Raw genomic sequence first — 60585 nt, 5'->3', positions numbered from 1 at the left:
TTTATGGAGGAATATTTCAAACATTATTTTATCTTTTCCCTCTTGTATGAAGATGAAATATATTATTTCTGGGTGGGGTTCCTGACCTCCTATAATACGCTCCAACGGTTGTAACATCATTTCCCTCGTAATGACGCATGGTAACTTAGTAACTGGCTCTAAACTATTGGAACAATGGTGGACGCCCTTATGAAATATTTCTCCGAGGAGCTTAAAAGCATATCCAGAGGGGAAAAAAACCTTGTAAATCTGATCATGTTTTGACTTTTACACATTCTGATCATAAGACATATGAAAAGTTCTAGCCAGTATGAAGAATAAAAAGTACCGATTTTTGGGAGACGTGACATCAGACTATTGAATCCAATTGGCAGGGAGGCACTCAAGTTCTCTCTCCCTATATCTGTTTTTCAATTTGCTTCCGTCTTTGTCTTGGAATGAGATTACTTGGTTTTGTCCTGGCCAGATTCCTTGGCTGGGAGGTAAACAGTCAAATGTATAGTTTTTATTTTGGGAGACGATATAATTTGTTTCTTGCAAATCATCTTATCTTATATTTGTTGTTTTGAATTTATATTGTAAGTATTTGAGTCTATTCCTCTTAGTGGGATCCTGTGCTTGTCTGGATGAGACTTGTGTGATCTCAAACTAGGCACAATGATAGTATGCTTTTGAAATCTACACCTGTTCCCTATGTGTACCATTCCCCTGTCTTACTTTTCTTGTGTTCTTTTTTAATTGTAAGTCTATAACTAATAACTATCCCATTTTCCTCCACTTTATTAGCACTTAAATTTAAATGTGTCGCAAGGACGTAAAACTAAAACCCTTTAAAGGACAATACAGGATGGCTTTTTTTTGTTTGTTTTTTTTGTTGGAGATCCACCCCCCCACTCCTCGCTAATTTGAAATCAAAATTATCCTTCATTAAGGACTACTTTTACCAAGACTTACTTGCTGCATTATGTTTTCTGTTAGATACACACAATAGTTATTATTGCCATAAAATTGGTCTCTTCTACTTCTATCTCACTACGTCTTGTCTGTAGTGTCCTTTTGAAATCGGAGTGCAGTTACAGACATAATTTATATCTGTTTCAAACATGTAACACATTTCCCTTGTAATTTTCTCTGTAGTTTGATACAGATCTTTTCAGTTACCTAGCCAATATCTTTAAAAACCTTATTATGACCAGTAATTTTTTATGGAGGAATATTTCAAACATTTTATCTTTTCCCTCTTGTATGAAGATGAAATATATTATTTCTGGGTGGGGTTCCTGACCTCCTATAATACGCTCCAACGGTTGTAACATCATTTCCCTCGTAATGACGCATGGTAACTTAGTAACTGGCTCTAAACTATTGGAACAATGGTGGACGCCCTTATGAAATATTTCTCCGAGGAGCTTAAAAGCATATCCAGAGGGGAAAAAAACCTTGTAAATCTGATCATGTTTTGACTTTTACACATTCTGATCATAAGACATATGAAAAGTTCTAGCCAGTATGAAGAATAAAAAGTACCGATTTTTGGGCGACGTGACGTCAGACTATTGAATCCAATTGGCAGGGAGGCACTCAAGTTCTCTCTCCCTATATCTGTTTTTCAATTTGCTTCTGTCTTTGTCTTGGAATGAGATTACTTGGTTTTGTCCTGGCCAGAGTCCTCGGCTGAGAGGGAAACAGTCAAATGTATAGTTTTTATTTTGGGAGATGATATAATTTGTTTCTTGCAAATCATCTTATCTTATATTTGTTGTTTTGAATTTATATTGTAAGTATTTGAGTCTATTCCTCTTAGTGGGATCCTGTGCTTGTCTGGATGAGACTTGTGTGATCTCAAACTAGGCACAATGATAGTATGCTTTTGAAATCTACACCTGTTCCCTATTTGTACCATTCCCCTGTCTTACTTTTCTTGTGTTCTTTTTTAATTGTAAGTCTATAACTAATAACTATCCCATTTTCCTCCACTTTATTAGCACTTAAATGTGTCGCAAGGACGTAAAACTAAAACCCTAGGATGGCTTTTTTTTTGGGTTTTTTTGTTGGATCCAGCCCCCCCCCCCCCCCCCCCCACCCCTCGCTAATTTGAAATCAAAATTATCCTTCATTAAGGACTACTTTTACCAAGACTTGTTATGTTTTCTGTTAGATACACACAATCTGAGTTGGTTCAGCATTATTGTAAAAAACCAAATTATGATAATTGCTATATGATGTACATAACGTCTATTTAAACCATTTTCAATACATATGATTAGAAGTATGTTCGAGTTTACAGGAGAGGACAACTGTTGCCTTTTAATTGTCATCAAATTGTACAATAAACTTACAAATACCCGTCTTATATTTGTAATTCTCTGAATTTTTACTATACCCGATCAGAACAATGGCAAGTTAAACTTTTCCTTTCTGCAATTAAGTTGGAAAGTGTTAGTTGGAACATAAGAGGCTATGACTGCTGAGCTAGTTATTCAGTATGTTAAAACACCTCAGTATATTTTCCGATCATCTTCTGAATGGAAAAAAAAAGTAAGTACATAGTCTTTTTTCTAGAGTTCGAGCTCAGACAGCGTGGTCAGTCGATGAGTTTGCGTTAAAGTTCAGTAAATTCTTGCCTCCTGAATTGGCAAGCCTGTTATTTATAAACCCGAATGAAAGAATCTCCATTTCATCCTCTGCCAGCAGCATCAATTTTCTGAAGAAAGGTTGGGCATTTGTCTCTTGTTACAACAGAAGTTCACTTCTTGACACGCATGGGGAGATAGGTGCTTTTCATAGGAGTCTGGTACCCAAGAGTGCGACAGTGTAGACCTGTAAATTCTCAGTCAATTAACTGAAATGAAATCAGTCAATTTGTCAAATTCAAATATTTAAAAAAGGAAAGAAAGAAATAAAAAAAAGAAAGAATTCCCAAATCGTAGTCGAATGACCGTAAAATAATTAGGAGTGTTCCACAGCGCTACGCATAGCTTATGGGGACCGTTTATATTAACGATGTATATATTGCCAAGACAAAGCGACGCTTTTTATAAAAGGCGTGTCTGAACACTTCCCTGGGTATTTTCACACATCCTTCGTTAAATTATTTTTTCACTTTCCAATCCGTCGTGATCCCAACTGTAGCCAATTTTAACTGAGCCACCGAGCGATAAATTTCACTGTTTCATCTAAGCCAAAATTGACCACATTTACCCTTCGAGTCTCAAAACTATGATAAAGTAAATTGCGAATGCCGCAAGTCCGTTATGTACATAGACATCTTCAAATCGAAAGGTAGGATAGATTGCTACAAGCACATTTCGATTGCCTCGCGTGTAAACAAACTGGTTGACCGTTTCTTCACTGATTGAGTACCTGATCATAAGGAACAATGGTAAGTAGCCTAATTAATTCCCGTGCAAATCAGGACGTTTTCTGGCATTGTTTTGCTCAAGCCCAAGCGAGCTTGCTGTTTTGTGGCGATTTACCTTCATTTCGATTCTTTGAATTTTTCCGCTAGGCTACGCCTGCCGAAGTTTCTTCTAAGTCTTCTTGATAATTCACTTCTACTTAATAATTCAGTTTATTGGCCTGAAGTCATATTTATTTAAGTTTTTTTCTCTGTCATTTACTGATTGAAAATCAAGTTTGCTCATTGCTACATTATTCTAATGTTCTCACAATGGCTGAGCTGTTCGTGGATCGCAATTCAGACTTGTCGAGCATCGATAAAGATGTGAGTCCCGTGAGGAATAAATTCAATTGGTCATGGCTAGAAGTTAAAGATGATAATGGTGATTATTTTTCTATGTCAAAAAAATTCCAGAGGCAGGAATATGACTGATGAAGTCATCTTTACCTATATGAATGACATGCTTATTTAGCATTCCTTCTACATCAAATTATGGCAGTCATACTTCCAGTAAGAAATAACACCCACTATTTTGATATATTGTATTTATCACTCTCCTCTCCAATGATGCCCTTATTTTTTAAAAAAATAATTGAATCTTCAGTTTGTCGAAGAGTTTCAGTCAATTTTTATAGAGCTCATTTACAGGTCTAGACAGACTAATTACTAATAGATAGTCATATCTAGAGCTAACAGGAAGGTAAAAAAAAAAAGGGAGGAGGGGGGGGGGGGGGTGTCCAACATATCACAGGTAGATCCGAGAGCTAATCTGATGAAACCATCTTAAAATTGCACCTCCGAGATCTCCCAGTCAGAGGGATACTCCTCAAAAAGGGGAGGGGGGTTGCCATACCAATATGAATCTGGATGGTTCTTTTGTCCTCATATTGTGGGCAGTGAGGTCACTTTTGTATTCTATTCCCTTATAATACTATATCTGTTTTCCAACTTGCTTTCTGTCTTTGTCTTGGAATGAGATTATATGGTTTTGTCAGGCCTTGACTGGGAGGGAAACACTCAATGTATTGTAGTAGTCAGATAATAGATATAGTTTTGGTTTTGTTTTCTTCCTTTTTTCTGACTCTGAAATGACCTACATGTGTCACAAGTGCCGTAAAACCATTAAAAAACACATAACACTTCATCTTCGTATATGTTCAGGTTTAAATTTCAAAAGAACATCTCTATCATGAGTAAATATACATATAATTTGTATTTATAATTAATAAAAACATGTTCTTCGATTTCTAATATAATACAATAATTTTTACAATAAAAATTGACTTTCGTAATTTGTTCAAATCTACTACGAGTGAATAATTTAAACATCATTTAAACCAAAAATAAAAACAGAAAACATATGGCACGCATCACGAAGTATTTTCTCTGTTAACTTGAAGACAAATGAAATGGTTCCTGTTTGTTCCAGTAAAGTCATCGTGCTTTTATATCGTCTCCATTACATGCGCGCAAGCATTCATTAGATATCCCATCTGTATAATATTTAATATGTTCACGACTTCTTGCACTTTCATTTAGGTGGAATGTCGATACAGCTTGACTAAGATAGATTGTTGATTTTCCATTTAGATGAAAAACACTCATTCATCACTTCGTTGGATCGTACTCTTAGAATGCTATTTTATTGTTTCGTCAAGTTGTTTGCATCACCATTTATTGATGTAAAGTAACACAAATGGTAAGACTCATTCTGAACGACTTAAGTTTACGAATTCTTCACAATCCCACACATAAGCAGAACGGACGTTTGCCATTTCATTATTATATTCCTCTCTCGGTCCTCCTCCATGGTTGACAGTATTATATTACTATAACGTCCTCCTCTTGCTCTGCCTCCTCTTTCTTCACATTACAATGTTTCCCTTCCTTATCTAGAGTTACCTTTGACTCAAAAGTATAGTTTGACTTGACAGTGCTACTCTCCGTTTTGGTTTTGGTGGTGGCTATTTCATCTGCGAAATACATAAGGATTTTTTGTGTTTTATTAAGGCTAGCACTATTCAGTATCTGATACTGAATAGTGGTTTTCCACTATTCAGTATCTGATACTGAATAGTGGTTTTGTACTATTCAGTATCTGACACTGAATAGTGGTTTTGCACTATAATACGGTGTTGTTTTTTTCCGAAACCTGACAAAGAGGGCAGCTGTGGGAGTGAATCTGGGACTCAGAGGAGTGTACACCTGTGGGGAGTGAACCTGGGACTGGGTTTCGGCGGGTTTCATAATAAAAAGCAATTTTACTTTTTTACGAAACCCGACGACACCTGGCAATATCCGACAAAGTTATGGGAGTTAGGCAGCAGCGTGTGTGTGTGTTTGTGTGTGAGTGTGTAAGGGAGAAGGGGGGGGGGGGGAGCAAGGGATGAACCTGAGAACCAGGGAAGTGTACACCAGTGGGGAGTGAACCTGGGACTCTGGGTTTTGTAAAACAGCAGTAACAAAATGGGGGGGCGGGGGGGTTACTTTTTTACGAAACCCGACAATATGCGGCAAACTTGTGGAAAGTAGGCAAAGCGTGGGACTGAACCTGAGACAGTGAAGTGTACACCAGTGGGGAGTGAACCTGAGACTATGGTTTTCGGCGGGCTTCAGATAATTTCATATAAAAGCAATTACATTTTTATGAAACCCGACGAAACCTGGCAATATCCAAGAAAGTTATGGGTAGTAGGCAACAGTGGGGAGTGAACCTGAGATTCGGGGAAGTGTACACTAGTGGGGAGTGAACCTGGGACTGGTTTTCGGTGAGTTTTGGAGGAAAAAAAAAGCAATTACTTTTTGTTTACGAAATGCGCCAAATCCCAACAAAATGGGGCAAAGTTATGGAAAGTAGGCAAATAATGGGGAGTGAACGTGAGACTAAGGGAAGTGTACACCAATGGGGAGTGAACCTGAGACTATGGTTTTCTGCGGGTTTCAGCGAGTTTCACATAAAAGCAATTACCTTTTTACGAAACCCGGCAATATCCGACAAAGTTATGGGAAGTAGGCAACAGTGGGGAGTGAACCTGAGATTCATGGAAGTGTACACCAGTGGGGAGTGAACCTGAGACTCTGGTTTTCGACGGGTTTCAGCGAGTTTCACATAAAAGCAATTACTTTTTTACGAATCCCGACGAAACCTGGCAATATCTGACAAAGTTATTGAAGTAGGCAACAGTGGGGAGTGAACCTGAGATTCATAGAAGTATACACCAGTGGGAAGTGAACCTGAGACTGGTTTTCAGCGGGTTTCAGCGAGTTTCATATAAAAGCAATTGCTTTTTTTACGAAACCCGGCAATATCCGACAAAGTTATGGGAAGTGAGGCAACAGTGGGGAGTGAACCTGAGATTCATGGAAGTGTACACCAGTGGGGAGTGAACCTGAGACTCTGGTTTTCGGCGGATTTCAGCAAGTTTCACATAAAAGGAATTACCTTTTTACGAAACTCGGCAATATCTGACAAAGTTATGGGAAGTAGGCAACATTGGGGGGTTAACTTGAGATTCATGGAAGTGTACACCAGTAGGGAGTGAACCTGAGACTCTGGTTTTCGGCGGGTTTCAGCGAGTTTCATATAAATGCAATTACCTTTTTACGAAACCCGGCAATATCCGACAAAGTTATGGGAAGTAGGCAACTGTGGGGAGTGAACCTGAGATTCATGGAAGTGTACACCAGTGGGGAGTGAACCTGAGACTCTGGTTTTCGGCGGGTTTCAGCGAGTTTCACATAAAAGCAATTACTTTTTTACGAAACCCGACGAAACCTGGCAATATCTGACAAAGTTATTGAAGTAGGCAACAGTGGGGAGTGAACCTGAGATTCATAGAAGTATACACCAGTGGGGAGTGAACCTGAGACTCTGGTTTTCAGCGGGTTTCAGCGAGTTTCATATAAAAGCAATTGCTTTTTTTACGAAACCCGGCAATATCCGACAAAGTTATGGGAAGTGAGGCAACAGTGGGGAGTGAACCTGAGATTCATGGAAGTGTACACCTGTGGGGAGTGAACCTGAGACTCTGGTTTTCGGCGGGTTTCAGCAAGTTTCACATAAAAGGAATTACCTTTTACGAAACTCGGCAATATCTGACAAAGTTATGGGAAGTAGGCAACATTGGGGGGTTAACTTGAGATTCATGGAAGTGTACACCAGTAGGGAGTGAACCGGAGACTCTGGTTTTCGGCGGGTTTCAGCGAGTTTCATATAAATGCAATTACTTTTTTTCGAAACCAGACAAATCTGGCAATATCCGACAAAGTTATTGAAGTAGGCAACAGTGGGGGGGGGGGGGGGGGGGGGGGTGATCCTGTGATTCAGGGAAGTGTACACTTGTGGGGAGTGAACCTGGGACTCTGGATTTTGTAAAAAAGCAAGACCAAGGGAAAGGGGGAATTACTTTTTATCGGAACCCGCCAAAACCCGACAAAGTTATGGGAAGCAGGCAGCAGTGGGGAGTGAATCTGGGATTCGGACACCGATGAGGATTGAACCTGGGACTGCGAGAGGTTCATACCAGTGGACAGGGAGCTCAGAATGTACTTTTATTTCAAAACCTACTGATATTGTCAAAAGTTATGGGAAGTGGGCACCATTGGGCAATGAACCGGGACTCAGGGAAGTGCACACCGGTTGGGAGTGAACCTGGGACTGTGAGAAGAGGTTAACAGTGGAAATGAACCTGGGACTATGGAAGATGGATACCAGTGGGAAATGAAGCCGGACTATGGGAGGTGGGTACCAGACGAGAATGAAGCAATTACATTTTTACGAAACCCGCCAAAAGCTGTCGAAAATCCATAGACTTAGGTTTACTCCCCAATAGTGTACACTTCCCTGAGTCTCGGGTTCACCCCCCACTGTTGCCTACTTTCTTTCCATAACTTTGTTGGATATTGTCGGGTTTCGTACAAAAAAGTAATTGCTTTTTTTTTACGAAACCCAGTCCCAGGTTCACTCCCCACTGTTGCCTACTTCCTGGCGTGTTTCGTGAAAAAAGAAACACCTCTAAAAATACCACGTGTATTCAGTAAATAGATGTCAGTTGTAGTCTAATATTCAGTATCTATTATTATTATTATTATTATTATTATTTTTATCATTATTATTATTATTATTATTATTATTATTATTATTATTATTATTATTATTATTATTATTATCATTATCATTATCATTATCATTATCATTATTATTATATTATTATTATTATTATTATTATTATTATTATTATTATCACGTAAATTTTAATATAATACGGCAATTAATTCACGGAAGAACATCGCTCAATTAAAAATGGCAGAAAGTCTGGCCACATATTTATAATGAATCGGGTTTGTCTTAGATGACCAAACAAACAAAAATAATAATCATAATAATAATGATGATGATGACGATTACAATAATAATAATAATAATAATAATAATAATAATAATAATAATAATAATAATAATAATAATAATAATAATAATAATGATAATAATAAAAGAAGAACAATAGTATAATATCAACATTAAAGCATATTACAAGCAAATAAAATTATTAAAACTAAAGTTTAAAAAATATCAATAGACAGAAGGAATTCTTAAAATATTGGAGAAAAAAAAAAGAGAAGTTATCCCAGCCGGGATTTGAACTCTCGAACCTTAAGCTCAGAGTCAAACAGCTTATATCCACCAAGCCATGGTGTCACTAAACATTTAGTGACATTTAATCATGTCTATTTAGACATTTAAAAATGTATTTGAATGCCACTCTTACTTTGATATTTTGAACTAGATATGTTAATTGCACAATAGCAGAAATTTAAATATTACTATCAAAATATTTTTACAACTTTGAATCGGGCTGTCAGTTACTGCACGTATTCAATCTGGAATTAGGTCAGCAGTTTATTTACATTCAACCGAGATTGTCGCACTTTTCACTCTATAGAAAAGAGTTCCTTGTCGATACTGAATAGTGGAAAAGCACTATTCAGTATCTGATACTGAATAACCACTTCCTTTTATTAATTTTTAAAAAGCTATTCCAAGGTCTAAAATCATTGCATATTATTTTATATTTATATAGATCTAGTTTTAGTGTAGTTATTGATTGATTGCATTCTAGAGTCGGGGAAAGCGTTTCCGACCTACTTTCAGAAGAAAAGGAATGCGACAAAAACATGCAACGACGACGACAACAGCAACAAGAAACACAAGGAAAGATGGAAGAATAGTAGTCCATCATTGGAGCAACACCTAGGTCCAATTTTGTGTAAGCGGACTATATTTAGTTATTTACTAGTCTATTAAATTAGATTTTATTAAATTACTTCATAGCGTCGACAAGATTGCAGCCATTTTTAGATTGAGAGAGCTTCGACTCGGAAGGAAAATACGTCGGTTACTACCGACAGGGTCAAAAAGTGCCCTTAAAAAACTAAGATAAGTGAAGATCGTCGAAAGTACATTTTGTGAGTAAAAATAAAAAAAAACACCCGAATCTAATCGTCGCGAGTTAACGGAGACACGAAGTCGAAGAGAAGAATTCGCTTCAAAGAACAAACAACATTAAAAAAAATAATAATTAGAAAGTAGACAAGTAATTTACTAGTCTAGTAAATGACTAGCTAGTCTTAAGCCCAAGCAAAGTAGGTGTCTAAAAGAATTGGATTTCATGAACACCTTTCTAGTCTCTTGCCTAGAAGAAGTGGGTGTTGTAAGGATGGTGACTAATTTGAATATTTTGTGCGGGTAACATCATCTCTACTACACGAAGACAGGTTAAGCTACACCAACTTTCATACTTAGAACGCAAAAGACTTTCAAAGAAGACATTACAACACACGTGATATTGACTGTCGACTGTTATAGAATACAATGGTGTCCATCGTCGACTGTCAATTCTATATTTAGATCAATGGCAGTTTCATTGAGAGATTGAACACCGAGATTGAAACTCAAAGAAGTTGAGCCCAAAAATAATAATAATTACACGAAAGAGAAAGTGTGTTCTGATTAATCACATTATTTCAGTCAATTGCAATGTCAACAGAATAACCTTTGTCTCCATTATACTTTCGAATAATTTATTTTGTTGTTCTTTGACGCAAACCCTTTGCTTTCGGAGTCTTTCATTCACTCTCAACTCAATTCAGGTTTTTTTTTCTTTAGTTTTTACACACAAAAATGTTTACTTTTGACGATCTGCACTTATCTTATAGTTTATTTTAAAGCCAGTGTCAATAGCAACAGGACACTTTTGCCCCCGTCATTCGTAACCGACGTGTTTTATTTTTCCGGATCGAAACGCACTCAAGCTGCTATCTTGTTGACGCTATGACGTATCCTAGTTACTAGTCTCAGTCTAAGCTTGTGAAGTCCTGTGAATGACTATAACATGGCCACACTTAGTCCGAAGGTGCCGTGATTTTAGTCCCGGACTTGCTTAGTCAGCTCACATGAAATCAGATTTTCTCAAGTCATTAACTCAAGTCAGAGATAGAGACTAAGCGCTAGTCCGCGTTCATGAAAACGGCCCTATGTTTATTGGGTTGTTTTGACGTAATATCTATCTATTGATTTTAAACTCGTAGAGATAACTATAGAATATTATTGGGTTATTGGTAGCTCTGACATTTTCAGGGATGCGCGAATGGTACTGGGGAAGAACGACTGTTTGTGCGCATTGATTCTGGAATAGGCAGATCATATGCATTTTCTTTTCTTCCGTGGTTTTACTTTTACAATGTGTTAATTGTGGTGGTGGTGGTTCCCTGTAGGCCCTTGAACAACATATTGAGCTTTTGCGTCTTTCTTGTTCAATAAGTGAGAACCAGTTTAAATGCTCCATCATGGCTTTTACACTGTGTTGTCTATTGTAGTGATTACATCAGAACACTCTGTTTTGTTTGTTTGATTGATTTTTGTGTTGTTGTTTTTTTTGGTTCAATTTGTTCGAGTTTCAATGAAACTTTCATTTGCCTTAAATATAGAGTTGACAGTCGACCATGGGCATCATTGTTGTCTGATCAGTCGACAGTCAATATCACGTTATTTGATTCATCATGGCAAAAGTAAGTTCTATGAAACGGAACGAAATATTTATACCGGATGTGTTGCTAATTTCTTCTATGGAAATCTTTTGCGTTTAAAGTATGAAGGCTGGTATCTTACCCGCCATCGTCTACTAGAGAGCATGATGTTACCAACACAAAATAGCCGAATTAGTCACCGTCCTTACAACGTCCACTTCTAGGCAAGAGCTTAGCTAGTCAGAGACTATAACATGTTCATGAAATCCGATTTATTTTTAGACACTTGCTCCGTTTAGTCTTAAGACTAGCTAGTCATTTAGTAGACTAGTAAAGAACTAGATCCATTCCGCTTACATAAAATTGGGCCCAGCTCTCGAGTAAGAGGAATTGACTTGTTCAAGGTTGGAATATAGATCCTAAAAGCAATCTCCTATTACTGTACTGTGCGGCTATGTAGTTTTGCGGTATGATTCTCGCTTTCGGATCGGAAGGTCCTGAGTTCGAGCCTCGCATAGTTGAGTCCTTGGAAAAGGCTCTTTACTCATATTCTCTCACCGTGCTCAGGTGTAAAATGAGTAACTGGTCGTTAACAGAGTTGTCCCTGTCTGAAAAAAAATGTAATATCGCCTGACAGGCGTCATGTCCCGTCCTAAATGTTAAGTGTTGCTGTTGGACAGGGACCCACTGTAAAGCGCTTTGAGCACGTTTAGTGGATATTGCGCTATATAAAAGCTCATTTTTTTTAAAATATACCATGCCATCAAAAACCTCAATAAACGCTAACTCAGGAATCCTTCATGCTCACACATATACGCATGATTATAACATTTCTTTAAGTACGATATATACTTTTGTTAATTATTATTTACACCAATTGCTAATTTTAATAATCTTCTCGACCTCTCAAATAAAATACAACTCACTTGAGTTTATTTGACTTGAGGGAACTCGGTCCGGTTCTCTGGTGAAAAAAAGCGAATATTATAATTAACACATTTCACAAATTTTGATATGTTTTTAAAGTCAAAATAACTTTATTTTACTACTACTCCTCCTCCTTATCATCGTCATAATTATTACCATTGCCTTACTCGTAATTGACTAGTCAGTATTGAGTTTGTATTTATTTTTTTTTAAAATAATATATATATATATATATATATATAAATTATAAAACAAAAACCATGAAGTAATAGTGCTCAATCAACTTTAGTATAAAAGGAGCTATTTATAAACATTTGAAAGATAATTAAGATAGTTTGACTTCTACAACGTTGTTATCGAGCGTTGCTCTCATCAGGAAGTGGAAGTGAAAGTAGATTGTTGTGTTTTCGTATTTTTATAGATTCGTGTTTATGGAGGTTCGTAATTACATAAAAGGTGTTTATTTCTATGTCTGCATGAGGAAGTTAGTTCGTTTCTTCTGTTGAGTGTTGGACTCAGTCCAACAACACTTCACTTCCTGATGAGAGCAACGCTCGATAACAACGTTGTAGAAGTCAAACTATCCTAATTATCTTTCAAATGTTTATATATATATATATATATATATATATATATATATATATATATATATATATATATATATTATATATATATATATATATATATATATATATATATATCGAAAAATATTATTTATATCTTATTTTGAATTTAAAAGACGAATATGATGGATACTAGTCGCATTCAAGGTGCACATATTTGCAAGTCTAATAACCGAGTGCAATTATGGGCTTGATTTAACATTGTTGTAATGGACAACACTTTGCGCTGGTTTGAGAGTATTTCCATAACAACAACAATGAGCCCATAACAATTTGGGCTATCAGTTAGTTATTCCTCTTCGGGCCTTGAGGCACATAGGGCATCCACCAGACATCTCCATTTTTTGCGATCGGCTGTATTCCAGGACAAGCCTGCTTCCTTTAATTCTTTCTCCATGGTCCTTCGCCAGGTTTCTTTGGGTCTTCCCCGCTTTCTCATCCCATCTGCTGTCCAGTACAAGGCTGTCTTGGGAAGTGACCCTTTTTACATTATGGCCACATGACCCAACCCAGCCAACGCCATCTTCTTCTTTTGATTTGGCTTTCAATGCTAGTGCAGTCAGCTTTCTTTAATAGATCCACTTTTTTATTTTTGTAGGCCAAAATAAATAAATTCTTTTTAAACACTTGCTCCGAAAGGCTTCTAGTTTCTGTATTTTCCAGCTTTCACTTCCATAAAGCAGTACACTTAAAACATTGATCTTGTATATTTTCAGCTTTGTCTTTCTCATTATTTGCTTTGATTTCCAAAAGTTTTTCAGCATGCCGAAAGCCTGGATTGCCTTTTAAATTTTGTGCTTGATATCGTGTTCTGCATTTCCGTCGTCTGTTATTTTGGATCCGAGGTAGGAGAATTCTGTTACCTCTTCAATTATATGTTTATCTATCCTAATTTCACTGTCATGTTTTGGATTCACCCTAATGTACACAGTCTTATCGAAATTTATTTTCAGTCCAATTTTCGAGGCGTTCTTGTGTAGTACTTTTAGTTTCTCTGAGGCGTCTCTGTGTGTACTGGAAACTAACGCGATATCATCTGCGTAGTCTATATCTTCCAGAAAGGATGTCAGTGTCCAGCGAATGCCTCTCTTCTTCCCATCAATTGTATTTTTCATGAGCCAGTCTAGAGCCAGGATAAACAGAAGCGGAGAGAATATGCAGCCTTGTTTTACACCAATTGTTACATTAAAGCTGTCTGTTAAATTATTACCACAGACCACTTGGCATTGGTAGTTGCGGTACATTGCTTTTATTGAGTTGACTATCTTCATCGGTTTACCATAATGGCGGAGTATTTTCCACAGGGACTCTCTGTGTAAGCTGTCAAAGGCTTTTTCAAAATCGACAAAAATGGTGTAGAGGGGGCTGTTCCATTCAATGCTTTGCTCAGGATTTGTCTCAGGGTAAATATGTGGTCACTACATGACTTCCCTTTTCTGAACCCTGCTTGCTCTTTTCTAAGAACGTTTTCAATGTGAGGTGAGATTCTTTTCAGAAGGATTCTATTAAAGATTTCTCGTTACGGACAGGAGTGTGATTCCACGCCAGTTAGCACAATTTCTCGGGTCTCCTTTCTTGGCTATTTTATGGATGATGCCTTTCTGCCATTCCTCTGGTATTTCTTCCTTTTCCCAAATGTTGGTGAACAATTTACTGAGAATTTTGGACATTTCTTGCGAGTTCGCTTTAAGCATTTCCGCACTGATTTTGTCAATACCTGGGGCCTTGCCATTTTTTTGCTGTTGTATTGTCTCGTGCACCTCATGCTCAGTGATTGGACCAAGATTAACCTCTACGTCCATTTCTGCTTCTGGGATATCTGTGTAAGAAGATGGGTCTGGTCTGTTCAGAAGGTTTGCGAAATATTCTCTCCATCTTTCAATTTTCTCCTTTTCGTCTGTGATGACACTACCATCTTGGGATTTTAATGGTTTCTCTTGACCATAACTTCTGTTTCCCCGAGAGCTTTTTTTGTGATTTTGTATAGCGTTTGTGCGTCTTGTCTTACAGCTGCATTTTCTGCTTCAGTTGCTAAATTTTCTGCAAAATCTCTTTTGTCTTTCCTTGTGGATTTTTTTCACTTCTTTATCCTTCAATGAGTATTCACTGGATAGCCTTTCTTTCAGTCGGGGGGATTTAGCGTTCAAGAGATTTAGTTTGATTGATTTTCTTTGGTTAATGAGCTCCCATGACCTTGCTGATATCCAATTCTCTGTATTGGATTTATTGTGTCATAAGTGTTCAGTGGCACTTTCCTGCATGACGTGGTTGAAATCTTGGATTGTCATGTTTGTAATATCTTGTATTGCACTGAATTTGTTTCTTACTGAGATATTGAAATGGTTTTGAATATCTGGGATTTTCAATTTATCTGTGTTGAAACGTTTCTTCTTCTGTTTTGCTATTTTTGTGTTCACCAATTTAGTAGAGATTTTGGCTGTGACAAGATGGTGGTCACTTCCAATGTCTGCCAATCGTCTGACTGACATCGTTTAAGCTGCTCTTCCATTTTCTGTTGAGAATTATATGGTCTATCTGACTTTCTGTTTTTCCATCTGGTGATTTCCAGGTCAATTTGTATATGTTTTTGGGTGGGAAGAAAGTTCCACCAATAATGAGGTTGTGTTCTTCGCAAAATTCTGTCAGTCTGCTTCCATTGTTGTTCATCACCCCTATGGCTTCCTTTCCAACTGACTGATTTGTTTGTTGTTCAACTGTATTGCCAACTCTAGCATTAAGGTCTCCGATGATCATGAGCATATCATGTCTCGGAATGTTTTCAACGGCCATTCTTAAAATATCGTAAAATTCTTCTTTATTTTCTTCATCTGCATCATCTGTAGGTGCGTAACATGTGAGGATTGATAGTTTGGTGTATTTTGAGTTGTGTCTTGTGTATAAAATTCTTTCACTTATCGGTTTCCATTCCAATAGTGATTTGTTGTTTTGCTTGGCTATCAAGAGGGCAATACCTTCTCTGTGTTGGTCATCCTTTCGTCCTGACCAAATGATCAGGTCGCCATTAGAGAGTTGGCGCTTCCCAGCTCCCGTCCATCTTGCCTCTGATATGCCTAGCAAATCGATCTTGTAGTTCAACATCTCACACTGGGCTTGTGCCAGTTTTCCTGTTTGATATAGGGTCCTAACATTCCAGCATGAGACATTGAGCTTGCGTTTTGGTGAAACAGATCTGCAATCTGGTCGGGGGCGTCCTTTCGGCTTTGACCTCCTACCGTCATGAAGCCAGTATTCTGGTCCGCTTCTCTGCTGCCGCCGGTTGTGGATTTACATCTGGTTTCTGTTTCTGTAACAGTTTGCTTTTTATGAGGTGGGTTGTTAACCCTACGCTCAACCCCCATTCCTGGAGGGCCGGTGGATTACTCGTCTGATCTCTCTCCTTTTTTTTCTTATTGGAGGTCCGAGGTTCGAGATACGCAAGCCCTCCCACCACGACAAGGTGATAATCCGTCGGGAGGGAATTTGGGCTATCAGACCTGCACATTTTGTACACATCGGTCGCATTCAATTTGATTTACTTTGATTACGGTCTAGAAACAGTCTGGATGGCAAAACCAAAACATAGAATACCTTGTATTATTGGACGCTCACAAAGAAATACTAACTAGGCTGTCGGAGTATAAAACTTAATATTTCTCCATCCAACGTTGAGTATCATCTTTACTCAACCCCCCCCCCCTTTTTTTTTTTTTTCCTCTCATTTATGCATTCCGTAGTGGAACATCTTGCCTACTGGTCAGGATTTCTAAGGGGTTTGAGCCCCAAATATTCCGGGGTTAGTATTCATTTTGTGCTTTTTCGAAGTTGTTACTGTTATTGCCATATTCATTTTTGTCCACTACTACCTACTGGGTATCATGCTTATGAGCAATGTTGAGACCGGTAAAGATGGATCACAGACTACTTTTTTTACATTTTTCCTCTTGTATCTAGCATCTGCGTTTGTCACGGCCGCGACCCGCGATTTTAGGCGATTTTTTCCGCGCTTTCTCGCATTCAAAATTAAAAAAAAATAATAATAAAGAAAAGAAAAGAAACAATAATAAAGGAAGGCAATGTTTTCATCGTAATAAGTACAACAGTTGCGCAGCAATTTTTTTCACAGTAATGTTTTTATGCCGTTGCGAAAGGGCGTAATTTTTTTTTGGAAAATGTTTAAAATGTTTTTATCGAAAAGATTCACAATCGCCATGCTGTTTCCACCTGCTGTAATGCAATAGACATCTCATTTTCTGATCAGAGTATACTGAGTCGTGGGAGTGAACACGACACCATAGGATATGGACACCAATGGGTGTGAACACAGGGCTATGAGAGGTTGGGAGTAAACGCAGGACAATTGGGTATGGACTCCGGTAGGGAGTGAACTTGGGCTATGAGAGGTGGAGACCACTGGGGAGTGTTTGTTTTGTTTTTACGTTTTTAAGAGTTTTACGGCGCTTGCAACACGTTAAAGTCACATCAGCGCCAGTAAAAAGGAAGAAAATGGGATAGTAAAAAGTTCTAGAATTACAATTAAAGCACCCAAGGAAAGGTAAGACAAAGGGAATTAGTTCAAATAGAAAACAGATGTAGATTCCAAGAGCACACTATCAAAGTACTAAGTTTGAGATCACCTAAAAGTCTCATCCAGACACAAGCACGGTTCTCTACTAAGAGGAATACACTCAAATGTTTACAAATTATATATAATATGGAAACAAAACAATACAATGCATAACAGAGAAATGATTTACACGGAAAAAAAATCTCCCAAAACTAGCCTTACATTTGTCTGTTTCCCTCCCAGCAAGGGCATCCGGTCAGGGCAAAAACCAAGTAATCTCATTCCAAGACAAAGACAACGCAAGTTCAAAAAACAGATATAGGGGAATAGAAGATACTGTAAGTACCTCCCTACCCACTATGGGAGCCACACTGGGGAGTGAACTCGGGACCACCAGATATAGACACCAGTGGGGACTGAAACCGGGGCGATGAGACATCACTTGTGAAACCCGAAACGTTCATTTGATCTGTTTTTGTAATTAAATTGAAGCTTACATTCAATTTCACATTATATTATTAATTTCTTCGAGCTTCGAGCAGCAACATTTACATCAATCAGACAATAAACGTTTAAGGTTACACGTAGTATTGTGTTGGTCCGTTTACTCGGCTGGAGGATGTTGTGTTTTACATAAACGCATAGCATCAATACTAACCCCTTATTTAGATTCATCCGATGTTCCATTTTTGGGATTGGGATGCAATTCATTGGCAACGGACCCCTGCAATAAAAATTAAATAAATACAGAATTTAATATACAATTTGAATCATTATACTGCTGCAACTATTCACATTTTTCGTGTAAATAACTCTGCATAAAGGCAGCAGTAGCTTCTAATGGTCTCACACTACAATGTTATGATGGTCTATCTAGTCAGTACAGCGCTCGACTTGATGCTCTGCAGTCTCAGATTCTCGTCCACAACGTGTACATGTGGGACAGATGGAAAGTCCCTACTGCATGAAGGCGTAGCATTTTGACACCGATCAACCCAGGGTCATTTTGTAAAAATATTCAGTATTGAACAGTAATCTTTATGAGAAAAATATATTCAATGCATCTTTTTCTTTTGTAGTCGTGCAAATCACGTGAGCCGAGAAAGTATGGAGGTTAAACGCCAAATGCACCGTGAAACAAAAGTTACTCCCAGGCCCTTAACTAACTGTTACTGAATTTTGTTAATTGCTTCCAGAAGCCAAAGTCGTCAACATGAGTAAGTTAGTACTGGTCTTTCCACTATTACATCATTTCTTTCTGTGGTATGCAAATGTTTTTCAGTGATAATAATTTCTGGAAAGATATTAAAGAGGGATGGGACACAGCCATTGTCAACTTATAATAAGTCTACTTAATATATTTATCTATAAATTATAAAACAAAAACCATGAAATAATAGTGCTCAACTTTAGTATAAAAGGAGCTATTTATAAACATTTGAAAGATAATTAAGATAATTTGACTTCTACAACGTTGTTATCGAGCGTTGCTCTCATCAGGAAGTGGAAGTGAAAGTAGATTTAGTAGATTAGTAAACAGATTTCAGACAGAATCAACACCAAAATCGTCAAGGAAACCAAATTCAACCAATGGAGAAACACCGCTGAAGTTATCAACTTGTACAGAAACACAGAAAACAACGACAAAACGCAATCATCTTTGACATCTGTAATTTCTACCCTTCAATCACCAAAACCCTACTCCTCAAAGCATTACAGTTCGCGAAAACCTTCGACAACATCACCGAAGAAGAAATACATATTATCCTGCACTCGAAGAATACATCACTTTACAATAATGGAATAGCATGGACAAAAAAAAATCAACAAACTTTGATGTCACCATGGGAAGCTACGATGGAGCAGAAACATGTGAGCTCGTCGGACTATATCTACTTTCTCAAATGCAAAATATTGATATAAACATTGGACTATACAGGGACGACGGACTCGCATTGTGCAATAAAACACCGAGACAGACAGAATTAATAAAGAAAAAAATATGCAAAATCTTCCAGGACAACAATCTGAAAATTACAATCGAAGCCAACAAAAAAAACATTCGACTTCCTGGACATAACCATCAACCTAAACGACGGCACCTATCAACCATTTCAAACCCAACAACATCCCATTGTACGTTCATAGACACAGCAATCATCCGCCATCTATAATAAAAAAATATCCCCGAGAGCATTAACAAACGACTATCTAACAACCCTACAAACAACAACATTCAACGATGCAATCCCACCGTACACAAACGCACTACAAAAAATTGGATATAACTACAAACTAGAATATGAGGAAGAGACCATTACCACCCCAACAAAAAAAACGACAAAGAAAACGACACATAACATGGTTCAACCCACCCTACAGCAAGAATGTGACAACTTCTATCGGTAACAAATTCTTCAATCTACTACAAAAATGCTTCCCTCCGGTCACGTTCTACACCCAATCATGAACAAAAACACCATCAAAATAGGATACACCTGCATGCCAAACATACAAAACATTATTTCATCCAACAATAACCGAAAACTATCACAGCCAGATCAGCCCAGCAACAACCTAGAGAAAAAATGCAACTGTAGGACCCAGACAACATGCCCACTAAACGGCAATTGCCTGACTCAAAACGTAATTTATCAAGCCACAGTAACACGGCTAGACACACCAATACAAGAAACATACATTGGCCTCACCGAGTGTCCATTCAAAACCAGATACAACCTGCATACATCTTCCTTCAGAAACATACACAAACGACATTCTACTACACTAAGCGAACACATTTATTGGAACCTCAAAGAAAAAAAACACACAACACAGCATCACATGGAAAATCATCTCCAGAGCACAGTCGTACTCCCCCTCTTCTATGATTTGCAACCTCTGCTTGGAAGAAAAATTCTTCATCATCACTAAACCGAACATAGCAACACTCAACAGAAGAAACGAACTAACTTCCTCATGCAGACATAGAAACAAACACCTTTTATGTAATTACGAACCTCCATAAACACGAATCTATAAAAATACGAAAACAACAATCTACTTTCACTTCCACTTCCTGATGAGAGCAACGCTCGAAAACAACGTTGTAGAAGTCAAACTATCTTAATTATCTTTCAAATGTTTATAATATATTTATCTATCTTTTAATCAGTTTGTACTTTTTGTTGCCTCCGTTATGTTTCTGGGTAAGGGTGTTCAGGAAAAAAAAATATTTAAAAGAATTTTAAAAAAGTTTGACATTTATCATTTGCAACATTCTGTAGAAAGAAGGCCAAGAAACAAAAATAATTAAAATGTGGCACAGAAGGGAATCAAATCCACAGCGCCAATTAAAAAAAAAACAACTTTATTGGTATTTTATTTACTTATATCTTTTTATTCCTTTCATAATATTTTACAAGGATTGGCGATCGATAGTATCGAAGGCGGCAGACATATCTATTCCAGATCTAACTATTTCTATTTTTTCTGACAGTGTTTTGGCAGCAAGCCATTTGTGAGTCCAAACTACATCTGTAGTACTTCTCTCCGTCCTGAATCCGCTTTGACCATGTAACAAATATTTTTCAACAATCGGTCTAATTCTATTCAGTTCTATCCAATATTTATGGAAGATGAAGTTAGATTAATCAGATTCCTTATAAGTGAAACCTGGATAATGACCAAAATAATCGGTGCCTCAGAGAATAAATCATTCCTTTGTAACATCGGTACACCACAAGGAGACAGCCTAAGCCCCGTTTTATTTATCATTTACCCAGAAAATGCTTTAAAAGATGTGCGTAAATCTGTTCATTCGGCCCAATTTCGTTTTGGAAACGAACTCCTCATGCAGACATCATTGACTTTATCGGCCTCAAACAAGTCAATGTAAATGACATCCAAAGAGTCTTACAAAATCATGAACTGTCCGTTAATACTGACAAAACAGATGTAACATTACTGTCAAGGAAGAAAGATGAATGGAGAACCACGAAAAAAGTAGGATCATTAATAGGAGACAAGGAAGACTTAGATAGAAGAAAAAGTTTATCGACGGCTGCACTTAATAAAACATTACATATGGATTAGAAAAGATTAAATTAAATTAAATACTAAAATCAAATTATACACAACCCTTGTAAAATCCGTGCTTATATACAACTGCGGAACATGGGCACTGACTGGAACCGAAGAGCAAAGATTAGACAGATTCCTTAGAAAACAACTGAAAAGAGTCCTGAATATACGATACCCCACTAAAATAAGCAATAAAACTGTATGAAAAATGTAATGAAAGACCCTTATCCATTCACATCCTGGAAGCAAGATTGCGGCTTTTGGGCATATATATGTAAATATACCAGCTAATAAAGCCATGAATACTTTTTTTCACCCCATCTGGACACAATAAATATCAAGGTAGACCACCCACGTCAATTCACACTGTCCTCAATAAAGACCTAAAACGCCTTCAAAATAATAAAGTATTCAAATCAAAGGAAGACCTTACGAAAGTAGCATCCACAGCAAAAGACCGTGAACAGTGGAAGGAAATGACACGAATGATTAGAGAGACAGCCGAGGCGTCCCGATCGGATGATTAGGCCTTAAGTCAGTAAGTCAATATCTTTTTATATTGCTATGGGCATTGCGGTATTCTCGGAACGTGAAAAAATGTTTAAAAAAAAAAAGAAAAGAAAAAGAGCGGAGTTTTAAGAAAGCGAGCGTCTGTGTAAAATCACCGTTGATTTATACACAGACGCTTTCTGGGTCTTCGTTATTCATTGCGACTCAAGACGCTTCTGTAAAATAATCACAGCGGATGCGAAACGAATTGTACTCGACATGCCGAACAAAACTTGAAGGAAAAAAAATACAAGGAATTCAAGAAATAAATAACTCAATGACACATCCATTTATCTACTTAATTCATTCAAAAAGAATAAGCTGGTTACCACGAGTATTACTTCTTATCCCTCTTATAATCGAGAGCTGATTCATGGTCATCGAGCGGTGACAAGGACAAGAAAAAACAAACAAAAAACAATATTTTTAATATTATCGAATGAAAAATAGAACGATTGAAATGTTTAGTTTCAACAAATTATACGACAAATGAAGCGTTTTTAATTGTTTATGCGCTGTTTATTGATTAAATAACCTATGACTCGTACTAGCTTGCTCGCTTTTAGGGTTTTTTCAAAAGGCGCTGTCGACACTATAAGGTCATTTCAGCACCCGTGAAAACGAAATGATTGAGGAAAAGTTGTAGATCTGAAGATAAGCGCACCGAGGAATAAGCCAGACAAATGGGACCATTTCAAACAGGGAACAGAAGATTCCACGAGTAATTCACCAAAGTAACAAGTTTTGACATTATCTAAAAGTCCAATCGAGGCACAAGCAAAGGATCCCACTATGTCCGATAACATTCGAATGTTTACAGTTTAATTATAGTAGTTCAGAACTCATAACAGAGAGGTGAATGTTTGTTTTGATTTTGAGGGTTTTATGACGCTTGCAACACATTTAGGTCTTGTCAGCGCCAGTAAAAAGGAAGAAAACGAGATAGTAAAAAGTTATAGAATTAAAATTAAAGCACCCAAAGTACATATCGGAGAGTTGATTTACAACACAAGCAATATCATCTCCCAAAATCTAACTATCCATTTGTCTGTTTCCTTCCCAGCCAGGGTATCCGGCCAGGGCGAGGACAAAACCAAGTAACCACATTCCAAGACAAAGACAGAGAGCATGTTGGAAAACAGATATAGGGGGATAGAAGACACAGTAAGTGCCTCCCTGCCCACTACGGGAGGTTAGGAACCCCACCCAGAGAGATATTATTTATAGGAAAAAGTATCTCTCGACAAAATAAACTATACATTTCACTGTCTTAATTCCAGCTAAGAATTCCCGCCAGGACCAGAGTAATATCAATCCAGAACAAGTACAAACTGCTAATGTTTGTTTATGTTTGTATGGGTTTCACGACGATTGTGACTCTTCTGGGTCGATTTCGGCGTCAGTAAACTGGAAGATGGGACACGATAATAAAAGTTATAGATTTACAATTAAAAGCACCCGAGAAGAAGTTAGAAAGGGTGACTAGTTCAAAAATGAAACAGGTGGATTCCAAGAGCAAGTCATCAAAGTTACTTAATTTGAGATCACCCAAAAGTCCTATCCAACTTCTGCCCACCATGGAAGGTCAAAAGACCCCACGCAGACACTTAATGCGCATAGCTTGAGATAACCTAAAAGTCTCAAGTCACGAGCACTAAGAGGAAAACACTCAAATGCTTACAATATATATTTTAAAAAACAAAACAAATAAAACAGCACACAACAGGGTGATGCTTTACAAAGAAAAGAAATATGATCTCCCAAAAAACTACAACTATACATTTGACTGTTTCCCTCCCAGCCAAGGATTCAGGCCAGGGAAAGGACAATGTTTTTGTTTTTGTTTTTAAGTGTTTTACGGCGCTTGCAACACATTAAGGTCATATCAGCGCCAGTAAAAAGGAAGAAAATGGGATAGTAAAAAGTTCTAGAACTACAATTAAAGCACAAAAGAAAAGGTAAGACAAAGGGGAATTGGTTCAAATAGGCAACAGATGTAGATTCCAAGAGCACACCGCCAAAGTACTTAGTTTGAGATCACCTAAAAGTCTCATCCAGACACAAGCACAGGTCCCAACTAAGAGGAATACACTCAAATGTTTACCAATCATATAATATAACATGTAAACTAAACATAATAAAATGCATAACAGAGAGATGATTTACAAGGAAAAAAATATCATCTCCCAAAACTATAACTATACATTCGACTGTTTCCCTCCCAGTCAAGGAACTCCGGCAAGGATCAGGACAAAACTATGTAATCTCATTCCAAGATAATGACAGGAAACAATTGGAAAACGGGTATGGGGGATAGAAGACACAGCATGTACCTCCCTGCCCACTATGGGAGGTCAGGATCCCCACCCAGGGAAAGGACAAAACCATGTCATTTGATTTCAAGACAAAGACAGAAAGCAACTCAGAAAAACAGACATACGGGGATAGAAGACACAGCAAGTGACCACCTGCTCACAATGTGAGGTCAAAGGAATACACTCAGATTTGAGCCTCTGACTCACTGACACACCAGGCCCATGGTTTACATGATAATATGTGCAAACCTGTTAGGATTTACTGTCACAAAGGCCGCTTCTTTTATTGGATACTCCCATTTTTGCTGTCCTGCCTTGATGAGTAAGGTGGGGTAATACTTGCGTCTTAAGATGACAATCCCCTATAACATGTTAGAAATAGTTTGAAAAAGAATTAACGAATGAATCAAATTTTGCCTGTGGAAGTTATATAAATGCTGCTGCTCGAAGCTCAAAGAAAGAAATAACAATGTGAAATTGAATGTACTCTTCAATTTAATAACCGAAAACAGATAATGTGGACGTTTCGGATATCCCCTTCATGAACAAATAAAAGAAAGAATTTTGTTGATAAAGGAAAAATCCGAAACGTCCACATTATCTGTTTTCATTTATTAAATTGAAGCTCACATTGTTATTTATGGGATATTTATAAATTTATTTTAAAAACAACACTTGAGCATTTATGTAGCACAATATGATTTGACCATTGAACAATCAGCTGATTTCAATCGTGGATCAAACCCTTTTCCTTTAAAGGTATAAGTGACGTAAACATATTAGCAAGTCTGATAACTGAACGCAATCATGGCCTTGATTTTGATTTACGTTGCAATGGAGAATATTTTGCGTTGTTTTGAAAGTATTTCAATTACAACGAAGAGCCCATATCACCATAGGTAATCAGACCTGCAAATAAGTACACGTCGGGTTAACTTTTACTCTTCACTCAATTAATTTTAGTTTCATGCGGTTATTACTGTTGTTGCCGCTGTCAATGATGTTGTTGTTGTTGTTGTTGTTGTTTTGTTACTAGGAGCTTTACATATTTTTTTAGAATATTAGGTCATATCGGTTTCAGAAAAATTAAGATGCTGGTTTTGTCTAAAGATTATAGAACTAGCAAACTACATATTTGATGTAAAACTATTCACTGAGATTGAGGAAGAGAGAGAGAGAGAGAGAGAGAGAGAGAGAGAGAGAGAGAGAGAGAGAGAGAGTCTTTTCCAAGGTTAATAAATCATTATACTTTTATTTATTCAATTACCGTATTCTCTCCACCTAGTTTCTGACTAAGTCGAAGCCTGTCAAAGTCAACGTTGCCGCCCCATTCCCCGCCAGTCCTAGGACTGTCCGGATGCTGATATATGATAGTGACGTTTTGGATGTCAGGGCCGTTCTGGTAGCCAATGGGTTTCCATTCCGACCCGATGTAATCGTATAGGTATGAATCCATGGAATCTATCTGGAGTGTAATGTCGTACATTGTCTTCAGATCCAGATTGTTCACGGCCACGGAGATGAAGGGAAACATTGGCCTTTTGGGATTACAAAAAAAGGTAAAGATCAATAGAACAATTGCACATTTTAAAAGAAATGCCTAATAACTGGAACCGGCGGTTGGAAGGGGGAAGGAGGGAGGCACTCGCTTCACATGCAAAGGGACTGTGATCGACCCCGTGTGCAGTCGAGATTTATTTTTTTTGACACCCCTCCCCTTTCCGCGAGGCAGTGATTGGGTAGCTGGGTCTGTTTGATCTGGTTGGGAGTACCTTTGCGATAGATTAGCGTCATTCCTATCGCTATTGTCCATTTCATGCTATAGATAAAACTCGGCTCCATGGACCCAATGACTCTCAGGACTCCTTTTTAAAATTACCTAATAATTGGGAAATTGCTAAAATAAATAATCTACTTTTCAAGAAATTCGAATGCTGACAACTTCAGATCATATTATTTGACATCAATAGGCTTAAACTGATAAAACACTGAATCATTTGAGTGCTACAAAACATCAACATAACATGGTTCCAATATTAAAAAAAAGAAGCTTATAACCATAAATAACCTCACAACTGTTTAACCAGTTTACTGTCGTACTCTGGAAGGATATGTATTAACACATTTGGTTAGAAAACTCGCCCTTCAAATATCGATCGATTTAAATGACCCTCATCTCGGGGTGTCAGGTTTGAAAATGTTTGCTAGGATGAGGGCCATTTAAATCGATTGGTATTCGAATGAGGAGTTTTCTGGCCAAATTTTTAAATACATATTTTTCCAGAGTTCGGCAGTCAACTGGTTAGCTAATATAATTAATGTTGGTAAACATTTTTCTACAGGGGAAAACGTAAGTACGTATTTAACTGTGATTGCGTCCAAATAGAAGTAAAGACAGAGGATCGTTCTTTAAGAATTATGTTTTTAGGAAAATTAACTTGTTTAACTTCCAATACTATTCAAAAAGCCATACAAAAATATAAATTTAATCAAGTGTGGTTAACTCCATACAGGCGAAGTTCAATTTATATCTATAGAGTAGCATCATATCTCATCATTTTAAACCAATAGATAGATAACCGATGCGAAGGAAGCTTCTCGCTTGGGGGAAAACAATTGTGCATAATTATATAAATGAAAATGGGGAAATGGTAATTGGAAAGAAATTCGCACTCGTCGAAAAAGGTTAAATATCTTCCGACATAAATCCCAAGTTACCACCACACCCATTTAGTTTTTTAAAAAAGATCATGCCATCACAGGAACTACAAACATTAACTCGCCTTCCTTCATCGGAGATCACGACCTCTTTCACCGTTTGCCAGACGTCAGCATTTTTCAGTAGTACCTCCGGCATTTCAAGAGACTCCGAGTCTGGAACCTCCTGTAAAAGGAAACCCCAATTTTTTTATTATTTAAAAAGGTAAACACTGTGTTTATGACGATTAAAATTAAGAGTGCAGTAAAGTGACGTAAAATAAAAGCAAAGGTAAACAACGATTATAATTCGAAAATGTCTGAACATAAGTAAAAGTATGAACATCATAATATTTAAATGAAGAGATTTATGAATTGACTTCTTTTTAAACATGACTGAAAGATATTTGTGACAAAATAACGAGTCACGTTTTTTTATACAATGGCTCCCATCTTGGGTGTGTGGGGGTCCCGATATCTTAACTGGAGAAGCACAGACCTAACAAAGTTCAGCAGTATATATTTGCTCAAATCTGGTTGGAAATATTCCGTGATAGACTGGCGTCCTATCCAACGGGTCTTTTTAACGCTCAAGAACCCGAAAAAATACCCCGGCTCCATGCTCCTCATGGCTCTGGAGAGCTACTCTTATGTGTGCATTTTGGAGATACTCGAACAAAGCCGAATCACAAATGGCCCGATAACGCGCAACGAGATTTACTCCTGCAAATTGCGGTCAACCGTGGGAAAATGACGCAAGATAGGCATACGCTCTGCAGATAATCCGACGATTTGTTTGCGCTATCACTTCATAAGCATTGACTACAGAAAGGAAGATAATGGCCGGTCGGTCGATGGTTTAGCTCTGTATGTTGTGATTAAAGAAAACACCGAAAAATAGAGAGATAAATAGATAGCTATCGATATCTGGTCAACATTTCTCTCTGTCGTAACAGCATACCTCCCTGAAGAATCCATCTATATACCAGCGGATGAAGGAAACAGCGTTGTAGGAGGAATAAACCAAATGAAATGAGAATAGTAAGAAATTCGCGCTCCAAAGAAATTGTCGAGCACTCTACGTGATCCAAGACAATTCCCATCATCCATAGAGAGATAGATAGATAGATAGATAGATAGATAGATAGATAGATAGATAGATAGATAGATAGATAGATAGATAGATAGATAGATAGATTGATAGATATATAGATAGATGGATAGATAGATAAGTAGATAAGAAACAGGGAAACAGAAAGAGAAGGACAATAGGATATGACAGACGTATTAGACGATTGATAGGATGACCGACACTGAAGTATGGATAGATCGGATGGATGGATGATTTATTGGATAGATGAATGGATTAATGGATGGAAAAAATAAAGTTTTAATTTTGACCAATGTACTTGAGTCTTATGTAAATATATGGTTTACCTAACTAATTAACATTCAAAAACAATTGTTTTGTTTTGTTTTAGCAGTTTTATGGTGATGGCAACACTTGTAGGTCATTTAGCTCCAGTCAAAAGAAAGGTGATTGCGGGAAAGGTATGGATCTGAAATTAAAACCACCAAAGGGCACTGGATCAAATAGGGAACAGAGGATTCCACGACAATTCCATCAATGTTTTGTGTATATAACATGTATGTAGTGTGTGATTGTGTGTGTATATTGTGTGTGTATATATGAGAGAGAGAGAGAGAGAGAGAGAGAGAGAGAGAGAGAGAGAGAGGGGGGGGGGGAGGAGGGAGAGAGATATGATTACAAGGGGAAAAATACCATCTATCAACTAGAATCCAGTAAAAAAAAACCGAGCAAATCTCAATCCAGAACAAAGACATTTGGCAATATGGAAAGGGAAAACAGGCATAGAAGACACAGCAAAGGTGACCTCTCCATCCCCCGTGAGAGGTCAGGAGACCCCATCCAAGGGATTATGATCGATATTTGAAAACCTTTTCTTTTTATTTCTGTCCAAGACTTTTAAAATGCACCCTGATTTGTTAGAGTACGACAGTTTGTGCCAATATTTATTATCAGTTAATTCTGTTCCAATTCAAGTGAAAGTTTATTCTTACTCTTTGAATCGCATTCATTCCTGTAAATATATATTTTAAAAAAATATATTACGCCTGCATTTGGGAACCAACTAGTCTGCCTAATTTACTTTGTTGCTCTAAGTGGCTACATCTACCAAATCAACGTGCAGTCGAAAAGCACGTTTACCGTCAATAAGTTAAGAGGAATCCTAATGCATCCTGTGATATTAGCGGCGCATAAATCAGCTGTGTCGCTAAAAGTTACTAGAAAGAGACCTCCTTCACCAAGGCAAAACAAACAAAGAAAGGCAGAAAGAAAGAACGCTATAGACTGAGACAATGCATGCATAACTTTTTTTTCCAACTTTACCTTCTTGAGTATGACACTCGTGCTACTGCATTCTGCACTCTTAAACTCCTCGGGTTGTTTCTGCTGTTGGCTCTCTCTCAGCTGAGGTTGTAATTGTAGATGTTGCTGTTGTATTGGGAGCAGTGGTTTTCGTTCCTGTCGTGGTAATTTTTGTTGTGATGGCGATTGTGGTTGGTGTTCTTGTGTCGTAAGCAGCAATTGTTCCTTCTGTTGTGATTGTTGCTTCGTCTGTTGTGGTTGTTCTATTACTGTTTGAAAATGTTGATGTACCTCTAATGGAAAAGGCTGCGGTGACCCTTTCGATTGCTGGAGCCACATTCCAAATTTCTTGACGATATCTCGATCTGCTTCCACAGCTGATTTCACATTTGGTTGATTTTGCTGTGTGCGCCTTGAGAGAATAAAACTATTTCGGCTGCTTACTGATGTTTTTGCCTCTTCATTAATTCCATGATTATCTGGACGAGTCTTCTTAACACAAGCATTGCCGATACTAGAACTATCGTGCCTTTGACTCTCAATTTCATCGATTTTACGTTTTGAAAATGGGGGTAAGGGATTCCAGCTACAAGAAGAAATGACATTAGTTGCTGTTCTTGCTCTCGAATTTTGGACATCATTTTGAGTATTTTCTGTTCCAAGTAAATGTTGAAGTTGGGGATTTACAACAAATGGAAGTTGAGGTGGTGGTAAACTAGGTTTTGGCCTTGTTAAAGTCTGTGAAGTATTCATTTGTGTTTCTGTAGAAAGGTTTGGAACACGATTAGAAGCAAAGTTATGCGGTTGGTGCAGCATCAGGTTCTGCTGCTGCTGCTGTTGTTGATGATGACGATGATGATGGTACTGATTAAGATGTTGGTGTTGTTGCTGGTGCAGGTGTTGCAATACATTTATTCGATGAGGCTGGTATTGTAGATGGTGATTATTGTCGATTTGAATGCGAGGGTAGCTGGCACCAATGGGAGAAACATTTTGTTTTTGATTAGTCAGATCATGAGGAGTAGATTTCGGGAAGAGATTTGAAAGAGCCTCGGTATTGATACCATAGGCAGATGAAATTATGCGGCTATTTTGATGATGTAGTATTTGCTCAGGTAGTGACTGATTAGTATGCAAATGTGGTGAAAACATTTGGAAGTTATGGTTCCTTTGCTTATTGTTGAGAAGAATTTCACGGGAAGAGGCTATGTTATTGTTTAACAGAGTGTTTAATAACATATGAGGGGAGTCAAACACATTTCCGTAAGATTGAAAGGGATTTAGACTTGTTGAATCTAACAGGAACTTATTGGATATTTCATCAATAGGACCATTCAATTCACTCATGTGTTGCACATCAGAAGGAGCTGTTTGACCTTGGGAAATATCAAAATTGAGTATCTTGTTAAAACTGGTAAAAGTTTGGCACATACCACATTTCTTATATCTATTCTTTTTTAAAAAGGGATGGGATCAACATTGTGCCGTACAGTCAATGTTAAATTTTTACCATTGAGCATAGAATTACTGGCAAATCTAAAAATTATAAAATGATTCTTCACAGATTGATATACGAATAACTTGAGAATCTTTCTTAAATTAATTTGATTGACTATTGCCCGTTGATTCCAATGGTTCTTTAGAATATAAATAAGGCGCAATCATGAGTCCAAAATTCTAAGTTGGTCTTCGGATTTGCCATCATTTTGCGTTCTTCGCTGGACAGATCAACGCTCAAGACATATCAATCACGTCTCGATACTTAATTTTGATAGCTCAAAAGAGTCGTCTCAATCTAGGTATGTTAATTTCCACAATACAGAAAGTGATAAGTAAAATAGATGAATGCCTGTTCGTACTAGCCTTTATTTCTTCGCAAATATTGCAAGTTTTCCACTAGTTTAAAGTAGATTAAAGATATCACGTAATTAAAAAAAATCATTTACACGGTTTCACTAGATATTTCATTTTGCTTCACTTTGCTTCTTCTATTCTTTTACTTTTTATATAACGCAATATCCTCTTAATGTGCCCACTGTGCAAGCGCTGTACAAGGACACCAAAGTCAACAGCAACCCTGACCATGCTGGACAAGACGTCATGCCTGTAATGCGCTACTACAAAGTTTCCGACAGGGACAACGCTATTACTGACCAGATATTCATTTTACACCTAATTGTGGTGAGAACGCGAGTAAAGAGTCTTTTCCAATGACACAAGTTTGTGACTTGTACCAGGGACCTAACGGGTCCGAAAACGAGTGTCATATCGCTAGACCATCAATTTTACAAGAGTACCATTCACTAAAACTTTCCATCATTGTCTAAATGGCAATTTTTCAAACTTGGTAAGATGTGTGCTAAGCGCCTTATTCTAGGCTATAAAGCTGGTTCCAAAGTTTGATACCGATGAAACCAATCCAGTATTTAGGGAACGCCCAAAAAAAAATGTTGACTTTGTTACAAAATCAGATCCATTAAGACTCAACATCGTCAAAAGACATAAAATCTTTGAACGCGCATAATTATGCATACACACACACACACACACACACACACATATATATATATATATATATATATATATATATATATATATATATATATATATATATATGCGTGCGTGTGTGTGTGTGTGTGTGTGTGTGTGTGTGTGTGTGTACGTGGCGTTCCGAAACTAGTAACCGATGTCTGAACGTCCATTTAACAGAAATGATCTCATGTATCTAAAAACTAATAATTTGATATACAATAGTATATACTGTATATTAATTATATTGATACATATTATATATTTTATCAGTCTCAATAATGTAATGAAAAATTAGTGGTACCGGGAGAAGAAAAGAAAGAAGGGAAAGGAGAGGAGAAAGAAAAGGAAAGGAGGAAGAGGAGGAGGAGGAGGAAACATATCTATTGCATTTTCTTCCTTCTTATTAAAAAGTTGTTAAAACATCAACTCACAGGCAAGAAGGCTCTGATCACCAGAAATAACAGGCTGTCTTTGTTCAGGTAAACTAAGTTGGTTTATTATAGGGATTACATTGGCGTTCTGTATTTGGTGAGATGGTTGGAAATGTTCGGCGTCTCTTATATCTTGTGTTGATTGAAACTGATGGTTTTGTATGATAGGATCGATGTTTTGGGCTTGGAAAAGATTTGGTAGGGGGATCAATAATTGACCATTCAGAACCGAATTGAACTGATTTGTTGGTCGCATTTGAAAATCGTTTTGAGTCTGGAAGGGCTGGTTAGTTGGTGGTATGTGAATGGAGTTTAAAGCTTGATATGGCTGGGTAGTTTGACGATTAATCTGTGGTCCGTGGGATTGGTTAGTTCGTGCGATATGAGCAGCGTCCAAGTCCTGGCGTGATTGTTTAGTTTCTGGAAATTGAAGGGCGCTCTGAGTTTGGTGAGACTTGTCAATTTGTGAGATCTGAAGGTCATTTTCTGTTTGGTGTAAAGGTCTTCTGTTCTGAGAGGGGTTATGTGCTTGGTGGATGTGGATAGCTTGTGAGGTCTGATGAGCGTTTTGAGCTTGGCAGGGTTTGGATGTTTCTGTGGTCTTCATCGTGGTTTGAGCATTGCGGGACAAACTGGTTTGTGTGACTGGAAGGGTGTTCTGATCTTCGTGGGATTGGTTGTTTTCCGAGGTGTGAAGCATATTCAATGCTTTGTGAAATTTGCTAATTTGGGAACTTTGAGACAGGGTGGGTTGAGAGGCGTTTTGAACTTGGTGAGGGTTGAATTGTAAGGTTGGAGAATAGTTGGTGATATTTATAGATTTGTGAGATCTTTCGAGCTTTCTAGTCTATGGGCGATTCATTGATATCTGGGATATCATGGGTATTATGTGCTTGTTGAGACCAGTTGATTTGAGGCAACCTGTAGAATGCTCTAACCTAAGATGATAATGTTGCCGAGTGAGATTTGAAGGGTGTTTTGGCCTCGTTGGGACTTGTGTGGGGTATGAAGAGTATTCTGACCTTGGTGGATAATGTTGGCTTTTGGGGTCTGAAGGGTGTTTTGATTTTAGTGAATCTTGATTTGTGGGTTATGAATAGTTCTGACCTTGATGCGACTCGAACGTCGGGAATCGTTCGGACGTTCTGTGATTGGTCTTCTTTATTAATCAGACAATTGCGAGCAGGTTGGCAGTATCTGCAACACGGAATTTGTTACTTTTCTACTCCTTTTGAAGGATATGTTGTTCCTAATCAGTATCCGTCAGCTTATCTCTGTGATCGTGGAAATAAATATTTTAATTAAAAACACAAATCTTAACCAAAAAAACAACAACAACAACAACACAATTCTAAAAAATAAAAACGCATATTTATGCCGCCCGGGGCGAGTCTAACTTATAATAAACAAATAAGCAATACGTGCACGTAATTCCTTGATATCTAGACCAACTTATAAGTTATCATCGTTAATAAGTTTACATGTAATAAAATCTGTATTTAGTACATAGACTCGTAGCTTAAAGTTGTCACGGAAAGACCACACTATATTCTTCTCTTGCCACTTCAAAGGGACACGGTCCTCTTCCTAAAAAAAAAAAAAGACAAAAGGTAGGATGCAAAATCATAACCGAGTACGGTCCAGTGGAGATCAAACCCTTTGCTTTGTTAACAGGTGAATAACTCCTTCAAAGTGATGCCCGAGATGGAAGGATTAAAGCTGCTTACATTAATTATGTAAGATTTCAACAAAGGAGAGACCGTTCTTTGTGTGAGTGTCGTGAATGATGTTGCACAATTTCAACTTTCCTGGATTGGCAGAGTCCAATTCCAGTTTTACTGTAAGAACAACGAAAATATGGAACAGTTTACCAGATTCTGTTGTGAATGCAAAAAGCCTAAATAGCTTCAAGAGCAGATTAGACAAATTTTGGTCTGACCAAAATGTTTTGTACAATTATAAATGCGCTTTAGATGGTAAAACCGGAAGAAACTTAAATCACAAAGACAATGAAGAAATAGAGTCTGGCGAAGAGGACCTATAAGGACCTGTGATGGAAACAATCCATAAGTACGTATAATGATGTACGATAGAGGACAGACAAGCACCATCAGTAACTTTAAAAAACAGACTGGGCTCTGTGATCTATGGGTCTATGACGGTTTCTGTATCATAAAACAGACACCATTTTGTTTACTATTTTTGTCTTTCGCAAAGAAATTTCGATTATATCTAATTTGGTTGTTAATTCAGCATTCTGAGAAGTTAGCACAAACAATTAGACAAGAAAATGTATGATCACCTGGTGACCACACATAATGATGGTGATGATGGCGGTGATGATGACGATGATGATGGTGATGATTATGATGATGAGGATGATGATGGTGATGATGATGATGATGATGATGATGATGATGATGATGATGGTGATTATGATGATGATGATGATGATGATGATGATGATGATGATGATGATGTCAACATCTTAAAATGCAACAAATATCCTATAACTTACATTCAACGACGAACGAAGTTTGTTCTAGCTGGTCCTCGTCATCAATAAACTGATTAACATGTAGAGGAAATAAGAAACGGTGACTTAAGATTTAAAATGAAAGACTCATTCATTGGTTTTGCTCGTCCCAGCAAGGATAAGAGGATGATCAAATTTTAAAACATGCGCAGAAAACAATAAACATAATCCATGAAAACGTTTGAAATAAAACTTCTTTTTGTTTCCTTTAAAACTGGTCTTTGTGAATTATCTCTCATATCGCACATAAAAAAATAGGTGTGTTCATAGTTGATTCATCCATCCGAGATGAATACTATTCAGAGATATTCACTTTTTCCATACCTTAAAATTAAATGTCATTCAACACACAATTTTGAATTGATAGCAGTTCAGTAAAATTTATGCTATGCGTTTACCCCAAAAACTCATAACATCCGCCAGCTGGATATAACGTACCAACGCACAAAACATATGTGTAACCTTGAACGTTTATAGATAGAATGCGCTTGGCCAAGGAGTTCACAACATTGCCATCCGGAAGTATAACGGACCAACACACAAACTCTGTGTAACCATGAACTTTTATAGTCTGGTTAATACAGTTTAGTGAGAACAACTCACAAACGCGGATGGCAAAAACAATAACAAAGGCCTGAGTGACGTCATCTGCATACTATCTATAGATAGAACAAAGATGACGCCACTCAGGCCTTTGTTATTGTTTTATGCCATCCGTGTTTGTGAGTAAATCTCACTAAACTGTTATTAATCAGACTATAAACTTTCAAGGTTACACATAGTTTTGTGCGTTGGTCCGTTATACTTCCGGATGGCAATGTTTTGAGGTTCTTAACCAAGCGCATACTATCTATAGATAGTTCGAAGATGACGTCACTCAGGCCTTTGTTATTGTTCTTGCCATCCGCGTTTGTGAGTTGTTCTCACTAAACTGTTTTAAGCTGACTATAAACATTCATAGTTACACAGAGTTTGTGTGTTGGTCCGTTATACTTCCGGATGGCAATGTTGTGAACTCCTTGGCCAAGCGCATTCTATCTATAGTATAGATAGTATGCGCTTGGCTAAGAAGTTCACAACATTGCCATCCGGCAGTATAACGGACCAACACACAACTGTGTGTAATCATGCACGTTTATAGTCTGGTTAATACCATAGAATTAAACGAAAGAGAATACGTACGAAGCCTAAAAAGTGTCCACCAATGAAAGCATTCAGCTCCATTTTGTTGTTGGCTGAGAATGTAGTAATTACCATTCATTCGGTATCTATGTCAACATAACGACACAAGAAAAACAACAAACAATATCAAAATCCACAATAAAATGTTTCAGAACTGTTGCGAATATTTATGGCACAACGAAGCTGTCAAAAAATGAAGTTAGAGAATGTGTGTAATCATGTATTATAATAACCTGTAATGTGTTTTCCAACCACCACATCATCTACTACTACAACCACCACCACAATATCATCACTAACACTACTACAACAACCACCAGCCCCACATCATTATCACTACCACTACTACTACACCACCACCAGCACATCATCATCACTACCACTACTACAATCACCACAACCACATCGTCATCACTACCACTACCACTACTACTGCAACCACCACCACCATATCATCATCATTACCACTATTACCACAACCACCACCACCACTACTACTACAACCACCACCACATCACTACCTCAACTACTACAACCACCACCACAATAGCATCACTACCACTAATACTACAACCACCACAACCACATCGTCATCACGACCACTACTACTACAACCACCACCATATCATTACCATTACCACTACTACTACAACCACCACTACCACCATATCATTACCATTACCACTACTACTACAACCACCACAACCACATCGTCATCACTACCACTACTACTGCAACCACCACTACCACCATATCATCACCATTACAACTACTACTACAACCACCACAACCACATCATCATCACTATCACTACTACTACAACTACAACCACCACCACATTATTATCACTACCACTACTACTACTGCAACCACCACCACCATATCATCATCATTGAGATTTTTTTTTTTTAAATTGAGCTTTATATAGTGCAATATCTACTAAATGTGCTCAAAGCGCTTTACAAGGGGTCCCTGGTCAACATTTAACATGTAGGACGGGACATGACGCCTGTTAGGCGATATTACAATTTTTCGGAAAAAAGACAACTCTGTTAACGGCCAGGTACTCATTTTACACCTGAGTGCGGTGAGAGAATGTGAGTAAAGAGCCTTTTCCAAGGACTCAACTATGCGCCGAGCGCGAGGCTCGAACCCAGGACCTTCCGATCCGGAAGCGAGTGTCATACTATTAGACCACATAGCCGCATCATTACCACTACTACTACAAACACCACCACCACATCATCATCACGACCACTACTACTACAACCACCACCACCACCATATCATTACCATTACCACTACTACTACAACCACCACCACATCATCATCACTACCACTACTACTACAACTACAATCATCACCACCACCACATCATCATCACTATTACTACTACAACTACAACCACCACCAACACCACATCACCTCACTAACACTCAGTACTACAATCACTACCATTAGGTTTTGGAGCTTTACTTCATTTGAAATAAGGAAACTTCGGAATTGTATTTGGCATTGTGTTTATATATCATAATATAATTCTAATCAGTTATCTATTTAGAACTAGATACTATACAATATGTATGCCAAATACCATCCCAATTCCCCTTTCTTGTGTGCGGGAATTCCTCTTTCGGCATTGAAATTGAGTGTGAGAGAGTCATCACTACACACATAAACAACAGAAACAATTTAAAAACAAGACTATGACACGCAACCACTCACACACGAGGCTATACTATTTATCCTTTTCTCTATATAGAATAGGACAAGACGAACAATAGCTTGACTCTCGCTCCACTTCGCATTGATGTTTGTCGTCTCACGAGTTCAACTCTCGGTCGACCTGTCAATATTCCTTTTTGCCTCGGACGTAATCATTAATAGAATGTTGTGTGGTTTTGACCGTGAAGAAAACCTTAAGAAGTCACATTTATATCATTTTAGAGAGATCGTTTTGAATAATTTTGAGTTAAACGAGCGAGCAGCAACTTGTTTTCATGAACGGCCGATCAGCGCTTGTTTACTATAGTAACGCGATTCCCAGCCAACATCAAAATGGCGGATATTTTTCTCATCGAGGCCGCTGGTTGGTTAGCCAATAAGAGCACCGTACGGTTTCCATTGGGTAAATTCCTTGGTTAATACAGTTTAGTGAGAAGTACTCATAAACGCGGATGGCAAAAAACAATAACAAAGACCTGAGTAACGTCATCTTCGAACTATCTATAATTGATAGAAATCAGTGAGAACCACTCATAAAAATGGCTGGCTGAAAACAATAACAAAGAGCTGAGTGACGTCAATATAGATAGAACGATGTTGACGTCACTCAGGTCTTTCTTATTGGTTTTTTTTTTCCATCCATTTTAAGAGTAATTCTCACTAAACTGTATTAACCAGACTATAAACGTTCCAGGTTACACACAGAGTTTTGTCTGTTGGTCCGTTATATTTCCGGATGGCAATGTTATGAGCTTCTTAGCCAAGCGCATACTATCTATACTAGATAAGCAGTTCTCAAGCCGAAACAGCCGTAATTAACCGTGACTTGGTAAACGACACAGACCTCAAAAATAAACAAAAGTAGTGAGTTGTATTCAATAGTTCAACCAGTGGGATCATTTGTTTCCTTGAGCAATACTAACGACAACTCATTAGGCGGTGGGTGCAATAACCTAACTATGACGTCAAAATACAAGCAATAGAAGGAACGAAGTCGACGTCACTCAGCTCTTTGTTATTATTTTTAGACAACATGTTAGTGATTAGTTCTTATTAACTTATAGATAGTTCGAAGATGACGTCACTTATGTCTTTGTTATTGTTTTTTGCCATCCGCGTTTATGAGTAATGCTCACTGAACTGTATTAACCAGACTATAAACGTTCATGGTTACACAAGGGTTTGTGTGTTGGTCCGTTATACTTCCGGATGGCAATGTTGTGAACTCCTTAGCCAAGCGCATACTATCTATACCGATCAGATTATATATAAATGTTAAAGGTTACACACAGTTTTGTGTGTTGGTATGTTTATTCTGTCTCTCGGATGTTGTGAGTATTTTTCTAAACGCATAGCTTCAATAAGTCAACGACGGCTTCGAATCAACACACTTTGTTATGAATAACCCGTAGCTAACAGCTATCTTGAAAACATATCGACTAGCCGAAATAATAGTGGACCCTCCAGATTCAGAAAATTGTAAAATACTTTTCTTTTTTTTCTTTTTTTTTTTTTTTCACAGATGATCTTAATATACATGGCGTCCAGCGTGTAGGGCTCGATGATCGCGTCGCATAGTGCAACAGTGTAATTTTTTTTTTTTGCGCTACTGTGTCAAAGCATAGTAATAAATTCTCACAAACTGGAAGGTCAGCTGAATCGTCTAAAGGTGGTTATTGTGTAACCTTCAGCGCTTAAACTCGTCTGTAAACAACGTTTCAAAGGACTTTATGATTTCTTCCGAATTGTTTTTTTTTTTTTTTTTTTTTTTTTTTTTTTTAAATATTATTGGCTATTGTACTCCGAGATCCTTTCGTTTCAGAACAAAAACTCTGACCCAATCGAAACTCATAGCCTGACACTGCCTGATTTTGTATCACAACACAAAGTCACGACGACCAAAAGAAAATGAACAGTGAACAGGGTGTTATCATTTAATCCTTTACATTCCTTGAGGAACATAGGGCTTCAACAGAACATCTCCACCGTATTCTGGTCTTTGTCTTCTTCATCTCTCCCCAAGACATTCCTACCAACTTCATCCAGGGACCCTTCCACACAAGACCTCTCCGTGTTTTCTTTGGCCTACCAATCTTCCTTTTTCCCTGGGCGGGGGGTTCCAGTCCACAGATTGTTTCGTAATGTAGAGACAGGATGTAGATTTGTGTAAAGGCCTAAATTAAATTTATATATGGGACGATATTAATTTTCTCCCGACCCCACTCATCAGTCACATGGTTTGTCTGGCCTAAAAAAGGTAGAAATGTAAACTGATAGCCTTGTTAATCAAAATTGTTATCAAATCTACGGGTCGGACTAAACATACTGATTAATTGGATTGTAGAAAGCTTTGAAAATTGTGAACTGTTTTCATGGCAGCAGCAGCAGCTTCTAATGGTTTCACACTACACTGTTAATGATGATTTATCCAGGCAGCGAAATCGTTGCCGCACTAGTGTACATTTGCAAACCCGCACGGTAGCCTCGTTACAACACAACGCTTTACGGTTTCAGGTTCTTGTCCACCAAGCGTACTATCTATGTGATAAAGCGGCGCTGCGTGAAGCAGATTCTCGATCTCAGTCGATTTCCCGCTACCTAGTATCTCCTCTTGCTGGTTGGAAACCTGGCAACTTATCTCCCAGTTTCAAGGAGTCTACTTCCCCGCCACACCAGGGACGAATTCGTTCAAGTCGACTTCCAGCTCGCTTTCATGGCATGAGTCATTCTGAAGGAATGATATACGTAGAGAACAGCGGTAAGATTTGCAAAAAATGTCTCAAGACGGATCCAGGGCGTGTTACGACAGCTATTGACAGACTAAGATGATCAAAACTAAAGAGAGCGTGCGAATACATCTATTTTACAAGACATTCAAAAACAAACATTTAGCAATAAAAATTCCAGACTAGATCAACATTTAATAACAAGTTAAAAAATAACAGACACTCAGCCAGGCTTCATCACAAGGACAAATTCCATCAGCTATTTCCAAGAACAAATATATAGAAATACAACCCCCCCCCCCCCCCCCCCCACACACACACACACACATACACACACCCACACACACTTCCCTCAAACAGCAAGCGAATGGAACAAACTACCACATGGCAAAATAGACATCAAAGATCCCACATCATTTAATTTAAACACATTTTCCTCATATACAAGAGCGCCGGGAGGATTGAATAACTGGAGTGGGATTCGTGTGGTGTGAACCCACGTCCAGACTGTTACGGCACCTCGGCCTGGCCACGAGAAGGACGCTCTACAATTGACGCCATGCACCACGCCAAGAAAAAAAAAAGTGTTTTCAAGCGTAATAAGTGACTCGAGTCTCTCGCGACTTGTTTTTTTTTTTTTTTTTTGGGGGGGGGGGGGGGTTGTTGGTTTAATGCATAGAACAACAAAGAAACAAGATAAAGAAGTTGAGGTGGCAGAAACGAGGATCTTGAGATGGTCACTTGATTGGACAAGAAAAGATAAAGTGAGAAATGAACGAATTCGAAGTTTGACTGAAGTGAAGAATGTATCAATAAAGATGAGAGACGATATATTGAAATGGTTCGGATATGTAAAGAGAAGAGAGAGAGGGAGTACGTGGGAAGGAAAGTAATTGGACTTACAATTAGCGGGAAAGAGGAAAAAAGGGACTAGATGGTTGGATAAGGTAAAGGACGATATGAAAGAACTTGGCCTGGAGAAAGATGATGCTCTGAACCGAGATGCATGGAGATGTGGCATTCATTATGGCAACTCTGCAAAATGCGGGATAAGCTGAAATAAATAGATAAATAAATAAATAAATAAATAAATAGATAAATAATAATAATACTAATATAATAATAATAATAATAATAATAATAATAATAATAATAATAATAATAATAATAATAATATAATAATAATAATAATAATAATAATAATAATAATAATAATAATAATAATAATAATAATAATAAAAATAATAATAATAATAATGATGATGATGATGATGATGATGATGATGATGATGATGATGATGATGATGATAATAATAATAACAATATTATTATTATTATTATTATTATATATTATTATTATTATTATTATTATTATTATTATTATTATTATTATTATTATTAATAATAATAATAATAATATAATAATAATAATAATAATAATAATAATAATAATAATAATAATAATAATGATAATAATAATATAATAATAATAATAATAAAAATAATAATAATAATACTAATAATAATAATAATAATAATAATAATAATAATAATAATAATAATAATGATAATGATAATAATAATAATGATGATGATGATAATAATAAATAATAATAATAATAATAATAATAATAATAATAATAATAATAATAATAATAATAATAATAATAATAATAATAATAATAATAATAATAATAATAATAATAATAATAATAATAATAATAATAATAATAATAATAATAATAATAATAATAATATAATAATATAATAATGATAATAATAATAATAATAATAATAATAATAATAATAATAATAATAATAATAATAATAATAATAATAATAATAATAATAATGATAATAATGATAATAATAATAATAATAATAATAATAATAATAATAATAATAATAATATAATAATAATAATATAATAATAATAATAATAATATCAATCGAGTCTCTTCTGGGTTATGTGGTTATGTGACAATTAGCGCGAAACGAAATTTTAAAAAATATCAACGAGCTCCTAGTTTTGACTTTCATTAGGAGTTCATAGTTCATGTTGACTGTTGACCATGGACGGACTTCGTGTTGTGAGTGGGACCGAAGAAGGTGGGCTAAAAGTGCCACAAAAGAGATAATGCATTGACATCACATAATTAAGATATTTTGTTATTGTGGGTACAAAAATATAATGATTTTTTTAGAATGATGAATGTGCTCCAACATCACTCTTCATTTGGCCGTTGGTGCCCCAAGTTTGGCCCTAGTCCTGGCTTGTATTGTAGATCTATGATTATGATGAAGTTCACATGTGTCAGAGTCAAGCAAGAGAGTCACACAAGTACAAGTAGATATAAATATATCTAGACTAAATACTTGAATTTGAATGAAGGAGGCATCATAAGCTAAGCAACCATGCCATAGGACCAATGGATTTTGATGAAGAACACTCGTACAGCGTTCATTCAAGTGAGTATTTGCGAATTTTAGTTTTGTTATCAAAGTGTCATTGCCATTGTCATTGATTGAGTGAGTCCTTGACTTGACTAGAGACAGAGAGGTGGACCGGTGGAACCGACAGTTAGCTCCTTTAACCTTATTTGTCCACCATACCAGATAGAAAAAGAAAAAAAAATTAACGCCTACCGTCAAGAGCAGTTGTTAGATTTGATGATGCGTTTGTTTTCTGTAAAAAAAAAAAACAAAACAAAAACATTCGGTGCTAGATAGATAGACAATCTCAATCCTTGATTCTTTGATGCATTTCGAAAGTTATGTTTGAAATTATTTCGTAAATTTTCATGATTCATTCCTCGCGAAATCGTCCATGTCAATCATTATTCAATGGATGTCGTCAATCATAAATAGACCAGTTCCCAAAAATAAAAAAATTCTATAGAAAAAGATTGCAGAAGAAATGTCAATGTCACTAGATATAATATTTATACAATTTAGTGAATGAAATGAAATGATTTTGCATAAGTGCAGTAAAAATTGGTGCGCAAAATTTGTTCCGGTAGCGAGTGGGAGACTCTGTGTTTGTGTGTATCTCTCTCTTTCTCCCTCTCTATCTCTCTTTATATCTCTCTCTCTCTCTCTCTCTCTCTCTCTCTCTCTCTCTCTCTCTCTCTCTCTCCTGTTTTTGCCTTTAGTTTAAGGGTTTTTTTTGGGAGTCCCTACGTACACATACATGGTAACCGGGCACCTTGCCTGAGGATCTACCTACACGTTAACTGGTTTACTGTTGCAATACAAGCAATGGATGGTCTCGCTGACTTGAGCATGCGCGCTTGTTTGTGTGTGTGTTTGTGATTTTTTTTTTTTTGCAGTACAATTTTACCCATTAAAGGCTAGGTTCAATCTTACTCTAGCCTAACTCCGGATCTTAGTCTTAATGATATCATTAAAAGACAAGCTTTTACGATTACGATTATAGCTTAATTGAAGCCCAAGTCGAAATACTCTTATTAACTACTCTCTTGGTGGAAATGATTTATTCTGTATTGGTTTATGAGGGTCCTGCAAATTCCGAGTCTTTTATGGAAAGGTCTTTCGAACTCCAAGACGCTCAGTTTGTTTTGCTATCTTGGCACAAATGAAACTGAGATGTCTTGATTTATGACCTAGTTGTCTCATTTTGTGACCTAGACGTATCGTTTTGGACGTGGACGTAGCTGATTTTGAAAAAAAAAACAACAACAAACTTAACCCTTCAAAGGTGAATTTCAATCTTACTTGGACCTAAAAGAAAATCTAACTTTTCATTAACAGTAATACAATTTAAAAGCTTGAGCTTTTATATAGCGCAATATCCACTAAATGATCTCAAAGCGCTTCTTATCAATATTCTTACTACTGCTCTTATGGTGGAAACAGTTTTTTTTCTGCATTAATAAATAATGTAAATGGAAACTATTATTTGAAAACAAAAAAAAATAATTGTCACTGGCAAAGGGTTAATTGCTCTAGACTCCCACGTCTGCATCCTGTAACACTCCCACCACACTTGCTAATCATAAAAAAATAAAGAGCAATCAACAATGCTAAGTTGAAAAAAAAAGAGAAATGGGGGTGGGGGGAGAGCAAACCCAGCTCATTGCCGCAATGTAACCTTCTAGAGGCGAAATTCGATCTTTGGGGAATCAAAATCAGCCCCGGAGTACAAGCAGAGATAGTTCTTTTATGTTACTTGTATATTGCATTCTTGGGTAACAAAATCACCCCTATGTATGAAAAGGGATTGTTCTTTATTTTACTATATATTTTCATGGGGTAACAAAATTACCCCCCGACGTATGAATAGGGATATTTTATATTTTACTATATATTGTCATGGGGTAACAAAAGCGATTAGGTTAAGAGTAATTTTGCACTCAGTCATTGATCTTTTCAAATTATTGTTTTACATGTACATTGTTTTTGATAAACACATTGGTTTGGCTTAAATGTTAATTTTGTTTTTCATTTCTGGTTTACGTCATGTCTTTTCTTCTAACATTTAGGTAGCTTAGCAGGAAACAGTGATGCTAAGTGGAAAGAATTTGATAGTGTTGTGCAGACGTTCATGAAAGAACAAGACGTTCCAGGAGCATCAGTTGCCATTTGCAAGAACCAAGAAGTCCTTTACACACAAGGCTAGTCTGTTTATCCTGTTTACACTAGAATCATGACTATAATTATAATAACTGATGTGACTTTGCTGACTTTAAAGCTGGTGGTAAATTTGATACAGAATTATCCATTGTTAAAAGATTCCTATTTTTAGTCTCAAATTCCTATTTTCTGACCTTCTGATTCCACTTTTGGAATATGAAGGATTGGCAGGTCTGCACTGTTTCATACATGTTTTTTTTTCTCTTTATTTTAAAGGAAATTCATGTGGCTGTGTAAATCTATTGGGTCAACCATTCTTAATGTCGTTCAACAGGGGTTTTACTTAAATGTATGTTGCTATTTTGGGGTTTTTAAAACTTCTGATAACATATGGCTCAAAAATTAGGACCAGGTTGCCCAGAGGTTGCACTGTAATAAATAATAATAATATGATTATAATAGTGATAACCTATATATGTTACTTAGATCACATCATAGCATAACATTATGAAATATGTACTTGTTTTGAAATGTAGTATGCCAGAGAAGAGTGTTGGATGACAAAGTGTATATATATATATATAGCATTTCTATCATGGTCAGGTAGGGGGAGGGGGTTCTATATCAGATGTTTCCTGTATCTTCTTCTTCTTTTACTCGCATTCCACCTTTGGTGTATTGTCGCAAGTTTTTCATAAGCAATATTTAAAAGGACATAGCTGTATGTTGAAATATTCATATGAAATGATCCAAATCTTGTGCTTTCACCATGTCTATAGTCTAAAGTCGAATTGTTGATGGCATAAAGGATTGCATGTGTAATATGGTCTTTTGCTCTTGATAAATGCCCCAAATTTTTTAGGCCTTAACTGGTGGTTTTCTGTGAGCATTGATGACACATACATGTTTAATGCTAAATGTCATTCTCACTCAACTTGCATATTTTTATTTTGCTATCATCTCCATTCACATTTTTCATTTCCTATCATCTACAGGTTATGGCAGTGCAGGTGCTAGTAAGCGTGTCAATCCTGATTCTTTTTTTAGGATTGCTAGTATCAGTAAACCAATCACTGCCTTTACAGTTTTAAACCTTTGTCTTGATCATGATGTCACTCTGGACTCAAAGGTTTTTGGAAAGAAAGGTAATTTTAGACTTATCACATTTGTTTCATGCTGGCTTCCAAAATCAAACAATCTTTTTTATGCCAAGTTATGTCAGGGAACACAAGATATTGGTCAGTATGAAAAAATTTCATTACATTTATGATAAATTCTTTACATTTTTTTAAAGTTCAAAAAGCCAGAACATATCATCTGATTAAAAAGGTGTTGTTTTTTTTTCTAAAATTTGTTTATTTCTTTTTTTGTTGTTTTTATAGTTAACAGTCTGTCTCTTCAATACGTTTTATGCTCCCAACTGAGAAGTAAATACTTTTTTGTTTATTTTGTTGTTGGTTTTTTTTTAGAGCAATGAGCGTCAAGGAACTGGATTTTATCTGTTTTCACTGTGAAATTGAATTACAATTAATAAGATCCACGATTAGGCTTAACAGATCATTTTTCTTATTAATTGTTTGATTTTTGGCAGTTAATGCTGCTGGGGATTTATTACTGGGCAATATGAAATAAGAAACTGAAAAATTAATCATGAAAAACTTGAAACCCCACATCTACCAGGCCCAGAAATGAATATGACAGTGGTTTAATTTACACTTGGGGGGAGAGAAAGTAAAGCAAACTACGTGAGTTACAAGACTGCAATTGGACTCAATTAAAATTTTCAGTAATTCATAGTCCTCTCTCTTAATTTTTGATGGAGGTATTTATTTGTAGTTTAAACCTGTTAAGGGTATTTAATAAGAAGATTTATGATGGAGTAGAAAAATGCATAAAGAACAATATAACTCAATCACTAGATATGAAATTAAACATTAAAGAATGAGGCAGTTTGGCTTGTTATTATTTTTTTCTATTGAGAATAATCCTAGGTAAGTAAAATAATGGTTTGCTTAAGTTGTGTGATGATCGTCATTATCCACTCATTGACAAGATGATCAGTTTGTGTGTGATGTTGATAACATGAAATTGCCATTAGAGCGGGTTAATGTGAATGACTGTGATTTTGATAGCTCAAATTTTGCCATTGTTTTGCCTTCCATAACTGGTAAGCAGTTGCCAGGTTAAGACGTTGATGAAGTAAATGTGTTGGTTCAACGTTGAAGTCAAGAATTAAATCTGCAAAATGTTGTGTGCTTTGAGCACATTTACATAAAAGCTCTGAGTTTTTTTTGTTTTGTTTTGTTTTGTTTTTTTTTTATGATGGCATTAATATCCAGGGTGATTGGGTCAAGCTGTCTTAAACTAAAGTCCACCTGTGATAGAAATAAAAATGAAAAACTGGGCAAGAAATTTTGCAATTGTGCAGGCAGTTTGAAGTTCGAATACCACAAAAATTACTTGTAAAGAACAGTTTTTCAGAACCATTTGTCCAATGGGGCAAGTGTGTGGTGGTGGTGGTGGAGGGTTGGTTTGGTGCCAAGAGCTTTATTGGTAGCACAATTGTCTCATGAGCAAAGAGAATGATACTGGGTGGGGTTCCTGACCTCCCATAGTGGGCAGGGAGGTACATACTGTGTCTTCTACTCCCCTATATCTGTTTTCAAACTTGCTTTCTGTCTTTGTCTTTGGGAATGAGATTATTTGGTTTTGTCCTGGCTCTGGCTGGGAGGGAAACAGTCAAACATGTATAGTTGGTTTTGGGAGATGATAGTTTTTTCCTTGTAGATCATCTCTCTGTTATGCACTGTATTATTTTTCCTTTTACATATGTATGATTTGTAAACAATTGAGTGTGTTCCTCTTGGTGGGGACCTGTGCTTGTGTCTGGATGAGACATTTAATCTGGCACGGCAGTTTTTTACATCGCAGTGCATAATATACATAGGAATACATTTTTGCTCTCTTGAAATGAAACAATTCAGGTATTTTAAAGACCTACAAGTATAAGGACAAGAGAGTGTCATCCATCACAATTCGTCATCTTCTACAGCATTCAGCTGGTTGGGATAGAGATATTGCCGGAGATCTAGCATTTGTAAGGCCAGCATTGGTGGCTCGTTGTGATCCTGAAGGTGTCGAGCACAATCGTGCTCTGTTATCATACACTTTAAGGAAAAGACTTCAATTCAAACCTGGTAAGAACTTGTAGTTTGTGATGTGTTAAATTGATAGTTTTCCTTGTTTACCACGATGTGGATACAAGTGTGTCATATCATTTTGCAGTCTATTAAAAAGTTCAAATGTTATTGGAGTTACAATCGAAGGAAAAATTATGAAAAATGCTCTTTTCATTTTTATTATTATTATTATAATTTTATTTTTTTTGGTCCCAAATTTTTATTATTATTATTATTATAATTTTATTTTTTTGGGTCCCAAATTGTACAAGTCACTTAACATACACTTTAAAGATTACTTGACTACAGATAGTTAAGTATGTTGAAAGAGTGACATTGTACAAATGATATGAAAATTGTTCCATTTGTTTTGATTGGTAAGGAAATATATAGCGAGCACTCTGACTCTGAAACTTATTTAATGTGCTGAAATCAGGGCGAAAATTTGTTTTGAATTACTGTCCAATAAAGTTTTTAAAAATGAGTTCAGAAATTTCTTGAAATACAAATATCTGTTATAAATGATGTAGAAAGCAGTCCTCTAGTGTTGGAGTTTATCCTTGTTTCTGTAGCATAAGAGAGACAGATAAATTGTTTTCTACCCTTTGGATATGACTACCTTATCACTATGTACTTTCTGCTGGATCCAGCTACCAAACCACCCCTGAATAGACGGAAGGGTCAGAGGAAAATCTCGATTGCATGTTGGTCCAACACAGGTTCCACCAACTTAGCTATTGGGACCCCCAATACTTATAACCATAACTATCTGTTTCATTACACTAAATTGAAAGTTTATTTTATGGGTATTTAGTGATTTTTAAATGTTTTGTCATGTCATAGTTCTAATTAATGTTTAACTAATCGGATTATTTGCTCAATTTTGTTGATCAGTTCTTTAGATTCCAGTTAAGAGATAATGGGCACATGACTCACTTATTTGAAAAACAATTGTTTTATTTCTTTTAAAAATACTTTTACACAGTTTCAATTGGTAGAAAAGTAAAACAATAAAAAAAAAAGTGACTCATATTAAGAATTGAAGTGATATGCTTGTCATTCTTTTGATCTGGTCAGTATGAGGGTACATTGACCCGGTATAAACCTTCCACTTCCATGAAGTGTCAGTACAAGCCCGTTCTCAAGCATTGTGCCTGGGTTTTCACTCTCATCTGAGTTGAATTTTTTTCTCAAAAAGTCGTCCTTAATATCATTGTTTTTATCATACTTGTAGATAAAAAATGAATAAACCAGCTTAAAATGTAATGAATTACTTGTATATCTCATATTCTCAGCTTTAAATTCGTTTATATAAACACAAATCTATGTATTTCAATTAAACTAAAGTTATGTTTTGTTTTAATTATTTTAAAATATAGATTCTCATTTTTCTAAGCTTTATTTTTTTTTTTTAAATTTGTTCAATACTTTGTACAGTCTGTAGTCTCTGGCTATTTAATGTTAACTTTCAAATATGCACTTGTATTGATCAGGTTAAACTGATACCATTCACATTTTTTGTTATATATTTCCTCTCAAACTTCCAATAGGAACACGCCATGCTTACTCAAACCTGTGCTATCTTGTGCTAGGTCTTGTAATTGAGGAGGTCAGCAGTGCGTCCTTTAGTTCATACCTAGATCAAGTATTGGCAAAATGGGGCATTTCCAATATTCATTTGGGAAGTCCATGGAGAGCAGATTGGACCAGTACAGAGGTAAGCTTTTATTTTATACGACTGTGCAACCCACTTATAACGACATCCAGCTCATAATGATATCTTCAAATTCCTGTTTTTTTTCTCCCTATATTTTAATTGTAATGAAATATCTAATATGATGACATGAAATTAAACAAATTTCCCATTTAACTCCATACCTAGATTATTTAAAAAATTGATAAAAAGTGTAGACATCCAATGAAAAAGCTTGCTCCCCTATCAATAAAATCAACGCTTTTAGGTTTTGACGACCAATGACAATTCACCAATGAGTGAATGTTTCTTAGTGATCAATTTGAGTGTCACATTTCTGATGGCCACAGCAGTGATGAAAATTTTCCGCCGAATTCTAGGATTTTGGGATGTTCTCATAAATTTTCTGCTGATTTTGCTGTGTCAAGCTCTGCCTGATAAAAGCTCAGGTCAAGTGGTGTTTCCATGAAATAATCACCATCATGTCTAGACAAACTCGCGCCAGATGTCAAAATTGAGTCAAGGCAATTGATGGTCGAAAAGGAAGGGGGTATGGGAGGGTTAAATGAGTCTAGATTTTATTTGTAAGTAGGTCAAGGGTGGTGGTACGGTTATAGGTCCATAAAAAGATTCTTATAACTTCCCCCTAATTAGAAAAAAAGCCCCATCAATTAAACTAATCTCTCTCTCTCTCTCTCTCTCTCTCTCTCTCTCTCTCTCTCTCTCTCTCTCTCTCTCTCTATCTATCTCTCTCTCTCTCTCTCTCTCTCTCCCCCTCTCTCTCTCTCTCTCTTTCTGTCTTTCCCTTATCCATATGTCTCTCTTAACCATTCTTCTATCAATCTTCATGTTTTTCTTTATACACGGCATCTGGTTATAGAGAGATGATATTAATCTGTAACAATTATAAGGGGTACTCAACTTAGTTTACTCTCATACATCTCTTGAATAGAAGGTATTAAAAAAAAATGCTTTTAAAGAAAGGATAATTCATTAAAAATGTTCATGAAGTAAATTATATTTCTACTATTAAGAATAGATGTACACTAGAAGTAGTAATATCATTTACGAAACTATGATACTTTATGTTATGATTTTGCTTGAGTTTGACCAATGGGCTGATACATTTTCCTCCTTTTTGACAAATTACCATTATCATCACTGGCTCAGAGAGGAAGTAAGTATTAATAGCTGTCCAATGACAAACTGACCAATAAACTCAATGCTTTTTAGATGATCATAATCATGTGTGTCACTTTTTCAGGTTATCCAGAATTCGTTTATGATTTTATAAGCAATGGAAGATTATGATGACGAACGTTATCATTTGCTCATATCTCATCATTTTAAGAAAGATTGTTGCTGCTGCTGGGATGTTTATTTCACTTGTATGTATTTTCAAAACTGTGAATGGCACCTTCGATTTACTTTCAAGAAGACAGATGAGGTCCTCCTCTTTGTCAACAAAACATGATGAATGAAACACTAAAGACAAAATGATTTTTACTTTAATGTTTCATTTATCATGTTATGTTAACAAGGACAAAATCCGAAACATCCATTTCATCTGTCTTCGTTAGTTAGATTGAAGCCTCTGTTCAATTGACTGTTATTTATTTCTTTGAGCTTCAAGCAACAACATTTATATTTCAGGTAGAATATTTCAACAATCGTGAGCCTTTCATCGTGCCTTCATTGCATCCTGGTCTTGGAGAGCTCCTTCCGCAATATGGAGGTTTGGCCATGGCAAGTGCTGCAGCATATGGTGGACTTGTTGCTAACGCTGTTAGTCTCATACGCTTTATGAATGTGATAGAAAACCTGGCTTTGAAAGAGTGTAAGGATATGGATAATGATGACAATGGTCATTTAATACACAGTGATGTGACTATATCAGACTTGGTGAAAGAATCTCTCCATCAACCTGACTTTGAGTCTGGCTATGATTGGTATGGGTTGGGATGGGATGTGCAAGACAAAGGGAAGTCTTGGGGTCATACAGGGGGAATGGAAGGAACCAGTTGTATTTTATTTCGTCATGTGTCAGGAATGAGTTGGGTTTTACTCCTCAATGCATGGGCCAAGGACATTGATTTGAATGGTGTAGTGAAATGTGCTATAAGCCGCATACCTAATTTAGGCCTCTTTGACTGTGATATGAGTCTTTCTGGTGAGCTTAAATCTTTCTGGGAATGTAAAAATCAATTTAATAACATGGAAAATGGAAGAGTGGTTATTACAAAAGATAAATCTCAGATAATTTTTTTGGGAATAGATGAAGCAACCGTATACAAGATGACTGCATTGTTTAAGATTGAGGGATATTTGCCAATTTGGATTTCTACGATAAAAAATGAATTGAATTTTTCTGTCATAAATCCTAGTAGTAGGACAATGACAACATGCTTAAAAAATGAGTCAAAGTTTTACACTTTTAAATTAAGGTACATAATTATATTTTCATCACAAAAGCAACATTATGAAGATTATGTTTTAATGCTTGATAAAGGCAATAAGGAAATTTTAGAATATATTAGAGAGAAAGGAAACTTAGGGTATTTTGTGAACTTTATTGATTCTTTTTGTGATTTAGATGGAAACTTAAAGTTTTCTGTTGTGTTAATAAAGTGTGATAATTGCACAAATGTTATTTTGGAGAGAGCTTTTCATCTTGGTTTAAAAGCAAATGCATATGTCGGCCACATCAAATCATGGGCGAAATCGCATTATATTTTATGTCAGTCTGTAACAGAGATAGGGGATGAATTGTTTGTCAGTGTGTTGCTTGAAAAAAGGATGGATATAGATAAAGATGATGCAGTCACCAATGCTTCCTCCTACTGGGTCCAGATTGAACCTGAGAGCTTCCTTACAGAACTCAGCAGAAAGATTAATCAAATTTCGAGTTTGACATATGCCAAGTTTTTTAACGTTGGTGGAGAGTCATATGTGAGTGGGTGTTGGACTAATGGTTGTGCTTCCAATGTTTATCACAGGATTTCTATGTCTAAGTATGGGTTATTCCCAGAGTTGGCAGATGCTGCTGCTGAAAATGTTCAGTTGTTAAGTGTTTCAGAATATGAAGATGATAGTGTTGTCTATTATGCTGGATTATGGATTGTCAAATAATTACCACCGCCTCTCTGTCTTTAACCCCCAGTGGAAAAAAATGCCAGTGTCCAATTATATTTGTGCAAATACCAGATGTAATTTACATTTATGTGTGGGGACCCATTTGGTTATTGCACAATTAGAATTGCATATCGATTTTCATGAAAATGTGCTGAAAAACAATGTATTTCCCATCGTTTTGATACTCAATGGGAACCAGTATAGAAGAAGTATTGCAAAAGTCTAGTCTGTATGCAACAATAGAGTCAATAAGCATTTCTCTTTAAATATGGCCCCATCTACTAGGTTACCAATGTGGCTGATACTTGTGAAATGATTCATGCCAAAACCGCTGATTAAGAAATTATTAAGCATTAATGGAAATGCATCTGTTTGCATCTGACTAACAAACATTACAAATGAATTACAATATAAAACCTCCTTCTTCACCCTTCCGCCCCCATCCCTAAAGATGGGTATTTCCTTTTACTGAACTCACAACCAACTGAGCCACAATTAAGTAGTTGTGTACTAGAGTGACAATGGTATGTGTCACTTAGGGAGAGGGTTTTTAGGAAAGGAGCCTCACTCTGCTCTCACTCTACAGGAAATTTTTGTCACATTCCTCTTTTCAACTGAAACACTGGGCTAATGATTGTGGCATCATCTGATTTGTTTAAAAAAGAAAGTATTCCCTTCTTTAAAAAAAATTATTTGTTATTAGACTGAATTTTCTCACAAGAAACACGAGGAACACTCCTCATGTGTTTCCATAATTTTTATTTCTCCACAACTTCCCCCGATTTCACAATGAGATGTTCTTATTGATATTGTTCAGCAAGTGGATCTATTTCCACACACTGTCCATAACGTTCATTTGCTGTCTTGCTGTATGAATGGTGTATAGGATTTCCTGCAGCATCTGGGAATGTGCTTTTTGGCAATTGTCCATATAAGTTTCTGAACTTTGTCGTAATTTTTGGGAACTGGATCAATGGTTTTGATGCTGTCTGATAAGAATTCTTTCCAGTTTGCCTTCCAAAATTGAATCTTGGTAAAGGTTTGTTCTCGGTGGGTCTAATGACTGGTCCTACCTCACAGTGAAAAAATTAAATACAGAAAATAACAAACAAACCAAGGTTGCAGCAGTGACCCCAAACAATGTAACAATCCAACTTATTGAAAATGGAAAACCAACTCACAGAGAAAGGCAAACTCATTGGGCCCTGAGCTTTGATTATGGTTGGCCGTCAGCCCTCCTTGGGATTTTTGGTTAATTTTCAAAAATTCTTATTAAATTAACTAATTAAACTGTGACTTTGTACTTTTGTTTACACATACATCTGTATTAGATCTATATAATAAACTTTACCAAATGATGCTATCTATAATAGTTAATTTATTATGAATTTTTAAATTAGCCCCCGAAACAGGGTTTTCGTAAAAGTTTTGATACACTCTCCATGTATAACATAATGTTGTAACTCACAAAAACCTTCTAATGTTATCAAAGAGTGAAGAAAGTGAATACTGAAATGATTCAGATTTAATAATAAACCATAAAAATGAAATTAAAAACAAAAAACCACACTCTTACTCTAATATATGTATGAATGGTGTAAATCCAACAGCGATAATCCAGAGTCTCGACATTGATTATAACTATTATCCATTGTCCATATTCATACAGTCCATGAATTATCACTAAAAATATGAATTGTCCATTTCCACATATTTATATATAATTGAATTTTTGTCTGAAATGTTTAACTTTGATATATATATATATATATATATATATATATATATATATATATATATATATATATATATATATATATATATATATATATATATATATATATATATATATATATATATATATATGATAATGAAAAGAAAAAGGTATTGATCCCATATTTATCGCAGTCCACTTTCGTATTCAAACCTAAAACTAACATTAAAAATTGTCCAACGGAAAAAAGTTTTTTTACACATAATTCTCTTTTTGGTGGAATTGGGCAAAACAAGGGGCCACACATAAAAAGCAACTTTACAGATGGAGCACCAGTAACGTGTCTCTTTGCGGGCTCTTGAATTGAGTTTTTCACCCGTGGCACGGCGACGTTTCTTTTCCTTGTCAGCACACACTTTGCATGCTCTGTATGGCTTGGCCTTGGTGGCAGTGCTGGGAATATTCTCTGCAAAGTGTGCATGAAGAGCTGACAGTTCTCGTAGTGGCAGGGACAAGTGAGTGGGACATTCGGGCAACAGTACAGTTGGTGCAGAGGAACAATTCAGACGCTCTGCTTTGTGGTGGTGAAAATCTGTGGTCATTTCTGTGCCCAGTTGAATCAGATACTCACGGACTGTCACTTGTGTGTGCTGGAGCAAGGCCATTGTTTTGTTGAATAAAATCCGGGCCTTGATGAAAGTGAGGGTGAGAAGATGCATGAAGAGCTTTGTTGGCCACTTCATGGTCCGTTGATGAAGGGGATGGTACACAACAAGCTGATCAGAACGATCAACCCTTGACATATTGTTCACATAGTCTTGGACACAGATCCTGGTGGAGGTTCTAGTTGTGACTTCTTGGGTGGCAGTCAAGTTGTGAATTGTTGTAAGGATATTCACATTTTTCTCATCGAACCAACGAACAGCACCCAGTCCATCTTTTTGCCTGGAGTCAGATTGCCCTTTTTGTAGTGGTTGTGTAGCCAAGCCAAGCATACCCATTTATGGCGAACAGTCCCTACAGTCATTGTTTTATTTAACAATAGTCTCTGAGATAACACAGGGAGGTATAATAATTGTCTGTCGACAAGACATAGCCATGGCCGAGGTATGTAGTGATGAGACACACGCAGACATCTGTAGGGGAGTTGCTGAGATTCTTGTCTCTACAGTAAACCTCAAATTTGCCGATGTAACCAGAAGAGCTTTCGCACAGTTCCTAAAGTTTGATTCCCCATTTCGAGGGCTTGTCCTTCATGAAGACACTAAAGATCTACAGTGGAACCTCCCGATTACGACACCTCCGAATAGCGACAACCTCCTGATAACGACATTGACCAGTGGTCCCGATTTTTTTTCTGTTTAAGATCAGTAAAAAAAAACCTCCAAATAACGACGCACTTTTTGATAAAACCTCCGAATAACGACATCATTTTGGCGATTTTCGGCAGTTTTCGTAGATATCTGATACTAAAAATACCGAGTATGAGTACTCAACGTTTATAAAAACGATTCCTGCTTGAACCAATGATAACGCAGCTTTTGAAACCAATGAGAACGCAGCTTTTTTTGACGAATCTTGGCTGATATGCATTAATAAAAACCAAGGTATAAATGTAAGCAAGTAAACACAAAATCTTGGAAAATGTGATATTATGTGGTGATACAAGTAGTAGTAGTAGTAATAATAATAATAGTAGTAGCAGTAGTTGTAGTAGTAGTACTTGTAGTGTTTTTGTGGGAGGAGGAGGAATTTTATCTAACTCGCAGCGTCCGAATTACCTGTTTCTATTTGTTTTAAAGGGTTTTACAGCGCTTGTGACACATCTATGTCATATCAGCTCCAGTAAAAAGGAAGAAAATTGGATAGTAAAAAACCTTCTAGATTTACAATTGAAATGACATAAGAAAAAGTAAGACAAAGGGGAATGGTTTAAATAGGGAACAGATGTAGATTCCAGGAGCACACAATCAGTGTACTCAGTTCAGATCACCTAAAAGTCACACGCACAAGAACCCTCTAAGAGGAATACACTACAATGTTTTGTTTGTTTTGCCAATGTTAATAAAAACTGGTCCCGCGGGCCTTACCACGCCCACTTTGTCCGCCATCTTGGAAACCTCTAAATAACGACACCTCCGGATAACGACATAAAAACTCGGTCCCGTGGCATGTCGTTATCGGGAGGTTCCACTGTACCTGCCTCTCCAGGGACAGATTGCCTCATCTATGCACACTTCACGTTTTGGGTGTAAAGTTAAGAAAATGTGGTATCCAGATGATCTACGATGTATTGTAGTTTGTGGAGAGGTTGATGGCCTTCTTGACCACGAGGGATGTATTCTGCATTGTTGCTGAAATGCAGAAAGGCCATAATCTAAAGAAAACAATCCCTTGATATTATGATGGCACAGAACGAAGAATCCACAAAAGGGTTCGTTGATCAGTAGTCAGCAATCGTTGGTTTGCGAGTAAATGACATGTGAACAAGGAGGACAAAAAATCTACGAAGGTCTGTAAGAGATACTGGCTTCCAAAGCCGATAGATGCTAAACTCTTTGGCTGCTGCACCAACACGAGTCTTTTCCTGAGCAGCATATCTATTAGTTTCTCTCTTTAGAAACTTGAGAAAGTCTTTCGTGATGATCAGACTGGAGATGGCAAATGCAGTTTCACTTTCTTCTGGCAGGTGTAAATGGTCCTCAAGGTCAAAGGCCGGAGCTTCCGGATAGCCATCAAGATTATAGCTCCAGCCGTCTTTAGAAGTAGAAGGCCCAGTTGTATTACCGTTATCGTCCAAGTTCCTGGAAGCAGGAGGTGTTTTGCCATCTACAAATGGAGAGAAAGTGAAAGAAACAAATGACAAAATGAATAGAGGGATATTGAGTTCTGTAATCACAGACAGTAACTTAGCCATACTCCTTTAAGGAGAGGATCGTTCTTTGAACATCAGTGTCTTCCTCTGAGGAAAATTGTTGAGCTGCTCCTTTTGTGGGCTTTCAAGGAGTCGATTCTAAATAGTACAGGGCTCGCTGGAGTAAGTGAAAATTCAGTTATACAGTACAGTGGTATTGTTTCTTCAGAGACATTTGTTCGTGGTGGCTTTTGAACAACCCGTACCAAATAGGTGGTCCAGGCCTCAGTCGAGATCGACGAAAGTTTAGTGGCCAAAAGGAAAAACAACATGGGCTGAGTTGTTGAGCAACGGTGGGTGTTTGGTGGTGTGTGTGTAGGGAGACGGGACAGGGATTTCTAATGGTTGTGGATAACGACAGACCAGCGGCTAGACTGTTGCCACTTATTCAGGAGCACATCGCCCCCGGTTCCACTATACATAGTGACGGCTGGGCTGCATAGTAATACAACGGGATAGCCAACCTCCATACCAACACCTTGTGAACCATACATCATACAGCTAACTTTGTTATTGTTAACTATTTTTTTGGGTTGATTTAAAAAATATTTCCTTGTATTCAGTTTATGAATGTAAAGCGCATAGAAACTGTTGTAATTTGGGCAAGACGTTACACAAATGTTGTTTTTTATTATTATTATTATTATTATTATTATTATTATTATTATTATTATTATTATTATTATTATTATTGATGCAACGCAACCTTTGTGAGCTTTCCGCTTTCCATTCAACAGGGTAGCTTTAGACAACAAAAATCGGCAACGACCATAAATGTGATGTATTGAATTTGCATTTTATGGTTCCAAAGGAGACATTATTATCACATTTTTGTGATTGTCACATAGTTATCTAATTTTATAGTTATCATTCATCTATACTTAATGATGTTCTAATATTTTGCCATTCTCGATTATTTTTTCGAACCCCATAAGATAAGCTGGTTCTAATATGTTTTAAATAAACCTTTAAATTTCAAATTTTATCGTGTGTCAATTCTTATTCTTTATAAATGGTCTCCACGACCTTAGACTTAGAGAGGACTCATTCGTATATCTGTTTTCCAAGTTCCTTTCTGTCTTTGTCTTGGAATGGGATTGCTTGGTTTTGTTCTGGCCCTTGCTGGAGTCCTTTGCTGAGAGAGAAACAGTGAAGTGTTAAGTATTAGTTTTGGGAGATGAATTTTTTCCTTTTAAATCATCCCCTACTATTTTGTGTTGTTTGTTGTTTCCTGTTTTGGAGCATTCCTCTTAGTGGGATCCTGTGCTGATGTCTCGAGGAGACTTAAGTGATCGCAAACTGTACACTTGATGGTGTGCTCCTAGGATCTACATATGTTCCCTATTTGAACCATTCCCCTTGTCTTACTTTTTCCAACAAAAAAAATAATTCACTTTCCCACTTTCTTTTCCTTTTTACTGGCGCTTAAATGACCTAAATGGCTTGCAAGCTCCGTAACACCCCTAAGAACATGTTACACCGGTGAGTTTTTTAAAGTTTTAATAATGCCTTTAATAAATGCAATTGATGGTAAAAGCATGGAATTTTCAGACTATTCACAATCATCTACGAGTAGTACGCTTGTTTTGTTTGTTTTTAAGGGTTTTACGGCGCTTGCAACCTAGTACGCTTGTTTTGGCTTGTTATCACTGGGAGACTTCATTTAACAATCGATTAAAATGGACTGCAATTTGTTAATCATCCATGAACCTAAGACTACAAAGAAGTCTCGTGTTGTGCGGCTATGTGGTCTTGTGGTATGACACTCGCTTTTGGATCGGAAGGTCCTGGGTTCAAGCCCCACTCTGCACATAGTTGAGTCCTTGGAAAAGACCCTTTACTCAGATTCTTTTACCGTACTCGGGTGTAAAATGAGTACTTGTCTGTTAACAGCTTTGTCTCTGTCGGAAAAATTGTAATATTGCCTAACAGGCGTCATGTAAGTATTCTTCAATGAACTTGTCAGCTCTGAATTCCCTACTATTCTTGCCATTACTCTAATCAAGTTTTTTAAACCTTTTAATTTAAATAACCAAAAGTTTCAAGTTTAAATCTCCTAGGCGGGTGCCTCAATTTATATTTAAATGTGAGGAGTGGTATGTATCACATGGGAGAAGATTATTTCGCTCCGGGTGGTTTTTTTTTTTTTTTTAGTTGCTTACACCTCCCCCCCCCCCCCCCCCCCCCCATACTGGACAGGGAGGGTCGCTTACTGTGTCTTCCATTCCCCTATATCTGCTTTTCCAGATTGATTTCTATCCTTGTCTAGGTGGAATGAGATTACTTGGTTTTGTCCCGGCCCAAGCCGGATTTTTGAATGATTTTGTTTCATGAAATCATCTCTCAGTTATATATTTTATTTGAATACCTTTTGTCTGGGTGGGAACTTTTGACCTCCCATGTTGGCCTAGAAGTCACTTGCTGTTTTATTTCCCCCTATATATAGTTTCTAGGTTGATTTCTGTCTTTGTTTTGGAATGGGAGTGCTTGGTTTTGTCCTGACACTTGCCGGAGTTCTTGATTGAGACGGAAACAGTCAAATGTGTAGTATTCGTTTTGGAAGATATTTTTTTATCCTTGTAAATCATCTCTTTGTTATGTATTGCTATGCTGTTTGTTTGAATATATAATTGGTTTTTAAACATTTACTCCT

The 60585-nt window shown here is 36.8% G+C and overlaps 2 protein-coding genes across 3 annotated transcripts; one reads left to right on the top strand and one right to left on the bottom strand.

Annotated features, from left to right (window-relative positions):
* Window positions 1–4549: 4549 nt before the first annotated feature.
* LOC144964783 (uncharacterized) lies at window positions 4550–35470 on the bottom strand. The gene is made up of 9 exons (XM_078899397.1): window positions 35057–35470; window positions 32539–33812; window positions 29597–30951; window positions 27270–27370; window positions 25754–26024; window positions 24736–24848; window positions 18198–18263; window positions 12352–12389; window positions 4550–5373 (listed from the first exon to the last, which is right to left on the bottom strand). Exons 2-9 carry the CDS (start codon window positions 33236–33238, stop codon window positions 5222–5224), a joined length of 2796 nt encoding a protein of 931 aa, XP_078755523.1. The 5' UTR covers window positions 33239–33812; window positions 35057–35470; the 3' UTR covers window positions 4550–5221.
* A 7286-nt stretch (window positions 35471–42756) lies between these two features.
* LOC144964782 (uncharacterized) lies at window positions 42757–54662 on the top strand. 2 transcript variants are annotated; one of them, XM_078899396.1, is made up of 6 exons: window positions 42757–43176; window positions 45210–45341; window positions 46296–46445; window positions 48353–48497; window positions 50030–50196; window positions 51826–54662. In XM_078899396.1, exons 3-6 carry the CDS (start codon window positions 46407–46409, stop codon window positions 53299–53301), a joined length of 1827 nt encoding a protein of 608 aa, XP_078755522.1. In that variant the 5' UTR covers window positions 42757–43176; window positions 45210–45341; window positions 46296–46406; the 3' UTR covers window positions 53302–54662. The 2 variants fall into 2 exon arrangements, with proteins under 2 accessions (XP_078755522.1, XP_078755521.1); XM_078899395.1 differs by having other exon boundaries at window positions 48285–48497.
* The last annotated feature ends 5923 nt before the right edge of the window (window positions 54663–60585 follow it).

Source organism: Berghia stephanieae, chromosome 2 (genome assembly GCF_034508935.2).
Source record: "Berghia stephanieae isolate SIO BIC M18660-M18661 chromosome 2, UCSD_Bste_1.3, whole genome shotgun sequence".
Taxonomy (NCBI): domain Eukaryota; kingdom Metazoa; phylum Mollusca; class Gastropoda; order Nudibranchia; family Aeolidiidae; genus Berghia; species Berghia stephanieae.
The sequence above is the reverse complement of the archived record's forward strand: the minus strand, read 5'-3'. Positions and strand labels throughout refer to the sequence as shown.

Excerpts from the sequence above, each read along its gene's own strand:
- LOC144964782 (XM_078899395.1), top strand. The coding sequence starts at position 43,137 with ATGGATTTTGATGAAGAACACTCGTACAGCGTTCATTCAA. Across the intron at positions 46,446-48,284 it reads AAAGGTTTTTGGAAAGAAAG|GTATTTTAAAGACCTACAAG; the intron begins GTAATTTTAGAC and ends GAAACAATTCAG. Across the intron at positions 50,197-51,825 it reads CAGATTGGACCAGTACAGAG|GTAGAATATTTCAACAATCG; the intron begins GTAAGCTTTTAT and ends TTTATATTTCAG.
- LOC144964783 (XM_078899397.1), bottom strand. The coding sequence starts at position 33,238 with ATGCTTCACACCTCGGAAAACAACCAATCCCACGAAGATCAGAACACC. Across the intron at positions 27,371-29,596 it reads CGAGTGTCATACTCAAGAAG|GAGGTTCCAGACTCGGAGTC; the intron begins GTAAAGTTGGAA and ends TTCCTTTTACAG. Across the intron at positions 26,025-27,269 it reads GTGATCTCCGATGAAGGAAG|GCCAATGTTTCCCTTCATCT; the intron begins GCGAGTTAATGT and ends TAATCCCAAAAG.